The sequence below is a fragment of the Crinia signifera genome, chromosome 11, assembly GCF_055691185.1.
Source record: "Crinia signifera chromosome 11, ASM5569118v1, whole genome shotgun sequence".
NCBI lineage: Eukaryota > Metazoa > Chordata > Amphibia > Anura > Myobatrachidae > Crinia > Crinia signifera.
This window is the reverse complement of record NC_139227.1, coordinates 65,345,070-65,417,158: the sequence shown is the minus strand read 5'-3', so window position 1 is coordinate 65,417,158 and position 72,089 is coordinate 65,345,070. Positions and strand designations below refer to the sequence as shown.

Sequence of the window (72,089 nt, the reverse complement as noted above, 5' to 3'; positions counted from 1 at the left end):
ACACATTTTAAAAGATCTACAGGTGGAGCTAATTACCACTTGTGATTCCAACACTTGTGACTTCCAACACTCAGTGACCATCTTTGTCCGCATACTCATCTCCATCATTGGCATCAAGCCTCTAGTTGTATGTTGATTGAGTCCTCACTACTTATATTTAAGCTGTAATGTGTATTGAACTGTGGCGCTCTTTATTTGTACTGTATTTGTGTTATTTAGTCAATGTTATGCCAAGCTTTGTCTCCCTGTATTGTTCCTTTGTACAGCGCTGCGAAACACTTGTGGCGCCTTATAAATAAAATTATAATAATAATAATTGTGATTCTGTGAGGAAATCTGGAAAACATTAACTGGTGGTAGCTCTCGAGGACTGGAGGTGGCTACCCCAGGTCTATTCCATATACGTTAGAAAATAACATGTCACAATCATAATAAAAAAAAGTTGCATGCAAATAAAATATGAATAATTTTAAAGTGAGGTTGGTGGTTTGTAGTAGGATGAAAAAAGAACTAGTTCATTTGTAGCCATTTTGAGTAGCCGAGCAAAACTGATTATCTTAGCTATACTGTATCGACGCATCCAGGAAAAGAACTGTTGGGCCAAAAGTCTATTTTGAACTTTGATTTTTAAACAAACAATACAATGTGCAATTTCAAATTAACAATTAGTCAGAAGCGGAGAACTTAATCTTTAAAATGGGACCTTATTTATACATTTTGATTAAGTATGAAGGGAGAAAAAGGGATAGTCATTAAAAATCCCCTTCTAGAAAGAATAGAATGGATGGAATGGTCACAAAATGAACATAGACTACATCAGCCACAAAAAGATCAATACTGTACTGCGAACTACATCAACATTGGACACAAAATGGAGTTATACTCTTCAATATGCACATTTCATCTTTGTTAAAAACTTAACTGGTGTCCTTAAAAGGATCATATAATGATTTGTCATTTTCTATGTCAAAATAAGCCTTTATTTCCTTTCCCATTTATTTTCCAATGCACGATGGCAGGGTACACTATTACAATACTGCTAAGCTTGATGACTCACTCACATCAGCACGGAGCAGCCACAGGAATTAGGATGGAACGGCAGCAGGATACAGATTAAGGAGGGATAAATAACTAAAAAAAGAAAGAATTTCTAGAAAAAAAAAATACCCAGCATAAATAACGATATACATGTAGTTTTTTTTTTTTTAATAACTATTGAATCAAAAACATTAATTTACCTTAATCATGTGAAAGTGTACAGCATTATATTGAAATGAACAAAGTAATCTACCAATACAACCCACGCAAAATGTGTGATACTGTTCTTTTGCACTTTTGTTTCTTAATGACCCTTCTGGGAAAAAAGTAGTCAAAATTGTACAATGGGCCTCATTTACAGTTAGATACATTTTGTACTCTGAAAGTATACAGAGATTGTATAGGCAAAACAAGTTATTTTTTTTTGGGGGGGGGGGGGGGGGGGGGTGTTGACATAATTGACAATATAATATAGGGGACAGTTGTAGAGACAGATATGCTAAAGCAGCATGCGTTTTGTGCTAGATGCAATGCGATCTAGTCAGCGCGTAACTATAAAATGCGCGCCCCCCGCCGGAAATTATGGAAACACCCCCCTTGCGTAAAATAAATCTCCCCCCAAAATCCTGCCTTACCCCTCAAAAGTGCCGTCGCTGGGACCCGCAGATCTCCTTGTCTATGGTCTGGGTCCGAAGCAGTACAGTGTAAGGATAGCCCCTAGTTAAGAAAAGGTTTGAAAGAAGTTTGCCTCTTTTTTACAATGGAATAGGAGGTCTCTGCAGAGTTCTTGTTCAAAAGAGCAGACAAGACAGCCTTCACCAACCAAGATATTTAAATGACCAAAGTCAAGGACATGTCAACAGTCATCTTCAGGATTACAAGATGACTGCCAAGGCAGTCATTTGGTGCCCCCCCTTCCCCTGGCGGGGGGGACACGATCAAATGACCGCCTTGCCCATGGCGCCGGAGACCCCCCTCCTCGCTGACAACATACATACCTCCTGTGTGCAGCCAGCGGGGTTCCGGGGACTGGTGTAGCCGCTGTAGCGGCAGCTGGACTCCGTCCGTCTCTACTCTCTCCTACTAGGGCCGGCGGGAAGCGCTGGTGATGACTTTGAAAAGACTTGCTGGACGCTGATTGGCTGAATTCAGCCAATCAGCGTCCGGCAAGTCTTTTCAAAGTCATCACCAGCGCTTCCCGCCACCGTGCTAGTAGGAGAGAGTAGAGACGGATGGAGTCAAGCTGCCGCTACAGCGGCTACCCGGAACCCCGCTGCCTGTCACCGGACCTGACAGTGCAGCCCCCCCCCTCCTGCACCCTGTGCGCATGACCCCCCAGCCCCCCCCCCCCCTAGTTAAGGCCCTGTATATAGAGAGAACCCCTCCATTCTAAAAACATGGTCATTTTCATTAAAATTGAATGCAGTTAAGTGGACCTACTTGATTAAGAAGTGTCTGTCACGCTTGCAGTAGCACCATCTGGAGTGAAACGGAGGCTAGGTGCCTTGATGTAAGGTTTTTGCATAGACGACAGAAGGGAGGGATGCAATTGGATAAAAGAAAACCAGTTTTAATAAAGATACTGCGATACAGAAGATGAACTGTGGCACAAAGGTAATACTGAAGATATGAAATAACCAGAGTCAATGATATATAAAACTTATTGTAAAGTTCGTAGTGGATGGATAACGAGGTTGAAAACTGAAGATGACTTGAAGTGTAGATTTGAAGAATAAACGTAAACGTTGATTTGAAGGATTTACTTGAAGAGATGATTGAATTGAAGATTGAAAGGTAAATTGGATGATTGAACGATTGGATGAGATGAATCCGGGAAGTATTGCAGCAGGCCTGAGTAGCTGTGACCAGGGAGAGTTGCAGTGGAAGTAACCGTCAGGTGAGGAAAGGGTGATCCCCTTTGGGGGGCTAACCTTGTCCGGACCGTAGAGGCGGCAGCAGGGTTCTGCAGGTGGATGGTCTTCACAGCAGGCGAGCAGGAGTGGATTCAGTCTGGAGATAGCTGACAGGCAGCAGCGCTTTCAGCAGGAGTAGGAGTCAGATGCCTAGGGAAAGGACATCATTGTACTGACTGGCTGTTTGGCCCAGCTGGTCAGTATTTAAAAGGAGATCTGCACTGTAATTGGCTGAAGGTAATTGGTAGTGCAGCCTGGTTGGAGAAACCAACAAGATGGCCGCCGCCAGGGAAGGCGACAGGTTTCAGAACCAGGAAGTGTGTGCAGTACACTCCAGGCAGCGTGTCCAGCAAGGCCCAGGCAGAGTTCACAGCATCATGGCGCCTCAGTGTGGGAGGCATGGGTGGCAGACATGGTGGTCGTGACAGCGTCCAGTGATGTCTCCACTAACCAACCAGAGGAAACTAATACGTTTAACCATTGGTGCACCCTTAAGGCGGTTATCCGCAGCTCCACTATACAAGCTGCAGCTAGATTAAAGAAGGCCCACACTAGGGATTTCATATTGGCTGAAAAAGAGTTGGCTAAATTAGAGTCTGACCGTAAGGCAAATCCCCTTAACAGATCTGTATATAGACACCTTCTGTTGGCGAGAGATAAGGTAAACACATTCTCCCTCCAGGAAGTTAAGCGGAATATTAGCTAAACTTAATCAGCGCTTTTATGTATTTGGGAATAAGGCTTTTATCCCCTCTGCTTCCTTCACTCGTGGGGGCTGACCATGTGGGATTTGTTCCGGGCAGACAGGCCCCAGACAATACTCGTAGGGTGTTTAATATTCTAGAGAGCTGGAATTTGAAAAGGAACCCCTATTGCTGCGCTCTCTAGATGCCGAGAAAGCGTTTGACAGATTGCACTGGGGATACCTCAAATCTGTACTACTATGTTTTGGGTTCAAGGGCAGGTTTCTGGACTCTATTTTTGCCTTATACTCATAGCCATCTGCAAGGGTGTTTGTCAACGGTTGCCTCTCCTCTAGCTTTAATATATCTAACGGTACTAGGCAAAGTTGACCCCTGTCCCCGCTCATCTTCGCGTTGGCCATAGAACTTCTGGCTGAAAAGATTAGATCAGACAGTGGGATTAGTGGACCAGTTATCGGAGGGATATCCATAAAATAGGTCTGTTCACAGATTATATATTCTTATGCCTCCTGACCCCTGAGTACTCTCTTTCTGATCTACATACTATATTAGAGGAGTATTCTAACATCTCCTTCTATAAACTGAATACATCCAAAACAGAGGCCCTTCCCTTAAACATTCCCCCGGCAGTAGTTGCGCTACTAAAAGACAAATACCGTTATGCCTGACAAACTAGGTCTATTAAATACCTGGGGGTGCATATGACTAGGGACAGTAATATATACGAATGTAATTTTAAACCATTACTTAATTCTTTTGAAAAACTTATTTCAGAATGGTCTCTCCATGAGATCTCCTGGATGCGCCGGATTACGGCCTCTAAAATGGTCCTGCTGCCCAAGCTCATGTACATCTTCTGGGCTATCCCTAGGAACCCTCCCAGATTTATTACCTCCAAATTCAACACCATGTTCTGTAAATATATTTGGAAGGGTACTAGGTCCCCAATATCTCTAGGAAGACCATTTCACTCCCCAAGAACTCTGGCGGCACTGCCTACCCGGATATCGAGAATCATCAAATGGCATGTCTACTCAGCCAGGCCAAAGGTTCGAATCTCACTCCCCCAAACCTTGGGTCATTATAGAACGCGCTTTTTTAATCTAAATTCTATGTTACCGACCTTTTTTGATCCCCTCACATGCATCCCAGCCTTGGTCTGGCCCAGGTGCGGCTATCAGAACAACACTATCTGTCTGGCATAGGACTATTCTAGATGATAGTAAAGTATCCATACCGGGTACTGATTTACCGCTAAAAGCCATCGCTAGGCTTATCCCTAATCTACAGTTGGACTCCTGGGTTAATATGGGCCTTTTATCCCTGAAATAGCGGTATCCCGAAGGTACTTTCTTACAATTCTCCACTCTTCAGACACAATATGGTGTCCCTAGGCAAGATTTCTACAAATTCCTTCAGATACGACACTGGTTATCCAATGCTTTTAATTCACCATCCAAGGTCCCATCCTTTCCTAGAATTCTACTTTCTAGATTGTCTTTCCCATTACATAAAGGAGGGATCGCCAGATGGTTCGCGTATCAAATAACAAAAACACAAAAAAAGGGTAACCAGCTCATATTAAATTGGAATTAGACTTGTCTACCACTTTCACTGAGCAGGAATGGGATTATATTTTCTATTCTGGTTTCAAGATGTCCAAATGTCTCCAGCATTCAGAAATGTTCTACAAATTATGCCAGAGGGCATACTTCACCCCTCGGCGGCTACATGGCATTTGGCCTTCCGTCTCCAAATTTTGTTGGAGGAACTGTGGAGGTGTTGGCACCATATTTTCTGTGAGTGCCCGGTGTTACGCCTGCTTTGGTCTGAAGTATTCTCCTTCATAGGTGCCGTTTTAAGAACTCACATCCGCCAACCCTGTAGTGGCGTTGTTACATCACAATTCACAGCTCTCATAAGCATTTCTTGTTTTGAGACAGCCAACATCAAATGATTCCAACACTTGTGACTTCCAACACTCAGTGACCATCTTTGTCCGCATACTCATCTCCATCATTGGCATCAAGCCTCTAGTTGTATGTTGATTGAGTCCTCACTACTTATATTTAAGCTGTAATGTGTATTGAACTGTGGCGCTCTTTATTTGTACTGTATTTGTGTTATTTAGTCAATGTTATGCCAAGCTTTGTCTCCCTGTATTGTTCCTTTGTACAGCGCTGCGAAACACTTGTGGCGCCTTATAAATAAAATTATAATAATAATAATTGTGATTCTGTGAGGAAATCTGGAAAACATTAACTGGTGGTAGCTCTCGAGGACTGGAGGTGGCTACCCCAGGTCTATTCCATATACGTTAGAAAATAACATGTCACAATCATAATAAAAAAAAGTTGCATGCAAATAAAATATGAATAATTTTAAAGTGAGGTTGGTGGTTTGTAGTAGGATGAAAAAAGAACTAGTTCATTTGTAGCCATTTTGAGTAGCCGAGCAAAACTGATTATCTTAGCTATACTGTATCGACGCATCCAGGAAAAGAACTGTTGGGCCAAAAGTCTATTTTGAACTTTGATTTTTAAACAAACAATACAATGTGCAATTTCAAATTAACAATTAGTCAGAAGCGGAGAACTTAATCTTTAAAATGGGACCTTATTTATACATTTTGATTAAGTATGAAGGGAGAAAAAGGGATAGTCATTAAAAATCCCCTTCTAGAAAGAATAGAATGGATGGAATGGTCACAAAATGAACATAGACTACATCAGCCACAAAAAGATCAATACTGTACTGCGAACTACATCAACATTGGACACAAAATGGAGTTATACTCTTCAATATGCACATTTCATCTTTGTTGAAAACTTAACTGGTGTCCTTAAAAGGATCATATAATGATTTGTCATTTTCTATGTCAAAATAAGCCTTTATTTCCTTTCCCATTTATTTTCCAATGCACGATGGCAGGGTACACTATTACAATACTGCTAAGCTTGATGACTCACTCACATCAGCACGGAGCAGCCACAGGAATTAGGATGGAACGGCAGCAGGATACAGATTAAGGAGGGATAAATAACTAAAAAAAGAAAGAATTTCTAGAAAAAAAAATCCCCAGCATAAATAACGATATACATGTAGTTTTTTTTTTTAATAACTATTGAATCAAAAACATTAATTTACCTTAATCATGTGAAAGTGTACAGCATTATATTAAAATGAACAAAGTAATCTACCAATACAACCCACGCAAAATGTGTGATACTGTTCTTTTGCACTTTTGTTTCTTAATGACCCTTCTGGGAAAAAAGTAGTCAAAATTGTACAATGGGCCTCATTTACAGTTAGATACATTTTGTACTCTGAAAGTATACAGAGATTGTATAGGCAAAACAAGTTTTTTTTGGGGGGGGGGTGTAAATTGATCTGGATGTATCTGAAAAGTCAGCAGAATTAATGCATTAGGTGAGCAAATGTGCTTACGTACACCTCAAAATAGCACGGAACATACGTTGAAAAGGTGAAAGCCGCATCAAACAAATAATTGACAATATAATATAGGGGACAGTTGTACAGACAGATATGATAAAGCAGCATGTGTTTTGTGCTAGATGCAATGCGATCTAGTCAGCGCGTAACTATAAAATGCGCGCCCCCCGCCGGAAATTATGGAAACACCCCCCTTGCGTAAAATAAATCTCCCCCCAAAATCCTGCCTTACCCCTCAAAAGTGCAGATCTCCTTGTCTATGGTCTGGGTCCGAAGCAGTACAGTGTAATGATAGCCCCTAGTTAAGAAAAGGTTTGAAAGAAGTTTGCCTCTTTTTTACAATGGAATAGGAGGTCTCTGCAGAGTTCTTGCTCAAAAGAGCAGACAAGCCTTCACCAACCAAGATATTTAAATGACCAAAGTCAAGGACATGTCAACAGTCATCTTCAGGATTACAAGATGACTGCCAAGGCAGTCATTTGGTGCCCCCCCTTCCCCTGACAGGGGGGGGGGGACGACCAAATGACTGCCTTGCCCATGGCGCCGGAGACCCCCCTCCTCGCTGACAACATACATACCTCCTGTGTGCAGCCAGCGGGGTTCCGGGGACTGGTGTAGCCGCTGTAGCGGCAGCTTGACTCCGTCCGTCTCTACTCTCTCCTACTAGGGCCGGCGGGAAGCGCTGGTGATGACTTTGAAAAGACTTGCCGGACGCTGATTGGCTGAATTCAGCCAATCAGCGTCCGGCAAGTCTTTTCAAAGTCATCACCAGCGCTTCCCGCCGTCATGCTAGTAGAAGAGAGTAGAGACGGATGGAGTCAAGCTGCCGCTACAGCGGCTACCCGGAACCCCGCTGCCTGTCATCGGACCTGACCGTGCAGCCCCCCCCTCCTGCAACCTGTGCGCATGACCCCCTAGTTATGGCCCTGTATATAGAGAGAACCCCTCCATTCTAAATTCATGGTAATTTTCATTAAAATTGAATGCAGTTAAGTGGACCTACTTGATTAAGAAGTGTCTGTCACGCTTGCAGTAGCACCATCTGGAGTGAAACAGAGGCTAGGTGCCTTGATGTAAGGTTTTTGCATAGACGACAGAAGGGAGGGATGCAATTGGATAAAAGAAAACCAGTTTTAATAAAGATACTGCGATACAGAAGATGAACTGTGGCACAAAGGTAATACTGAAGATATGAAATAACCAGAGTCAATGATATATAAAACTTATTGTAAAGTTCGTAGTGGATGGATAACGAGGTTGAAAACTGAAAATGACTTGAAGTGTAGATTTGAAGAATAAACGTAAACGCAAACGTTGATTTGAAGGATTTACTTGAAGAGATGATTGAATTGAAGATTGAAAGATAAATTGGATGATTGAACGATTGGATGAGATGAATCCGGGAAGTAAAGTATTGCAGCAGGCCTGAGTAGCTGTGACCAGGGAGAGTTGCAGTGGAAGTAACCGTCAGGTGAGGAAAGGGTGATCCCCTTTGGGGGGCTAACCTTGTCCGGACCGTAGAGGCGGCAGCAGGGTTCTGCAGGTGGATGTTCTTCAAAGCAGGCGAGCAGGAGTGGATTTAGTCTGGAGATAGCTGACAGGCAGCAGCGCTTTCAGCAGGAGTGGGAGTCAGATGCCTAGGGAAAGGACATCATTGTACTGACTGACTGTTTGGCCCAGCTGGTCAGTATTTAAAAGGAGATCTGCACTGTAATTGGCTGAAGGTAATTGGTAGTGCAGCCTGGTTGGAGAAACCAACAAGATGGCCGCCGCCAGGGAAGGCGACAGGTTTCAGAACCAGGAAGTGTGTGCAGTACACTCCAGGCAGAGTTCACAGCATCATGGCGCCTCAGTGTGGGAGGCATGGGTAGCAGACATGGTGGTCGTGACAGCGTCCAGTGATGTCTCCACTAACCAACCAGAGGAAACTAATAAGTTTAACCATTGGTGCACCCTTAAGGCGGTTATCCGCAGCTCCACTATACAAGCTGCAGCTAGATTAAAGAAGGCCCACACTAGGGATTTCATATTGGCTGAAAAGGAGTTGGCTAAATTAGAGTCTGACCGTAAGGCAGATCCCCTTAACAGATCTGTATATAGACACCTTCTGTTGGCGAGAGATAAGGTAAACACATTCTCCCTCCAGGAAGTTCAGCGGAATATAGCTAAACTTAATCAGCGCTTTTATGTATTTGGGAATAAGGCTTTTATCCCCTCTGCTTCCTTCACTCGTGGGGGCTGACCATGTGGGATTTGTTCCGGGCAGACAGGCCCCAGACAATACTCGTAGGGTGTTTAATATTCTAGAGAGCTGGGATTTGAAAAGGAACCCCTATTGCTGCGCTCTCTAGATGCCGAGAAAGCGTTTGACAGATTGCACTGGGGATACCTCAAATCTGTACTACTATGTTTTGGGTTCAAGGGCAGGTTTCTGGACTCTATTTTTGCCTTATACTCATACCCATCTGCAAGGGTGTTTGTCAACGGTTGCCTCTCCTCTAGCTTTAATATATCTAATGGTACTAGGCAAAGTTGACCCCTGTCCCCGCTCATTTTCGCGTTGGCCATAGAACTTCTGGCTGAAAAGATTAGATCAGACAGTGGGATTAGTGGACCAGTTATCGGAGGGATATCCATAAAATAGGTCTGTTCACAGATTATATATTCTTATGCCTCCTGACCCCTGAGTACTCGCTTTCTGATCTACATACTATATTAGAGGAGTATTCTAACATCTCCTTCTATAAACTGAATACATCCAAAACAGAGGCCCTTCCCTTAAACATTCCCCCGGCAGTAGTTGCGCTACTAAAAGACAAATACCGTTATGCCTGGCAAACTAGGTCTATTAAATACCTGGGGGTGCATGTGACTAGGGACAGTAATATATACGAATGTAATTTTAAACCATTACTTAATTCTTTTGAAAAACTTATTTCAGAATGGTCTCTCCATGAGATCTCCTGGATGGGCCGGATTACGGCCTCTAAAATGGTCCTGCTGCCCAAGCTCATGTACATCTTCTGGGCTATCCCTAGGAACCCTCTCAGATTTATTACCTCCAAATTCAACACCATGTTCTGTAAATATATTTGGAAGGGTACTAGGTCCCCAATATCTCTAGGAAGACCATTTCACTCCCAAGAACTCTGGCGGCACTGCCTACCCGGATATCGAGAATCATCAAATGGCATGTCTACTCAGCCAGGCCAAAGACTGGTTCGAATCTCACTCCCCCAAACCTTGGGTCATTATAGAACGCGCTTTTTTAATCTAAATTCTATGTTCCCGAGCTTTTTTGATCCCCTCACATGCATCCCAGCCTTGGTCTGGCCCAGGTGCGGCTATCAGAACAACACTATCTGTCTGGCATAGGACTATTCTAGATGATAGTAAAGTATCCATAGCGGGTACTGATTTACCGCTAAAAGCCATCGCTAGGCTTATCCCTAATCTACAGTTGGACTCCTGGGTTAATATGGGCCTTTTATCCCTGAAATAGCTGTATCCCGAAGGTACTTTCTTACAATTCTCCACTCTTCAGACACAATATGGTGTCCCTAGGCAAGATTTCTACAAATTCCTTCAGATACGACACTGGTTATCCAATGCTTTTAATTCACCATCCAAGGTCCCATCCTTTCCTAGAATTCTACTTTCTAGATTGTCTTTCCCATTACATAAAGGTGGGATCGCCAGATGGTTTGTGTATCAAATAACAAAAAAAAAAAAAAAGGGTAACCAGCTCATATTAAATTGGAATTAGACTTGTCTACCACTTTCACTGAGGAGGAATGGGATTATATTTTCTATTCTGGTTTCAAGATGTCCAAATGTCTCCAGCATTCAGAAATGTTCTACAAATTATGCCAGAGGGCATACTTCACCCCTCGGCGGCTACATGGCATTTGGCCTTCCGTCTCCAAATTTTGTTGGAGGAACTGTGGAGGTGTTGGCACCATATACCATATTTTCTGGGAGTGCCCGGTGTTACGCCCGCTTTGGTCTGAAGTATTCTCCTTCATAGGTGCCGTTTTAAGAACTCCCATCCGCCAACCCTGTAGTGGCGTTGTTACATCACAATTCACAGCTCTCATAAGCATTCTTGTTTTGAGACAGCCAACATCAAATATTTCACCCTCTGCTTCGTCGATCCATATTAAATGCTTTAAGCGGAGCGAATAGAGAAAAACAGGGCCAATCAGTACTGCATAATGAACCCATAAATCAGGGGTGGGGAACCTTTTTTGTGCCAAGGGATATTTGTATGGGAAAAAAAAATCCTTCGGGGGCCATATGTAAAAATCTCTTACAAATTGTCCTGCTGCAGCCATCCCACACTCCGGCGGCTGCCGCTGAATAGGACAGACAGTCTCGGGCTGCTGTTGATTAAGAGGAATCTCACAAGAACTACCGACCTTTCGCGAGAATTCCCCTGTACTTGACTCCGGGGTGGGTGGGCCACTCAGACCGGCTACGGCCCCCGGGCCTGAGGTTCCCCACCCCTGCCTTAGATCTAGCCGTTCTTGCCTCCCCTCCGCATACCACCGACGAGTAATGTCTCTTTGAGATTATATTCCCTTTTGATCAGTCTTTACTGTACCGTACATGTTGAGACCCCCATAAATTGTCCCCATTCCCTTCCTTCCCCCTCATGCACCCTACTTCTTCTTCTGTCTTTTATCCCCATATTGATTATGACAAAAGTACTGTATGTCTTGCTTATTCGGTTACGATTCGGCTGATTTTGCTACAGATTATAAACGGACTTAAAATGTTTTGTCTTTTTACTGTTTCTCCTTGTTCATTGTGTTGTATTGCAATACAGTTTCTCGTCTATATTCTGTACCGTTGCTAGAGTTAATAAAAATCTATTATTTAAAAAAAAAGAAGAAAAAAGAAAGAAAGAAGAAGAAGTGTCCAGTGTAGCATGAAACATTGGAGGGAACCAGACAGGAGATCAGAGATTCCCAGTACAGAAGTGACATCACTGGGCACCTGCAGCTTGCTACTCCCTGGCTGTGAATGGTTGAGAAACACTGCAAGAAGGTCAAGGTAGGGAAAGGGTACATAACCAACTTAACACCATATCCATCATCGGCTCTGAACCAGATTTCTTTAGTCAAATATATAATCATTATATTACATAATAATTATAAAATTTTATTTCCTCCTTTTTCTTTCTCCAGTATCTGTGCCTACACATATCCTTTTATTTTATGGAATTCCTCTTATGAAAAACCCAAGCAATCAAATCTTACTGAGCATCTGAATCATGCTTTAACAAGAGAGTAATACATTATCTATTACACTTTTCTGGTAAGCAGAACTTTAGCCAGAGGGCTCTGTACCCAACAACTGCATTAATCAAAGTACTTGGCACTAGTCTAGCAGACTACAGGAGAGGTGTTCTTGGAGCAGGATGGCACATTCATTGTTGTACAAGGGATTCTCAAATCATGCTGAATAGAGGAGAGAAATGTCTTCAATCAAGAAATGTTCCACCACTAGTAAAGTTTTTAACAGCTACAAGCTACAGTGGGAAAAGGGATTTCAAAATATGCCAGAATTAGCAGTTTTTATAATACTGGTATAAAGCATGTCCTCTGAAAATCAGTGTTGTTTTGTAAGAAGGGACTAATCGCATTACAACTGGGCATCAGAATGGTCACTGACCAGATTTGACCCCATTCTTATCTAAGTAAGGGTCTATGACCGTTTCCCAAATTCCACCATTACAGTACACATTTTAAGGATATACATGATGGAGTCCAGATGCTGAAGTTAAATCTACTGAAGTACTAAAGTCATCTGTGCTCAAGCAAAGATATCCTCAACACCTATACTGTAATGCCAGTGTTTGGGAAACTCTGATCTCATCCAGGAGCCTTGCAATTTGGATCAATACCAAGACATACAGATTATAGCCACACTCATCTATTCAACCTATGGTGGTCGGCCTGCAAAGCGAGGCACATTGCAGCGTGGCGAAGCATTGTGGCTAGTGTGGCCTGTGGTGTTGCCAGTAAGTGTAATGCTTATGTTCATCCCCCAGATGTCGCTTTGAAAATCACCACTGCGTATTCATGAGTTCTTCAATGAAATACAGTACAGTAATATAGTCCAAGAACTACTTTACTGTATGTTAAATTCAATAATGTATGCTTTACAGATAAGCACTGGGATACAGATTACGCAGGCTAACTAGAAATGTAAAATACAGTACCGTCTACCTTACACATGGATGCAGGACTGCAGGACGCTTTAAATTCATGTGGATCCTATCTCTCATTTACTCATGCTTTAATTTCTGCTGTTACGATAGGATACTGTACAGTACAGAAAGTGGTAAAAAAAACTCGTGGAGAAGAAGCTTGCGAAGCCGGTCATACAGTGAGCTCACCAGCATCAGGTGTGATTGAGCTGACAGGCCAGAGGTACTGTAGCTCTAATGGCATAGTTGTTAAGGCCACAGTAGGCTTTGCTCTGTGCCTAGTGTTCATATCCCACTCAGGAGCAATTCAAGTTTTGTAATTACACTGATTTAGTATTTTTTCTAGACTACAGGATGGTTTCCCTTTAGCTTTCTCTGCCCATGAGCCATCATGTGTTAAAAGACTGGTCACGTTTCAGTGTTACTGCAATAAAGCAATTCTCATCTCAACCTGTAAAGATCCAAATGAACTGCAACAAAGTCTGGAAAAGTGTGGGGGATAGACAAAATTATGTCTTACTCCCCTCCATCCCACTTATATGGTCAGCTGGAGGTGCCAATAATGGGATGGCTAACAATTCAAAGTGGTAGAACAAGGCTCCCCCAGAAGCAGCTGGGTGGTCAAGCAGTTGAATTGCTGCCAGATACTATAAGGAGATAAAAAAAAAAGTAAAACAGAACCTATGGTGCAGAAAACACAGCTGAAGAGCAGGAGGATGATAGCGGAGACTAGTTTTCTTCCAAGATATGAAATGTCTTATTATCATACAGTAACACACTGTATGTCCTACTACAGTAGGAAGGAAGAGTAATACAATGTGAAGACGACTTTGATTAAACAGCATTATGTGGAAAACTGAGAAAGCATTATGCGCACCATTTTGTAGCAATGAATAGTTGATTTGTTTCAAACAGAATGATACAAAATAATACAACTTTTGCATACAGATTTGGTAAAATCATTTTTAATTTGACATTTGTCCAGGTTTAGTCATTATCCTGGCATCCTGGAGAGCCACATAACCATGTCCTACTGACAATCATACATAGTGACGAATCACTGGCCATCATCCTGCAAAGGATTCCTCAGAGCACTACTCTCCTTCTGGACTCTTCTGCTTTCAATCACGGTTCTCTTTCACCATTGCAAATGATTACTCTAAAGCCTATTCCCTGCCCAGCTTGCTTATTACCCCCTAATCCATGCCGACAATCTGCAAAGTATTGCTTAATGACCCCCTTTATGAACCCTGCAGTATGTTTCCCAGAAGACTTGCTGTTCATCTGCTATTCTGTGTCCCCCAGAAATGGGCATCTGCGCAGCTCATGTCCAGCATTTCCCGCTCTAGTTCCTCTTCATCGTCAGGGAATCTCTCAAGAACAGAGAGGATCAGACCTGCAGGGCTGCTGTCATAGCGCAAAACATCCACATTATCCCCTGTGAAGAAAAACAGGATTGTGGATATGGCACATAATCTGCAACTTTCTGGTCACTGTAAGTGATGCGGACATTTTACACACCAGTGACAAAGCAACTGAAATATTAAAAGCAGTCCATAAAAAATGGTGATGCACTGGGGATCTACAATGATAAATATGTTTTGCCTAGCTCTCATTTATGAGAAACGCTCAACTCTCTCAGTGCCAAGGATGAGTCAGTTTCATTCTATACATGTACCTCTAATGTGCTAATTATGAGAGCAACTTGTCTTTAGCACACAGAGTATAAAGTAATACAAACTATTCATGCCCATTTGTCACTAATACTTCCTGTTGTTGGCTCATAATGACATCACCATACCGGTGCAGAGACATTACAGAGCATACCGCTACAGAAATATATGAAGAGCAAGGGGGGGACCATAAGGGTGTGGATCAGTTCACCAGCAAGTTGTAAAATGCATGCATTTTGTTCGACATGCAGGAAGGTCAACATGAGTGTAGGTCGACAGGGTTATTAGGTCGACCTGGGTAAGGTCGACAGTGAAAAAGTCGACATGTTTTTTTTTTACCCTTATTGTCAGCACAGTCAACGCAAATACTAAAACGTACCACCGCTTCGGGGACGGTGCCTCGCTATGCATGGCACACTATTCTATTCTCCCACCACGTCCTAGTGGATGGTAGGGCATGAAATACCCCATGTTGGTTTAAAAAAACAGTAAAAATAAATAAATAGAATAAAACATGTCGGCCTAATGACCCTGTTGACCTAAACTCACGTCGACCTAAACTCACGTCGACCTACTTGGTGGTGACCGAATGACCGTATCCCCACCATAAGTAGGGGGGGCAGGAGAGGTGAAATAAATCTGTCATTATTGTGCCTATTCTGGCAACCAGAGATTGCCCTTGGAAAGGAGACTCACATTTTTATGTTATTGCCCTTTAGTAGTTGGAGGAATGGGTGGGGGGCGGGGGTTTATAAAGACCAGATTTGCCTGATCATTCGTCATATAAAAACTCAGGTATACCCTTGATTGTTGTAGTAGTTCAAAATGCTTACTTGTTGGGCTTACTAGATTTTCCTACACATTCTAAACACCATTTTCCAAAAATCGTTCCCTTTGCGTAGTAGAGAATTTATCCAGTACAGATTTTGATATATAGAGGGATATTCAATCTCCCATGCCATTCCCGACGGGGGAAATGGCTGCGGTCTTCCCCGACAGCATTGAACAGGGATCTCAGCAGAACGTGCCTGACTTCACAAGCAGTCAGGCACGTTCTGCCGGGAACGGCCTGGAATTTTCGAGCTCCCAGTCGCTGCTCGCCGATTTTCGGCTGCTTCTCGCGGCCATGCCCCCTTCTTGGCACTAGGGACATTGAATCCCGCCTGCAAAATCACAGTCGAGCCAGCTGAGAATGGGACAGGATTACGGCTGTCTGGCCAGCCCGACAGTCGTGACCCTACATTGAATACCCCCCATAGTCAAAATCGAATGTCAAATTTGACTGGGTGTACAAAGCATAAGGCAGTTAAAAGAGGGGGAGGGTAATTTAGGATTGCGGTCATTACTTACCAAAGATTGCAGTCATTCCACAGTTGGGATCATACTGTCGGCATTCTGACAGTGGTGATTCCATTCCCAACCCACCAAGGACACTCCAAACAGCTGTACAGGCTGCAGCAGATATACGGATTGCAAGGTGTCGTTCCAGTGCTCTGCTTGCACACCCTAATTACAGCCAGTAAACATGTTAATATATGCTGTCCAGTCCTACCATTGCTCACCTGTCACTCGGGTATTTATCTGAACAAAAGATTTACGTTCCTCTTTTCTCAGTATAACAATGTCTCGCAGGGTGAGAAATCTATATGGCTCAGAGTCTGTGACTTTAGAGTAGCCATCATACATCTCACGAGCCCTTTCTACATCTGCTGTAGACTTGTATACCTGTGGAAAAAGAGGAGGAAAGGTTGGAAAGGAAAATAAATATGGGAAAGACATGACGCAATGCTTCAACATAGGAGTGCTACCGAAACACAGCAAATAGTGAAGTAGACCCACTGTACTCTACTCCTGTCTACATACCTGCAACCGCTGTAAGAAACGCTGGATTGCTGGTCGGCCCACACTCAGAATCTTTTTCCTGTCTAACGTCACCTGTACATCTGGGCGTCCGTCAGCTCCGACTTTTTGTGTAATGGTGACAAAGTTCTCTTTAGCTTCTAGGAGGACTTGAAGGATGACAAAACGAGCCTGCATATGAGCCTTTATCGAAAAAATAAAGTGGTTTGACATTATGACCATGTTCCCTAGTAGTATGTATTAGCATAAACTAGGGCTCATAGTAATTGGCTTAGAAACTCACAGATATCCAGAACTATTACACCAAGAAGAGCCACTGCACCAGCCTTGCTTGTCTATGTATCTCTCTCTCATTGGACTGGATGGAGAGAAAGTACCAGCCGATCATTTACAGTGTTTGAAAAATGACAGGAGCTGGTTGATTAGAACTTTCTCTCAGTCCACTTTAATATTCTCCAAGTTTTAGTATATAGATCCCAATATTAAACAAGCACAGACTTGTCTAGCCCTGTCCATTTATTAATGGTGACTAAAATAGAAAATGATCAAAAGCAGTAACAATATAGACCAATTTTTTTTTTACAGTTGCATACATTTTCAAAAGGTTCAGTAAGCATTGTCCCATCATCATCATCATCAGTGATGGATTTTAACTATGAGCTGTAGCCCTCGTAGTACGGCAATGATATCCTATTAAATGCACAAGATTCTGATCAAAACACCAGGCAGTCCCATGGAGAGGTGTTTTCAATTAGCAGCCAGTCTGCTCCCAATGGAAAGCCAATCCTCTGCCTTTCCATCAGTCCTACCCAACTTCTGAGGGCTGCAGCTGATGCAGTACTGTGAAACTAGCCTTTGTGCTTGTATAAATTATATGAAGTGAAGTACCGCCACTGATCACTAGAGTCCACTCGATGGACCAAATTACCCCCTTGTGAGCTAAAAGAAATGTCATAACAGAAAGTGAAAGGAATTTTTCCAGGGACACTAATCTGTTTCAAACTTGCTGGATATGGGGAGAGGTAGCTGTGAAGACAGAGGGGTTGATCCTATTACTTGCGGATGATTCACGTGTGCACATCACAGCATCGGGCGCACTATACGGGGGGCTGAATTAGCTTGTTTGCATCTCCACAGGGGTGCAAACAATTTTAAACGAATTCGGCCCGGCGCAGGGTGCGAGTTAGGCTTAATTTGGGTCCCGTTTTCGGCATTTAAGCGGCACCCGAACGGCAACATCGCATCCTTCTGCCAATAGGATAAACCGCAGAGATTTCAGGTGGGACAAGATGGAAACTGGGGAGGGAGTGGAGAGTTTGAGCTGTGAATTTTTAGCCCACAAAGTGAAAGTAAAAACAGTTACAGGATGGTGTAATGGTTAGCATTACTGCCTCACAGCGCTGAGGTCATGGGTTCGATCCCCATCATGGCTCTAACTGTGCGGAGTTTGTATATTCTCCCAGTGTTTGCGTGGGTTTACTCCGGTTTCCTCCCACAGTCCAAAAATATACAGATAGGTTAATTGGCTTCCAACAAAATTAACCCTAGAATGTCTGTGCATGTGTACATGTGGTAGGAAATATAGATTGTAAGCTCCACTGGGGCAGGGACTGATGTGAATGTTCAAATATTCTCTGTAAAGCGCTGCGTAATATGTATGCGCTATATAAGAAACTGTTAATAGATAAATAAATAATAAAACTGAAATTACATTGCAAAAGCTGTATTTTTAACAGCTTTTAACTAGTATTTAATAAGGATTCAAAAAATTTGAACACAAAGTTTATTTGGTTAAGGTCTTCTGTGCCAGGTGTTTGGGTGAACTCTTTCTACAAATTAAAAATACCCTAAACTATGCAGCATAAAACGCAGATTGCTTTCAATGCTTTCTGATTGTCATTTATTTACCCCCACAAAAGCAGAAAAAAACATGACCTGTTTCAGCCCAAGCATCATCAGCTCAAAGTGATATAAACACAAACACACATAAAATATGCATTCTTGTGTTGCTTTTGCATGGAGCCAGAATTTGAATACAAACCTGCCTCCAGCGGCCAGTTTCTGGTGTATAATTCTCCAATCCCATTAAGCCAGCCCGGACCATGTTCAGCCAGTTCACATACAGAACATCCTGTGCTTCCTGAGCTTCATGGCCAAATATCCTGCATGTGGCATGAAACAGATTATACCATTAAACCCTACCGTAACATTTTCATATATGTATGAAGATAACTGCAGTTCATTAATAAACCAGACTTTCTATTGTTGCTGTCCTGTTACAAAGAGTAAAACAACATTACTTTCCATTACTTTCAGCAAAAACAGACAGTGGTTACATGAATTGTGTCACAAGGACAGTGGAAGTATACAATACTGGCACACAGACAGACACAAGTTGCCACAAAACCGTGTCAGAACTGCAAAATCCCCCAGCCAGCCAGGGTAAAAAGGTCAGGCATCACCCATTAAAAATTGATTTTATAGGTAACCATAATCCATTTTTCTCCAGTGATCCACTGGAGACATCTCAATGCTAAAGGAAAAAGAAAACCAGTTCTCCTAGGTGCACTCTATCCACAAAGCAGGTCGTTTCTTGCTATTAAAAGTAATTCTTCATTTACAAAAATGATAAAAAATACATTTAATTTTGAGTCAAGTACCGACGGTCATAGATCACTAGGTATATTCTGATACCTACATATATCACATTCAATATCTTATATATTATCTATATTATTAGAATATTAGGAACGAAGTATTAAAATTAGAATTTTGATTGACGCTTTAAAAGAAAAAAGTAATTAAATGGTGTAAGAAATAAAGATTAAAAAGTTGTCTCTATCTGACACTTTTATTGTATCTTATTATAATCAGGTTATTAATATAAATATACAGCTGGGTTAATGTAGAAGTCTGATCCCTTTTAAAAAAGTCTTTAGTGTCACTAATCAAATTCCATATGTCTTCACACATGATCTGTACTAGCAGTAATAGATATGTGATACAAATGTATCCAGTGGTCAAAAGACTCAACCACAAGAATTACTGACTGATATGGAAACAGGAAACCACTTTAGGAAGGTAGACATGACTGGTACATATAACATCATTATCTGGGTGGAAATATCAGAAAGGGGTAGCTATGAGGGATTCTAGTTAATGAATAGACAATGTCTAGTTAGCTGACCACTGACCCTGCCTGGAAAGAGTGTTGTCCAGCTCACCAACATTGTACACTTGCCTCCATGGTGAGGAGAACCCAATACAGAATCAAATACGCTCAACTTTTGTCCAGGAAAGACTGTAGCCAAGATATTAAAGCTTTTCCCAAGACAGAAATGCAAATGAGATGGAAATGAGACAGATTCCATCGACCCAGGAGTTGCAACTGCAGAGTCTGGAGTGGAACTGTTCATATTTTCTCATATCAAAAGATAGAAACCAGTTTTCCAAAATGAAACATGCACAAGTGTATTGAGACTCTGCAGTGCTGAAGAAATGACTTCATCATGGAGAAAAAACAACAACATTGAATCTTGGAATCCAGAAGGGCTCATAGATTAAGTATTTCCTGTTTGATCACCCAACTGCAACAAGGTTAGGGTGAGGTAAAGATAGTCTTAAAAAATATCTGACAACCAAAAGTAGCAGGTCCCTACATTCTTATACCCATATCTCATAATGTTCCCAGAAGACCGGGCCATTTATATTATCCCAATTTTCACCTTCAGTTGGTTAGCTGCAAATGCATTCTTACCATGATTTATTTTTTCCTTCTATTAACAGCGTACTTCCACTGTAATGTGTGCTATCCCTGTAATGCGTGCCTCCACTTATTGCACACCCTACCAATGCACCCCAGATGGTTGCCTTGGATGCTTCCTCTGCAGGCAGTATGTGCATCACGTGGATCTTTCAATGCAGGGTATATCATACTACTACAGTATCAGTTTTCCATGATGTATGGCTTACCTTCCAGTGCGCCTCATCTGGCACACTTGTAGATAGGAATAAAAAATATATGGACTCGACTGTTTTTTTTTTGTGGGGTGGGGGTGGGGTAGACTATTCCACCCAGAGTAATCCTATGCAGTGTTCCCACTACCTGTGTATGTTATTACCCATAATGCCAATATTGCATTATGCTTACTGTGCATGCAAGTGTCTGTGTGGCTTTATTTAAATCTTCCGTATTATGGGCATTGTTTTTTTAAGTCTGTAAAGCTCCTTCCTTGAGCCCTGTTGGAGAAAGAATGCTATATCAATAAAATTATTATTATTATATCAATAAAATTATTATTATTATCAGGACATCAAGATATGGCAGAATACTAACGCCCGGTCGTAAAGACTTTGAGTTCCGTTAAAAATCTTAAAAACAAACCCGAAACTGGTAGCAATTCTTCTGAACTGCAAACCAATAGAACTACTGAAGATCCTCCTGTATGGGTATATATAAGTAGTCATCGTGGATTAGGGGTGCCAATCCCAGGATTGTAAAACACTCTAGTAAAAAAAAAAGTAAAAAAAGCCCAGCCCCCCATTTATTCACATGGGAGGGCAGGTGGTGCGGCCGGAAGCGGTACAGGAGGGAGCGTCCGTGAGCGGTGTGGTCGTAAATGGCAGAGGTAAGTGCTTGCAGCAGTGCATCCGATGCGCTGCACAGAGTGAGTCACACAGGTGGAGGCGGGAGCACACAGACAGCGACTGAGTGTGTGCTAATTACGCAATCCTGGATTGGAAAGAACAGTGTGGTTTCTGAACTAGAAACATGTGCGAGAAAAAACATGTTCCTCTCTGGGGAAGGGGAACTGGATGAATAATGTTGGAGGCCAGAAGGAACCTGACTGATGCCTTCTGATTATCTTCCTTATCGCTGCTCGATACTTGTCCCTGCGGCCGACCACAGTTGTCTCCTCTGGTGTACTGCAGGAAGTGGTCAGTATCATTAGCCTGCTAGTCAGTGCCCCTACCACTGGGGTGTCATGTGAGCTGGGTGTCATGGATAACACTGAACCTGCTAATACCCTAGTGTAAAATAAATAGTTGAAAGAATTTTAGACTGCCACAAGCAGCCCAGAGACATGTGCCCCAAAATGGAATAGAGTCCACTAGGCTGTGGGCAGTGTATGGGAGCCTGTGCTGCAGAAAAGAAAGTAACCTACTTGGTGCCCAGGACTTCTGCAACTCCACAACACCCAAGGTCTCCAGTGTCCCCCATGGATTACAGGAAAATGCCTGTTTACAGAGCCAGAGTAAGATAGGTAACTTCTTGCACAGATGATGGGATAAAGATAATTGTACGTGCCAGTACTGTACACCAAGAAACCCGGTGGCCGCATTTTGTATTCATACAATTTGTTTAGTGCAGATTTGCATTATTCCATTAGTCATCCTTATTAAGTATATGAATGTTCTCACAGAAGCAATTATGCTAATAGTGCAATTTTAAAAATCTAAATCTTCTCTTATGCAATGTACATTATTCTAAAGGATCATGAATGATAGATGATTGTATGCAAACACTGCTGCTTGTACCAATAGAAAATACAGGTGGGGTTAATTACATGGCTGTGTAAAGATTAAAGAAAAAACAAAAAAAACTTAATAGTTAAAATTCTCACTTGATAGAACATAAAGACCTTAATTTTCTTACCGCAGCACCTCTTCATTGACGCACAAGTACAGTCCAACACACTCGGCTCTGCACTCTTCATAAGTGGAGGCAATGGTGGAGAATTTACTGTCCCAAGTTTCCCCTGGCTTGTACCAACTTTTCACCTGAGGGGAAGAATGCCAAAGTGGACTGAGGAACACAGAGGAACAAGTGAACTAAAAGGGAACTATAGGAGTACACAGATGAGAAGTTACCCTTCACTCTAGGTGGTATGGCACTGGAGTGCGCATCCTTGCACCCTATGGCCTTCCTATTACTCTTTAGTTTACAAGTTTGGTAAAAGCTGCAGGTTTATGTCAACCAAACGATCGATGGGCCAAGATGACAGCACTACCTTGCCGGCCATGGACCTGTTGCGGATCTTTGGTATCTAAAATAACCATCTGCACCTTATACCATGCAACGGGCAACCATTCTGCATGGACTTGTACCTGCTAAAACCTGGATTCACCAGCATGATCATGTGTTCTGCAGATCAATAGGTTGACAGTCAAAAAGATGAACACAAGCAATAGGTCGTTATGAAAAAGGTTGACATTAGGTTTTCATTAAGCCTTTTGAAAAAGTGCGCAGGATGCAAATAACGCGTTGGTCCTGACACCCCCACATGTAGAGGACACCAGCACTTCATCCCAAACAACTGCCCCGAACAGCGCCCGGCGGCTTACAGCCGGTGAAAACCTCCGAACTTCCGGCAGCACGGACGCGCAGTGTCACGGCCACAATAACCTCAAGTGGCAGCTTTGACACTGCAGCCCGAAACCAACACCGACTGCAACAGAGTGACCCCCTGCCGGAATAGGGTTAGTACAGGAAAGGTACCGGCCTCTTTCTAAACCTACTTATTCCCCATAAGGGTGTAAACATTACTAACGCTCCAATTTTTTTTACAGGTACCACTCTATACAAGTACATTCACTCCACCGCAATAACTACGTTTTATATCATTATTTATTCTTTTTTATTAAGCACTTTTTACCAAATCCCCTATGTCAGTTGTCCGCCCCCCACACGTGCCTCATGGCCACATTACCATACGTACGCCCAGCGTTTTCATGGGAATGCCCATGAAACGTGGGGAGTACGCATATGGTAATGAGCCCAAGCAGACCTTCACGCCCCTCTCCACCCCCTGATCAGATGTTTCCGTATGATCATTTACTGTACGGAACTCACGCCGTGTTCGTATGTGTGAGGCGTTCGCACATGCGCAGATACGCCTTCGCACATGCGCAAGCGCAAACACCAACCATCGGCTATCCGTCCGCATTCGGAGCCATCCGACTCAACCACAATAAGGCCCAGTATCCAGCATCTCAGAGTTCCGCTCTGCCAGCTACCGAAGCAGAGGTCTGGTCCGTGAACAGTGGGGAACCAACTGACGCCAGTTGGGGGTGTATCAGCAGCGGGTCAATGCACACACTCCAGCAGGTAGTACTCAGGTGCCAGCGTTCGGGCCTGAGGAGTTAACAGTGGTTCTGGCCACCACCTAGTAGGAGCCTGGTGGTGGCAGCGATATCCCTGCCCACTGCGTAGTGAGCGGAGTCAGTAACAGGCGGTTACTGATGGTAACAGGGAATCCCCTATTGGCCAGGTCCTGTGAGACCAGGAACCGCCAGCTGTGGACCCGAAGGGCATAGTCAGAGCGTAAGGGCAGGCGTCCGGTCACAGACACAATTAGAGGATCCACTTGTTGTCCCTGCCATTTCCTAATCCTAGTCATATGTGGAGGTCTCATATTAACACCATCATAGTGCTTTTAGTGAATGCCTCCTGTATTTTCTCAACACAAATCGCTACTAGTGATATTATATTTAGTCATCTTAAATAATTCCTTTTTCACTACAGAAAGAAAGGAAATGTATGTACCATACGGTCATGTGCTAGAGAGTAAGCATGACTGCCATTAAGACCTCCCTGAACCACCTGACTTTGTGGTGGTTTGGACAGGGGGAAAAGTGATGCTACAGGAGTATGCAACAGTGAATTGCTTCTCTTCAGTGTAGACAAGATTACACTATATATTTGGCTAAGGCTAGGGACAGATGTGGATGAAATGGATTACTAGATTTGAAGTGGGCATTTCGGATGGCTTTAAAAAAATAAATATATAAAAAAAAAAAGAGGAGTGCGCCACCTCATAAGTAAACCGCTGTAGTGCAAACCAGCAACAAGGAACACAACAAGGCAGTGTATGCAGTACACATGTATATACAACCAAAAGTAATGTGACAGACATGTCTTAAAACAGAACCGAAGAGGCAAACAGAACCGGAGAAGAAGAAAGCTATAGAACATGGGTGAACCAGGCATGCAAAAGGCAAAAGAGACAAACCCAAAAACCATTGGAAAAGAGCAACTGACCTGCTTCTGGCAAGACATGCCTGTCTAAACAGGCATGAATTCAATTCTTTGTGCTTCTCAGTCAACTAGGTGGAGGATGGCTTACTGGTAGGTAAGTGATGGGACAATTATTTAGCACCTACTGGAAAACGTGCACTGTTGGGGGTCTTTGAGGGTCGAGTTTGAGAACCACTGATCTAAACCACCAGTTAAAGAAGGAGTCCCTTTTCATGTGCCCTGCTTTCTATGGGTTAAACAAAGCTGTGCCTTCCTACTACAGATGGAGAAACTATTTGTTTAAAAACATGAGATTTACCCTAGGATTACTGAATAACATAAAATAGAATACGGCTTTCTTAAAAAGGTCTCAATATTATAGGCAAACTGCTTCTAGGTGTGTTTTGCTTATATGGTATTCATATTGTTTCCATATGAGCAAAAATAATAACATTTTAAGTAGAATCGCTTAACTATAAATGAGCTCTTAGAGAAGTTAATTATAGTGGAAAGAAGAACATGTCATGGGTGATCTATAAACATCTTAATTAGACTTACCAGCTCTCCAGTCTCCGGGTTAATAATGGTTTTATTATCAAAGTTGAAGGTTCCTTTCTTATCCTGAACAAAGAGCTTCCCACTGCCATGGCCAAGTAACTCGTGTAGGCCGACCTGAACTTCAAAAGATGGCCCTCGATACTTTATAAAAACATCCTGCATACAGAACAAGTCATCAATATACCTAAAATATAACAAGGGTAGCTATAGCATATACAATACATTTACTACCCCAGCCCAATGTATGAATACACATAGGGGGTGATTCTGGTTGGTTTGCAAAAGCAAACACCTTCTTTAATGGAAACCATGTGCACTGCGGGGAGGGGGGGGCAGATGTACCATGTGCAGAGAGAGTTAGTTTGGTGAGTTATTTTGTTTCTGTGCAGAGTAAATACTGGCTGGTCACCGACCATCAAATGATTTCGGGCATATTCGGCATCGGGGGGCATTACATGGCTTGCTAAGCAGCAAAATACTGCTGCTTAGGGAGTCAACCAGAATCAGGCCCTCAGCACCATGGAATGATACTAGAGGAATCATGCTCAGTGTGTTCTAGCTTTAACATCATGGTGCAGGGCAGAGGAAGATCAGTATCCCCTGGATATCTGCTTCAATGTATTTTTCTCATTCTAAATGCATGAGGAAAAAAAAACTGCGTAGTCTGGACTGACAACCTGGTCTTCTCATAAGGTGTGGTCAATATCGGATGTTTCCATTCAATCAAGTATGTAACACAGGAAAATGGCTAGATTTACGAACGCTTCTAAAACAGACAAGAGGTGGTGTTGCACAAAGCATCCAATCAACCTGGGGCACAGAGGTTGAGTAGGCAGCAGGCCACTATTGTTGGTGCTGTGTTTTTTTTCTTTAAAATAAATGTCCTGCCTTTGGTACAAAACAAGAATCTAAAAAGACTAATCCGTAAAAAAAAAAAAAAAAAAAAAACGTAAAAAAAAAGTCCCAGAAAAAAATTTCTATTAATTAATGAAAAGGTGCTAACTAAATATAAACAAGATCGTGGTCCTTCACAGTTTTTGCAGGCAATACTAACATACACTATAGGAAATGGGACTCTAGACTGCACACCCTAGGTACTTGAAATGAGAGGGGCCACTGAGCTGTTCTGGCCGGGCCACTTCAGGGCATCACTACTTAAATATATTGACCCCTTTTTTTTTTACTGCTTTGTCGGTTTTTTTTTTATCTATGTATTACTTCACATATGTTTTACTCTAGTAATACTATTGCACCAAGTAATTATTTTGACACACCTGACACTTTATAACACTGGATACTTTAACACCTTACTTCATTTGTTTGATGCCCTGAGCATTTTTCTTTGGCTTGGATGATTTGGGGTGCCATGCGCCCCAGAGTGTTAGGACCTACTTGACAAAAGTGACCTTGACGTGTGTGGACAGGCCCATATCTTTGGACAAACACATGCTAACCACCGCTTATTTGGTCGTTAATGTAATAATGATTGCATAGTGCACCCAATGTATACGATTACCTTGTCTTCCTCAGATAAAAATGTCAACTTCTCACGCTCAGTAGCTGATCCAACCGATAGAACATTCCCCAAGGAGACATTTTTAAATCCAACACTTTGTCTGATGTCATCATCTAGGTGTTGGAAGAGATACATGATGAGAAATAGAATAATGGGGACATATGTCTGTACAGCATGCTAACAACAAACATCCGATTGGTGACTCTCCTTACAGTACACTAGTGCTATTTATACCCAGACAAAAATGCAATTGTGGGACAAATCCAATCAGCATGGTTCATTGTAGAATCCAGTAATTAGACAGGTTTGTAAAAAATGGCATAAGAAGGTTGCCCTTACTAATCACATACGCAGTCATTTATTTTTCAAGTATTCTTCTATAAGTAATAAAAAGCAGGCTGGTCATTCATTTGGGATTGCCCCACGCATAATTGATCCATGCCAATAATATTAACCATAGAACTCTCATAATTAATATAAAGGTACAAACAATACTCCAGATTAAGGTCTTGCAGCGTCTGTCCTTCAGATCCTGCACTGCGAGTGGAGGGCGACGTCCTTTAATACATAATAAGCCCATATAAACCAATATTTGATGGTAGTACACAGATTGATTTGTAACCAAGTATTGAAAGCAGGCTCACAGTTTGGTATATTGATCCCAGCTGGGATACCACTCCCACTGAATGTTACTACGTCCAAGGAAGTGAAGTCTGGTCGGAGAAAAGTATCTTTTTCAAAGGCAGATGGCCATGGGAGCGATGCCACAAGCTTCTCTGCTGCAGAGACCAGCTGAGTAAAGCGAGCACTCACTAACTTATTCACCACTGCAACAAAGCCTGAGGAAACAGAAAAAGAGCTAGTTATAGAAGAGAATCGGGGAAGGAAGTCACATGACCCCACAGAATGTTAGCTAGCCTACATGATTGGCTCTTACTTTTTACCAAAGGTCTACAAGGTTTTACTTAAACAATCTCACTAATCCCAATCAGGCCTTTTCACAAATGTTCCTTAAATTATGTCCACACTGGTATAATTTCTCAATGACATAGAAAGTTATGGCTTTGATCAAACATGGCAAGCAGCTAACCTCAGACTGAAATATAACAGTGACAGCCTTCCAACCTCACCAAGGTGAGACTATCCATGGTGCCGCATTAAGTCTAACAAATACATTCTACCTATCTGACCTATTTAAACATCCAATACCATAAGCCATCCATTGGTCGGATCAACTATTAATACAAATAATGAAATGATGCCTGCACGCACGCTTCATTTGTCTTCAAAAGTAAAATAAGTTACAATACAGGGGGATGAGCCTAAAAACACACTAATTAAAAAAGGATACTAGGGGCCTTATTCTAGTTCACTCTTTCTGACAAAATCCTTCTTAGATGGACAAAACCATGTGCACTGCAGGTGGGGCAGATATAACATGTGCAGAGAGAGTTACATTTGGGTGGGGTTTTACTTCAAAGTGAGATCTATATTGCAGTGTAAAAATAAAGCAGCCAGTATTTTCCCTGCACAGAAACAAAATAACTCACCCAAATCTAATTCTCTCTGCACATTTTACATCTGCCCCCTGCAGTGCACATGGTTTTGTCCATCTAAGAAGGATTTTGTCAGAAAGAGTGAACTAGAATAAGGCCCTAGATGAGGAGTATACTCTTATAGTTAATAACATAACAGTGCTCCTTATCCGCGTGTTTTATCTGTCTGATCAGTACAATCATTAAGTAATGACCTTCTGTATTAAGCCTAAACCCTGATCTCTCAAAAAGACAAACTGCTTCAACACACAGAGGCGGTTTAGGAGAGTAGACCGGTATACGTGCGAGCCCGCCTCTCTTGTAGGATCAGTTGTCAAGTAGATCCTGACACTGTGCCGTCTCCACATATGGCGGCAGCACCATTTTCCTAGTCATTTCTGGGTTATCAACACTGAAGAGGAAAGTAAATCAGTGAAGGGTGTTTGTTATTGGTCCCCCTGCAACCAGGGGCAAGTGTGGGTACTTGTGTACTTTCACGGCTCCCATCGCATGCCATATGTAGTGGCATGCGATTTTCCTGTGTTTTTATGCATTTTTTTTTTATAAAATCGCATGCGATCGCATCGCATGCGATCTCATGAGATCGCATGCGATGCGATGTAATTTTTCACAGAAATTATGGACATGAGTTGACATCATGTAAAATGCACCCCAAATGTCATTTTTCACACTGTACCACCCCCACTATCAACGCCAACCCGAAGCGCGGCGAGCGCAGCGAGCCCGCGAGGGGCGGCGGTACGCGTCCTACGACCTTTTCATACCCCCACTATCCACGTCGGCATGGAGTTGAGAATAGAAAGTGCGGCGAGCGCAGCGAGCCACCGAGCCCGAAGCGTGGCGAGCCCCGCGAGGGGACGCAGATACCTTCACAGGTATCCGTGTCCCCTCGCGGGCTTCACAGGTATCCGTGTCCCCTTGCGGGGCTCGCTGCGCTTTCTATTCTCAACTCCACGCTGACGTGGATAGTGGGGGCATGAAAAGGTCGTAGGACGCGTACCGCCGCCCCTCGCGGGCTCGCTGCGCTCCCCACGCTTTGGGTTGGCGTTGATAGTGGGGGTGCTACAGTGTGAAAAATGACATTTGGGGTGCAATTTACATGATTTCAGCTCATGTCCAGAATTTCTGTGAAAAATGACATTGCATCGCATGAGATCGCATGCGATGCGATTTTTCCCTGTACGATGCACATCGTGGGAGCCGTGAAAGTACACAAGTACCCAAGTGTGCACTGAGCGCCGATTATAGATTTGCACATGAACACAATGTTTCCATGTAATCCCCCTTAAAGCAAACGCTTTTACAATATATGACTCTTACCTTCAAATTCTCCACGGGAACCAAATGGGTCTCTATAGCTCTCAATGAATCCAATGTAACTGCAAGGAAAGGTGTACAGTCAAACCTGGTGGGAAATTCTGTATGCTTTCCAAACTAAGAAAACATGTCAATTCTGCCTTTAAATCAGATGAAATATACTTGCAATACAATATTCTTTACTTTGCTTAAAATAAAAAACTGTTATTCATTTCATTTCAAGGTACTTATGTAATATCTGGGCTCCCGTTTTTCTTATGAGACCGCGTCCGCTCACCACGCTTCGGGCACGGTGGCTCGCTGCGCTCGCCACACTATATAAAATCAACTCCATGCGTAGTTGGATAGTAGGGGTATGAAAAAATGGGGTGCATTTAACATGGGAGCCCAGATAATACATAAGTACCGATTTCAATTTCTATTTTTTTCCCCACATTAACCTCTTCCCCAATTCCTACCTCTCAACTATTGGTCCTTTATCTTGTACCCAATGTTTGGACCCCTCTTTATGAGCTTGGATGGATCCTTCCTGAAAACTCCGCCCATACTCCTCCAGCATCATCCGCTGGTTATCATTGGCAGCATAAAGCTAGAAATGTTAAAAAAAGCAAGAGATGGCTAAAACACACAAAAAAGTGTACATCAAAGAGTCAGAGCCTAATCGTCTGGTGAACTTTTGGTTATTTTCTTGTGGAACGTCCTTTTTATTTTATACTACAGAATGTTTCCTTAATCTGTAGTCAAAACATAGAAACCATAGTTAGCCAGTCAGAACTGACATAGCATGAGAACAAATCTTTGCACTTAACTATATAAAAAGTCATACAATGTCAAACGATTGAATTCCCTTACTACATGGAATTCTTGAATTAAAGGAATATAAATAAAATCCCAAAACAGTGTTGTGTCTTATCCCATCCTAGGTGTAATGTTAGTCACCTTTGCCTTCTCCAGGTTTTCCCTCACTCTAAGTAGTAAGGGAGAGTAATCTCCCCTTGTAACACTGATCTCATGGCCTTCAAACTCAAATGGTCCCAAGGATTGTGAAAGATCAGATGAATCAGTAGCAGTTCCTGGTTAGAAAGACAGGAGTAAGATCTTACGTGAAGAAGTACAACTAAAAACAGATATATTGCTAACATGACATTATTATAGCATACAGTTTCTTCACCTTCTTTGCTGACTGAAGCAAGTCGAACCTCATACTTTGCCCTGCCACCTTCATCCTGAGTTTTAAATAGGCGAGTGTTGTAGGCGCTTAGATTCTGTGGGGAAAGAGAATAGAACAATGCAGAGATGGTAGAAGTGCAGTATTGTTAGTAGGGAACAGTGTGATATTTATATACCTTTGAGTCCAGGAACCTCTGAATCAATTCTGCATCTTCCAAAGTGCAGTTTGCAGAGAAATAAGTGCTAATTCCCTAAAAAAAAAAAAAAAAAAAAAACCATTATGAATGATTTTCTGGTAAAAAAAAAAAATATATAAAAATATTATTTCATATTAACTATTCATATAAGTTCCATTATCTTTTGTTTTTACTTTTGAGAAATTTTAAAATTTAGAGTGATAAAAAGCCAGCCAATCAGCTCCTACCTGTCAGGTAGGAGCTGATTGGCTGGCTGTTTATCACTCTCGAAGCTTGATACGTCTGGCCCTTAGGCTTTACCTCTGATAAAGTCTCGGTGAGATGACAAACATTCAGTGTTTTCGGTTATAACCAAATGCAACATTTGTTGCGATCCAGAAATGATTACTCAAGAGATAAGAAATGTCTTCACCATTGCTTTTACAAATTTACTTTTTATTTGAATACATTCTCTTGATGAAAGAAAAGTATTGGTTTTAATCACAGTCCTATATGCTTACAGATGTGTGTTGTATAAGGTTTTATACGGTTTTTATAAGGTTTTATACCTATCTTATAGGGATGCTATTGCTACACTATTCCATTTTCTTTGGCTCCTACTAGCAGGGAGCTTAGCGAATACAGTAGCCCATTATAATCAGTAGAATTCTAGCACATCAAGATGTGATGCTATCTATCAACATACATACATACATACATACATACTACATACTGCATAGTGCATCTAGGTGGTAACTGATACCAATCCACCACCTGTAGGATTTGTCCCTGTACACCTGAAGCGTCTAGTGAGAGCATCATTACTGTAAGTGTTACAGTGACACAGAAGTAATAATCTAATGGGTAATGTTCCTGACATTGACTTTTTTACATTTTTATTTATATAGCAAATGTGAACGACGCTAGCATTTTTTAGCAGACCTTTTGCACATCTCTCACATAGATGATGGCACTCAAAGGGTTTAAATGAATGGAATAAGACATAAAAACTGTATACCAGCACCAATTCTAATACTTACTTGATCCCCTAGTCCTAGCTGCCTTTCTCGTGGTTCCAGCGAATACATGGGAGCCTCAACCAATTTCCATAGCACCTCCATTCCCTCTGGGTCCTTTGCAAAAGCCTCACTTGCACGTACTAATTTCTCCAATTTCTCCTGCACAGAAAAGTGACGATTACAAGCAATACTCAAAGGAAACAAATAAAAATCTCTCATCAAAGGTAAATAATTTACCTTGGGAATATTAGGGACAAACTTCGTATCCCCAAAAGATTTGTAGTTCCCCATATTGGCAAAGAATCCAGCAGTGTAAACCAAGAGAGCCTGTGACATTAATGGAAAGAACGGAAATATTAGAAGTATAACAGGTTTACACATCACATACATAGGACATTCTAGCCTGCTACAATCACACTGAATAGAATATGATTAGGGTTCGCCACATCCTGCCCAAATTTTAAAGGGAAAAATGCATCCTACCATATTACCGGCGCCCCTGAAAATCAGCCTGAACTCTCCCTTGCCAAAGCCATGTGAACAGATATAGGTGCACACCATTAAACCAGGGCTCGACAAAACCACGGTGACCAGATTTGCCAGGAAGCAGATCTCGGTGGTAAAAATGGTAGCTTGCGTTAATAGCAGCAGCTGGGCATAGCGGTGGACAAGTCACCCGACTGCCGCTGTATCAGATCAGGTTCATGGCAATTTCAAAACTCAAGGCGGCTTGGGAGCCATTCAAACCTCGCGGTCCGACAGCCAATCAGGAGATAGCCGCTCTAGTTATAGTTTAATAAATAAATGACATGTTTCATGTATTAAGGGGGTTATTCTGATTCACTCTGAAAGGCACAATCACTCTCTAATGGACAAAACCATATGCACTGCAGGTGCGGCTGATGCAACATGTGCAGAGAGCATTAGAGTTGGGTGGGGGGTGGGGGTGTACTTCAAACTGATATCTATATTTCAGTGTAAAAATAAAGCAGCCAGTATTTACTCCAGAACTGAACACAGTTATGATGTCGTACCAATAACCTATACAGTGGCATTATTACTTTTTTCTTTCTACTGCTGTAACCTCTCCCTATGCAACCAAGCATCTGACTTGCCTTCTTCATTGCTTTGTTACATTGCCTACCTGCCTTTAAGTCCCCTGAAATAGTGACACCTAGATCCCTCCCATTATAGTGCCATTTATACTATATACTCACTTTGGATTTTTGAGACCCATCTGCATGATTTTGCATTTTTTGGCATTAAACTGTAGTTGACATGCTCTTGACCATTCCTCTAATCTACATAGATCATCAATCATTTGTTTTACCCCTCCTGGTGTATCTACCCTGTTGCATACCTTTGTGTCATCTGCAAAAAGGCACATTTTACCCTCAATTCCATTTGCAATATCACCAATAAAGATATTAAAAAGAACTGGTCCAAGTACAGATCCCTGGAGTACCCCACTTGTAACCTTTCCCTCCTTTGACTGTACTCCGTTTACTACAACTCTCTGTTTTCTGTCCTACTACCAAGATCTTATCCATTCAACCATCTTGGAATCCAATCCCAAGCTTTCAAGTTTATTTAACAGTCTGCGATGTGGGACAGTGTCAAAAGCCTTACTAAGGTCTAGTAAGCTACAAGCTACTATACCTTACTAGAAGCTACATCTACAGCCCCACCATGAGATATTCTACAATTCTTTGTTTTAAGAGTGTTTCCATCAATTTCCCTACTACCGATGTAAGGCTCACTGGTCGATAGTTGCTTACCTCTTCCTTGCTTCCACTTTTGTGCAGTAGTTACAACTTTATATTTGACTTATTAGCATGAGATAAAGAACATGTAACCATTTCAGTAGTTTATCACTAGTGATAATGAATGTGTTTTCATGTTTCATGTACTCACTGCCTACTGTAGCATCATGCTATGCGATTGTCCTTCTTGCACCCAAATGAGCTCTGCTCTGTTCAAATCACTACTAGTACTTAGCTATCTGTCACAAGCACCAGCCTTAAAGTTTAGCATCGTTGCTCGGGGTTCCAGCAATTCATGGGCATCCCCATGCAAATGCTGGGCGCTCCCAAGTAAATGTGTCTGTTACGCATGGTGCTGGGGCGGTCATGATGTTAGCCGCCCGCCCTGTCTTCGTCCCGGATCCTCAAATATAAATCAGGCTCCACTGACTTAGCTTTGCGAGCCCAGGAGAAATCAATCGATGGTCGCCAACCATCAAATGAATTCTCCTGCTGTGGGCATAACACATACATCCCTTCGCATGGTTGCGAGGGGATACGGCGGTGTGCATTCTTTGCAGCTTACCGAGTCGCAGCTTGCGATCTTCGCAGCTTATAGTCAACCAGAGTCAGGCCCTATATTCTTCTGGCTATTTACAAAGTGCCAGTTTCACCTCAAATTTTAAAGGCAGCATTGTAATTAGGTGCAATGCCTGGCTATACGTTTTGAGGAGAATGCTGCAGCAAAGTTGCCTCATAAATATACTCCTATGTGATAGATAGCAGCCAGACTGTGTCCATCACTTTCTGCAATGCAACAGAGAAAAGACAGCTAGAATCTGATTGGCTGCTAAAGGTCAATATCACCATCTATTTTAAGAAGTTTAAGGTAAGTCTAACCAAAATTATTTTTGGAAAATCCAAAAAAAAACAAAAAAAAAAACCACCTCTGAAATGTCACTACAAGGGGCATAGAGGATTATACGCACTCATTATTTCAGGGAAATCTCCCAGTCCCTATTATAGTTGATGCAATTTGTGAAATCTTTGTCTAATCTCTTCTAGGTACATTTGCAATTGTCACATATATAGTGTTCATTCTAGCACCCATCATCTTTGAAAACCCATGCAGTTCCTGTTCCCTGCCTGGGGTGTCGCTGTCTGCTGTGGTGTTTCTAGCACAGGTCTGGTTTGCATATCAGTGCTGATATACAGACCACACTATGCTAGAAGCACTACAGCAGACAGCGACACCACAGGCAGGGAAGAGGAACTGCATGGGTTTTCAAAGATGGCGGGTGCTAGAATAAACACTTTACTATATGTGACAATTGCAAATGTACCTGAACACTACAGTATGTGTGAAAAACCATAAACATAATTTTTTTTCTCTTTATTCAGAATACCTGGTACTCATTCTCTGTTATTTCCTGCTTCACAGCTACATCATGCAGGGCTGAAGGCTCTTGAGCCCGGAAAAGCCTGTTCAGCAGAACGTATATGGTTGGGGATTCAGGTGATGTCTGGAACAGTACGATCAAACCACCGTAAAATGATGCCCGAGACAGGAAATGGGTGTAAAGCTTCTCTTCTGCAGATAGAAGTGAAAAAGCCTCCTCGCAATCAAGCATGGCGACGGGAAGGTCATTGGGGAGGATATACTGAGACGGGGCCGCCATTCTGCTGGATGATGCTATTCCTGAAAAAGGGAGGAGATCTCAATTATTTCCTAAAATATTACACAAGAAAGCCTTCAAGTCCGGGATACACAGCCGTGTTTATATCTATTAAATAAAAACCTGACTAATATACTTACCAAAATAATAGAACAGCATTTTCATTATGACACTTTTCCTTCCAGTAAAACAATTAAAGGCGTTGCTGTCATAAAGAAGTACAGTAACTTCTGCTGACCTAGATAATATATGTTAAATCCTTATGAGAACATGGAGCGTGGTTAAATGACAAGCCTCCAGGATTCTAGCACTGGCATTAATGCTCAAAGTTTTAGCTCCTAACCTCCAGTATAACTCATCCTGCGGTGACCAACTTATTTTTCTAATGCAGCGGTGTCAAAATCATGGACCTCCAGCTGTACATTGTGCAAATACACGTCCCAGCATGCCCTGCCACAGACTTTATATAATGGATTGCTAAAACTATGGCAGGGGATACTGGGATGTGTAGTTCCACAACAACTGGTGGGCCATGAGTTTGACACCACTGTTCTAATGCATACCATCTGAGCTATAGCTAGCTAGATGGTCCATCACTTTCTCAAACCAAACCTCTCAAAAACAGAAGTGATTGCCTCTCTCCCCCCAATCCCACTTTTGGCATCTTATTTCCAGGATCAAGCCTTTTGTGATCAAGTTAGCCACTAAAATCTATATTCATACTCTGCTTTTATCACACCAACTAGCATAATCTACTCCTCCCTGTCCTACCAATCTCCTTCTACCCATTTTTAGTCATATGTAACTCTGCTGGCTGCTTTATGTTCCTCTGTTACCACGGGGTAGGGATCATTTGGTCTACAGCATGATGATCAACAGTCATTGGGTCGACATGGGAAAAGGTCGACATGGAGTTTTTCACTGTTTTTTTTACCTGAATGTCAACACAGTCGACATGGACACAGTTTGAAGTGCACAGCATCCCCTCGGCACACTATTTTATTCTCCCACCACACCCTAGTGGATGGTAGGGCATGAAATACCGCCTGTCTGCACATGTCGGCTCAAAAAACAGTGAAAACCCCCATGTCGACCTTCTGACTGTCGACCTAGACATTGTCAAACTAATGGCCTGTCGAACTAATGACCTTTCGACCAAGAACCATGTCGACCTTTTCATGTCGACCTAATGGTGTCGACTTAATGACAGTCGACCATCATGCTGTAGACCAAATGACCGCATCCCGTTACCACGCCACCTCTGCTGTCCCTCTGCCTGGTGCTAGCACCCTATACCACTTAAAAAATAAGGCCTGAACGATCATTCATTTACAATGAATGAACACTGCTTAACGAACAGTGTTGAATCACCCCCTACAACTGTAGTTCTCACAATGGTCCTCAAGGAATCCCAACAGTCCAGCTTGTGAGGTTATCCATGCTTGTGCACAGACGGCATAATAAGACTAAGTTACTAATTAAGTCACCTGTGCATGACTTAAAACCTGGACTTTTGGGGTGTCTTAAAGATTGCATTAGGGAACCACTGCTTTAGAACAACCAAAAGCAGTCTATGAAATATGACAGCGGAGGAGAGAAGGGGGACAGAGTAGAAGGGAAAAAAGAACACACTCACATATGTAGAACTCTCCCAGAACATAGAATAGGGCAAGCGCCCGGCAAGGGGGTCGCCATAAAAAAACCCTCGCTGGCCACATTAAATACATGCCAAAGAGGAGATGTTGGAGAGAATAACCGACTGTATCAATACTGTGCAATTGGTAGATGACTTTTCCTGTAAAGAATTACCTTACTGTGTTCACAGATCTACAGTGTCTAGATCATGGGTCTTAAAACTGTGTCCCTCCAGATGTTGTGAAACTACAAATCCCAGCATGCCTTGCCACAGTTTTGCTATAAGGGAGTGTTAAAACTGTGGCAAGGCATGCTGGGATTTGTAGTTTCACAACATCTGGAGGGCCGCAGTTTGAAGACCCATGGTCTAGATCTGAGGTAGCCAACCCTCAGATCTACTCAGAATACATGGAAAAGCTACAGCTCTAGAAAAGGCAATGTCAGAAACAGACAGTCCTCCATCGTTCTTACTTAAAACACAGAGCTTTTTATTAATACAAAGTAATTTTGTAAATATCTTCCTGCAATCTGTCACACCAGCCATTATCACTAGAAGTAGGGAAGTCCCAGGTGAGAGCAATTGGGTGATTTTAAATATTACCCGTGTATTATTAAAAGTATATAAATTGGTAAGTTGTACAGGTACGTACAGTAGATGCTGGGATATTTCAATTTTGACATGAAATTGGGATAGTGTAGAAGAAAGCAGAGAAGCAACGATTGGCACCACTGGAAGGAGTGGCAGCGTTAACTCAATAACCCACAAAAGAAGCAAAAACAATTGAATAGTTTGTAAGGCTGCAAGAATAACCTGGGAATCACAGACAGAGCAGCATGTCATCTCCAAATAAAGCCATGGTCACCCACCCAAATCCCTCTAAGCTGTGGCTTCTCACTAGGTCTATTGTGAAGTGTTCAACTTAGAAAACAAGAAAAAGTAAGTACAATGGGTGACGATGGACAGATAGATAACCATAGTAAAAATCTAAAGTTAAAATAAAGGATCCTTTTAAATCAGTGGTTCCCAACCCTGGTCCTCAAGTACCCCCAACAGTGCACGTTTTCCAGGTCACCCGGCAGGTGCACTCATTATTCAGGCACAAAAAAGATCCACAGGTGGAGCTAATTATAGCACTTGTGATTCTGTGTGGAAACCTGCAAAACATGCACTGTTGGGTGTACTTGAGGACCAGGGTTGGGAACCACTGATTTAAATAAAGAGATGGGCTCTCACCATAGTTGGTGCCTGGGAGGTAAATTACCTACCATGCAGCTGCTTATGCGTAACATTGGTTACCAGTCAGTAACCTTCTTGAGGAGCAGAAAATTAGCTGCTTGCTACCAAAGACACCTCCCTGGTAACTTGCTGGGAAATTGTGCATGACATTTCAGGCAAAGGAAATTTTTGCCTAAAGTGCCTGGAGTGATTTACTGCCTCTTTATCACATGACATCTGGGCAAACAGTAAGTGGCCACTATTACCGTCCACAGGTGTCTTTTTTTACCTTTTGGATTTTATTTTTTGTACATGCTTGTCTGCATGTGATTCGTCCTCTTACATTAAACCATTGTTCAGTAAGACTGTGGACTCTCCTGTTCCTTTTTATGCTCCATACTGAGGGGATTATGGTGAAAATCCATTGAAAAACACCCTCACCAAAGATACCTTTATAGGAGTATCACAGTTTTGAGTTGTGTATGGTACGCATTATTGCTACCCTAGGATGATGATGATGAATTGGAACCTATGTGAGATAAAGAAACCTTTATAGACATAGCACTGCTTTTAAACTTGTAAGTGGGGTACGCACCTCCATCATTGTTCACCCACTCTCCATTTAGATAAAGGTGGAGAATCTGATAATTTGGTAAATACAATCTGATCCCTCACTGTGGTGACCCCTAAAGGAACCTTGATACACTTGTATCCTCTCCTTTCTGAGTGAGTATGGTAGGCATCCCCTTTATTGGAGGAACGCTATTTTTTTAAATAGATGGTTCATTTACACATTTGGTATTTCTCTTTATTTTCATAACCATATCCAATATACGCCCCTTCATGAGAATTGGAGGTTTAAAGTCAGAAAACGGAATCTAGCTCAATCCGCCACTGTTTGTCATTTCGTGTCTAAAAGAAAATGTATTATTTGTTCTATTTAAGGGAGGGACTAGTTAAAGATTCCCTCGCCTTACCAAATTCAATTTATCTCTAATTAGCTGATGTGCCCAGTTTCCACTGGGCAAAGGTTTTGGCTATGGGTCATTAGGTCGACCAAATGAAGGTCAACATACATTAGGTCAACCACTGAAGGTCAACAGGTCTTAGGTTGACACAGACAAAAGGTTGACATACCTAAGGTCGACAGGGTCAAAAGGTCAACACATGAATTTAGTCAACAATAAAATAAATAAAAAAACATTCAAAAGAATCAGTGGTTTCCCATTCTTTTATATGTATTTTTTTATTTTCATCTCCTCCGAGGATACAGGGTGGGGAGAGCGCCTCTCCTACCCGCTGCTTCCCCGCTCTGCAGATAGGGGTGTCCCAGTAGTGCAGCACCGCTGGCACACACCTAGTATCGAATGCCGCTGACAGCTGCACATACGATTATCTTACATGAAGCCCATTCAACCTCCACTCCAACGTGCACTGGATTGCACATCGATTATCATACACATGCAATTTGGGACAATTTCATGGCCCATTCCGATGGAATCGGGCCCAAATCGCATAGCGTATGGGGGCCTTAAGGGGCCAACACCTTGTACACCCCACATATTTGTCCTATATTGTACTGCGAGTCACTTTTTCTTGAAATGCTCATTTGGAGCTCATTGCACGTTATCTGGTGCTGCAGAACCCTTGTGGAGCCATCTAAATAAAGGATAAGAAATAAATATATAATAAACAAGTATGATGCCCTGAGCCTGTGACCATCAGTAGTTAATACTGTCCGACTTATGCCTAAGTTTTGTTTGGTGCGTATAATCTTTTAGGAAATGTGTGCATTGCCGCTGAATGCTACTTACCACTGCGCTACCTTCTGCTATACAAGGATGTCAGTCACGCCTTCCTAGAAGTTCCGGCTCTATCCCATATGACAGTGACCGGCTCCAGTACAATGGACGGCTTTGACTGGCAGAAGGAGACAGATAGGTGGGGAACCGCAGGCCAGTGTAACCCACACGCTATATATCTCCGGCTATATGCTCTGTGCTGTTGCCGGGCACGCTGTAAAGACGAGTCGAAGACGCGCAGCACTGACGCTTCCTGTAGGGACGTCGAGATAGTCGCGCAGGGTGACAGGGGGGAGTACTCAGCCTGACGCTTCCCGGCTTGTGACGCGCCAGTAAGACGTCACCGCAGCGCGACCTTCCGCCGGGTCACACTCTCACACAGTGCCGGCCGGGCGTGCGCCCGACTGCAGCGTGGGGAGATCACTGCCCCAAGGTCGCTATGTCGAAGGCCTCCCGTGCTGCAAAAGCCGTGAAGAGAGTCGATGTTGCCGGTGTGATTCGTGCGGTGCTGGGAGCTGGGCAAGCCGCACCCGGACCTCCTCTGGGTCCCACCTTGGGACAGGTTTGTCTCCTTGTCCGGCTGCGCTACTGTAGATCGGGTCACATTCTGCAAGTCATCTGCCGCAAAGCGTCTCTAGGCAATAAACGATTTAAGCACTGTATGCAGGCGTATACACCTGCAGAACTGGCCATCCTGGCCAGGGAACCGTCTCTTGTGCCACCCACATGCATCATTATCAGGCATGGTGTTTTTCCTTAATTACTAGACTTGCACATCTAGGTTGTTGGAAGATGTGCAAGTGATGGGGTTGGGATCGCTTGGTCTACAGCATGATGGTCGACATGGGAAAAGGTTGTTAGTTCGATAGGTCATTAGTTCGACAATGTCTAGGTCGACAGTGAAAAGGTGGACGGGCTTTTTCACAGGTTTTTTTTTACCTGAATGTCAACACAGTCGACATGGACACAGTTTAAAGTGCACTCGTTGCGCTCACCATGTGTCGGGCACACTTTTATTTTCCCACCACGTCCTAGTGGTTGGTAGGGCATGAAAGGCTAAAAAAAACAATGAAAAACCCCATGTCGACCTTTTGACAGTGCAGTAGACCAAATGACCGCATCCCCAAGTAATGCAGGTAGGAAATACTGTGCCACTTTCACATGCGCTGGGCAGCTGCTTAGGAGTACCAGTAGTTTCCTATGCCCATATACTATTAATATCACCATTCCATTTTGTAGTGCGTTAGGAAGGGTTCATATATATTGCGGGTACACACCAGGATGACCCGCTCACGATGCACATCGTGAGCGGGTCATCCGTGTTTCTTCTGACCCGCTCACAATGTGCACCGTGAGCGGGTCCCATCCGATGGCGACCCGCACCCGGGAGTATGGTCGTTTCCAGATCCTACCTGCTGCAGGTAGGATCTGAATAACGACCGACCCGCATCGGATCGGTATCGGTCCACACCAGGACAGAAAAGGGCCCAATCACCACACAATCTACATCCAATGGGTCAGAATTGGGTTAAGATTGATGGGATCGGACCCTTGTCGTCCTGGTGTGTACCCAGTATATGGTATTTGGTTTTTCAAAAGCTTTAAAAACAAAAACAGAAATCCTATATGCCGTACACTGACATGAGCAATTCATCCTGCAGTCTGTATGGGTCATTAGGTCGACCAATCTTCTAACGCTTTCAGACCACAAATGCATGGCTGCACCAGGACTTTGAAACTGTTCAGTCCCGGTGTGACCCTGCATTTGCGGTCTGTTCGGATGACGTCCTGTTGGTGTGCGGCGGAGCGTCATCGGGGCGGAGGCAGCACTTAGAGCTGTTGCTGCCTACTCCATAGTGTCAATTGGAAACGGATCACTTGACCCGATCACACTGTGACTGCACAGCAATGAACCAAGTTCGTATTGCTGTGTTGCTATCTCTAATACCCCTTTCACACCAGAACTGCAGAGACCAACCCGGAAATTTAATTCCAGGGGCAAGCAGGGACATTCCGGGGTCGGCACCTTTCACACTGAACCTGGGATGACCCTGCATTTCTATGAGAAAATCATTGAAAATGGTGGTTTTTTGGCCCACATAGATGAGGTAATTAGGGAGAGGGGTAAAGGGAGAGAGGGAGGGCCGGTCTTTGCAGACATTGCAGGCTTTCAGGGGTGAAATAGCACTGCTGGGGTCTGTTGTGCCACAGAGCTTGCGCAGTGTCTTCCTGTATGCTGTGTGATTGCCAAGTCAGACATTCTTGGCTTTTAGGCTGTCAGGGGTTAAAACGCACTTCTGGGGTCTGTGGTGCCACAGAACATGCACAGTGTCTCCCTGCACGTTGTATGCTGCCTCTGGGTGTGTCTGTGAGCGTCCACCACAACAGGAAGTTGCCCTGCTAGCAAATCAGCATTAGCAGAGGCAACACGGGAAGGAGGGACATGTCCCTGCACCTTTCACACCAGCCAGTAGACCGGGAAGGACCCGGGAGCAACCCTGCTACCTAGCAGGGTTGATTTGCCGGCAAATTAACCCGCAAATTTGTCCCTGGAACCTTTCACGCCAGCGCTAGTCCCGGGTTGTTCCCTGACCCAACCTGGGAATTTAGGCTGGTGTGAAAGGGGTATAACCTGGAACCCCTTTCACATTACACCAATTACTGTGTTGAACCATAATGAAACCTGCATGAACCTGGTAATTAGGTGCAATGTGAAATGGGTATTATTAGGTTGACATGCATTGGGTCGACCACTAAAAATTAGGGATGGCCATCATTGCCTTTGCCATCGATGGCAAAAGTGCAACTGGCCATCGATGGTGTATAAGTATGCAATGGAAGACCATCAATGTTTTTGCATATCGATGGTCATCCGTTTGCTTTGAAAGATTGGCCTGTGGGGCTTCACGGGTGTTGGGGGCGGAGCTATGCTCCATGTCCCGGCCCTTTGATGAAAAAAGAAAAACAAAACTATTCAGTTAAGCCTGACATCGATGGTGGGAAACCATCTGGTTCTCCCCCATCGATGTCTAAAACTATTCAACATCGGCCATAAACCATTGATGTTTTCTAATCATTGATGGTCATCCCTACTAAAGATCAACATGGCTTAGGTCAACACCTGAAATAGGTCAACATGAGTTTTTCCCTTTGTTTTGTTCCAAATGTTGACATGGACACTGTCAAAGTGTACTGCATGGCTCGCTGCGTACGCCATGCTTCGGGCTACCACCCACTAGGGCGTGGCTATTCTATTCTCCCTCCACACCCTAGTGGGTGGGAGGGAATGATATACCACGTCGGCTAAAAAAAATAAGTGAAAACCTCATGTTGACCTTTTGACTGCACGGACGGTGTAATGGTTAGCATTACTGCCTCACAGCACTGAGGTTATGGGTTTGATTCCCACCATGGCCCTAACTGTGCAGAGTTTGTATATTCTCCCTGTGCTTGCGTGGGTTTACTCCAGGTACTCCGTTTTCCTCCCAGAATCAAAAAATATTCTGGTGGGTTATTTGGTTCCTAACAAAAATGAACCCTAGAATGTCTGTGTGCGCGTGTACATGTGGTAGGGAATATATATTGTAAGCTCCACTGGGGCAGGGACTGATGTGAGTGTTCAAATATTCATTGTAAAGTTCTGCGGAATATGTGTGCGCTATATAAGAAACTGTTAATAAATAATAAAATTGATTACTGACCCTGCCATTGTCAACCTTGGCAATGTCGACCTATTTCATGTGTTAACATAAGCTATGTTGACTTTTAGTGGTCAACACACTGCATGTCGACCAAATGACCGTAGACCGTCTGTAATAATCCCCCTAAACAATCTGGTGAACATTTAAATTCTGGAATCATTTTTTTTATTTAAAATGTTATTAGGACATTAATCCCAAGTACAGTTCTTAAATGCCGTCTTCTCTTTCTTGTCAACAGAGGGGTGTCCCAATTGGACAGTTTTGTAAGGAGTTCAATGAAAAAACCAAAGACATTATTGAAGGCGTCCCATTGCGAGTGAAGATTCTTGTTAATGTGAGTTTCTGAAGTACTGCACATTGAGACGTCTTAGCTTGATGTTCTTTGTCTACCGAGTTGATTCCACAACTTCTCATTTTACATTCTCTTTATTATATGACTGACCCTTGATATTGTATGATTTAAGGAAAATAAATAAATGAATTGGAATGTAGAATTTCAAATATTAAATAAATACATTTCCATTTCCTCTCAATGGGCCTTCTTTTGGTTCATTCTTTCTGACAAAATCCTTCTTAGATGGACAAAACCATGTGCACTGCAGGGGGGGGGGGCAGATTTAACATGTGCAGAGAGAATTAGATTTGGGTGAGTAATTTTGTTTCTGTGCAGGGAAAATACTGACTGCTTTATTTTTACACTGCAATATAGATCTCACTTTGAAGTAAAACCCCACCCAAATCTAATTCTCTCTGCACAAGTAACACCTGCCCCACCTGCAGTGCACATGGTTTTGCCCATCTAAGAAGGATTTTGTCAGAAAGAATGAACCAAAATAAGGCCCAATGTGCACTAACAATCTTGGAAATCTCTGTTTATGTTGCATAATGGCCTGGGACTGATGCTTTCTCTAAGGTTAGGTTGTAAGCATGTGGGCAGGGCCTTACTACTGTTTCTCCCACTTCCAGCAGGGGACACTGCCTTTTAACCATGGGGATTGGGATGTGATCTGTAGGAGCCGGCACTTTGAACTGCTGGCTACTTCCCCTCCCATTCCCCTCCAGACTGCAGTCTTTGGAAAACAGTGCCCGGAGGAGTCTCCCGGGTGCAGGTATCTCTGAGACCAAGGACATTTTTTTTTTTTTTCGTATTTTTATTTCTAATTCGTGTTTTATTACTGTACATGTCCTTGGAGGGAGCCAGGTTGACACTGCACGTAGTGTACCTCCTGGGCTCAGCCACCGGGGTGTACTCCCAGGGGCCCGCCGCAGCTGCATGACGGGACTCTGGCGCCGAACGCCGTGTGGTCCTGGTCAGCCTAGCCTGCGGACAAGGTAATGAAGCAGGGAGTGGCGCGAGCGTTCTCCCTGCAGTACTATAGCGGGGGGTGTGACTTACCCGCTCACCGGATCGCATGCTGCTTCCTGTCAGATCCGTGCTCAGGCTGGCGGGGCGTGCTGTCACTCTGCGTGCGCCGGATGGGGCGGACCGGAAGGACGGAGGCGTAAGTCAGTTCCCTGAAGGGGAACTGTGCCCGGTGTTAAGCGTCCTGTATTAACAGGATGCAGAGGATCCCACAGCGCCTGTTCTCTGTGGCAGCGGCAGCCCCTATTAAGGAGACCTGCACAGCCTAAAAGCAAGCTTCCCCTAATAACCTCAGGTACTGTGGTCTGGGGACGCTGGTAGTGGGAGGAATTCGGGTTAAGGCTGCTTTCCCACTTCAGACCCAGGTCAGTGTATTCACTTGTGGGGGTCTGTGTACACGGTTGTCTGCAGGTATGGCTGAGAGAAGTACCTCTAAAGCGGCCCTTACACTTTATACCTGCAAAAAATGCAAGGTGCAGTATACTCAGCATGTTAAGGGAGTAACTGTATGTGAGGCTTGTTATGGGGCACGTCAGTCCTCAAGGGCAGCCCCGCAGCAGCAACCATCTGATTCCCTTACATCTGTGCTGTCTAATTTAGCTGCAGAGCTGGCAGCTTCTCGTAAGGAAAGAGAAGCGCTGCATGCACAGATTGAGAATTGAACCTCCATGGGCCAGATCTTTGTTAAGGTCAGTGGACTCTTTAACCAGGAATTTTCCTTCCTCATCTCAGGTGAATCCTTTTTCTCAGGAAACCAAGAGAAGGGGTCCGGCTGCATTAGTACAGTCAGATGACGCAGAAGAATTTTCTTCGGCAGAGGAGGGAGAATATTTGGTGGAAGAGTTAGCAGAACCCCCCAGTGGAGGAGTATGCAGAAGAGGAATCTCAGGGTATTGACGCCCTTATTAGAACCGTCAAGCAGACTTTGGATTTATCGGATCCAGAGGTTCCGGTTCCAAAATCCATTTTCAGCAGGTATGTTTTCCGGAGTCTCCGGAATTAGGTTATTATCGGATAAAAAATTCCAGGTGTCCAGAAGATTTTGGATTTTATATCCCTTTTCTCAGGAATCTAGGAATAAGTGGGAGTCTTCTCCTCCGGCGTATACTTCTGTTTCTAGGTTGTCTAAGCGTACCACTCTCCCTATTCTGGGGGCGGTGGCGCTGAAAGAAGGTCCATACCGCAGGTTGGAAGCCACCCTGAAATCCCTTTATTCCACTTCTGGGGTTTTACTACGGCCTGCTGTTGCAGGAAACTGGGTAAGCAAGGCCGTTGAGAAATGGGCAGCTCAGCTTGTGGCGGGCCTTAACAGTAATAGGCCCAGGGCATAGTTGTTGCCTTTGCAGAATATATTCATGATGCGGCTGGATATTTGGCAGGTGCAGCCACAGATACAGCTGCTTTAGGAGCCAGGATTTCAGCTTCCGCTGTTTTGGCCAGGCGTTCGTTATGGCTTCGGTCCTGGCAGGCAGAGGCAGAGATTTAAAAAGCAGTAGAAGCTCTGCCATTCAATGGTGAAATGTTGTTTGGACCAGAGCTGGACAAATTGTTTTTGCAGGCTACCGGCGGTAAATCTACTTTCCTGCCTTCCCTGGCGCCGGTTTCCAGGAGGCCTTATGGAGGGCCATCCTTTTGGGCCTTTCGAGGAGCGTCAGGAGGCAGAGGTAGAGAGGGGCTTTTTCAGCCTTCAGAGGAAAGTGTGGCAGAGGGGCAGCCACATCAGTACCTGCTGCTGCTACCTCGCGCCACCAGGAGCAAAAGGCCCGTGGCATGACGGGCTCCCTGACCACTTGGGAAGTGCCCAGGTGGGGGCAAGGTTGTTGATTTTTGCGGAAGCATGGCGACAGACTTGCACAGATTCGTGGGCCCAGCAGGTGGTATCAAGAGGATACCAGCTGGAGTTCACAGCTTTTCCTCCAAAAAGTTTATTTTTTAACAGGACTTCTGTTATTGGAGTTAAAACGAGAAGCACTCCAGTCCTCAATCCAGAAACTGTTGCAATCAGGAGTAATTGTAACAGTACCAGTGGATCAAAGAGGACAGGGCTTTTATTCCAACCTTTTTTGGTGCCCAAGCCGAATGGCACGTTTCGTCCAAACCTACATTTAAAGGGATTGAACCACTTAATTATTTACCACAGATTCAAAATGGAGTCAGTATGGTCAGTGGTGGCAGGCCTCGAGCCAGGGGAGTTTCTCATGTCACTGGACATAAGAGATGCATATCTTCACGTTCCCATTTGGGAGCCGCATCATCAGTTTCTTCGTTTCGCGGTGCAGGAAGCACATTTCTAGTTTCGAGCTCTGCCCTTCGGTCTGTCATCAGCTCCTCGGATTTTTACAAAATTGATGGCATGCATGGTTGCGGCATTACGGCAACAGAGAATCACAATCATTCCATACCTGGACGATCTTCTGCTCAAGGCTCCGTCCAGGGAGAGATTGATTTCGGATGCCTTCTACACACATCAATTTTTGATTCAACATGGGTGGATAATCAATTTTCCCAAACCCCAGTTACGGCCAACCCAGAGACTGTTTTTTCTGGGACATCTCTTCGACACAGTACAACAACGTGTATATCTTCCTGGAGACAAGATTGCGTCCCTCCAAGCCTTGGTGAGGCTGGTTCAGGAAACAAGAGATCTTACAGCTCACCTATGCATAAGATTGTTGGGGAAGAAGGTGGCATCTTTCGAAGCCCTTCAGTATGGGAGGTTCCGGTCCAGGACCTTTCAATTGGACATTCTTTCCCAATGGTCGGGGTGTCACCTTCAGATGCACAGGCGCATAAAACTAAAACCACACACAAGACTGTCCTTGATGTGGTGGTTTTGTACGGATCATCTCTTGGAGGGACGTCGATTTGGTCTCACGGACTGGACAATAGTGACAACCGATGCCAGTCCTCAAGGTTGGGGAGCAGTGACTCTGGATTAATCTTTTCAGGGTCACAACAGGTGGCCTGTCTTCACATCAATTTGCTCGAACTAAGAGCCATTCAATTGGCACTGATCCAAGCATCAGATCTACTTCAGGGAAAAGCAATCCAGATCCAGTCAGACAATGCCACAGCTGTGGCATATCTCAACAGACAAGGAGGCACCAAGAGTCGGGCAGCAATGAGAGAGGTTCGCCCAATTTTTCTTTGGGCAGAGCACAATGCCTTGAGCCTGTCAGCAGTATACCTGCCTGGAGTAGATAATTGGGAGGCAGATTACTTGAGTCTTCAGGATCTCCATCCAGGAGAATGGGCTCTGAATCTAGAGGTGTTTCATCAGTTGACACTCAGGTGGGGCATCCCTCAGGTGGACCTGATGGCGTCCAGGAGAAACAACAAGCTCCCTCTATATTTTGCTCGATTAAGAGACCTGGCGGCAGTGGCGACGGATGTGTTTTCTGTTCAGTGGCAGTTCAGGCTGGTATATGCTTTCCCACCTTTTCCACTTCTACCTCAGCTTCTTAAATGGATCAAGAACGAGTCCGCCATGGTCATTCTAATCGCTTATCTAATCACAATCTTAAAACTACATTGAAAATGTTTTCATTTTTAAATGCTTACTTTGTAGCTTACTATGTCCAATGTCATGCTAAAATCTAAATGAACTAATAATGCACCATGATCACTTTGTTCATCCATTTTGATAAATTAGTCGAGGTAACCGCCAGCAGCAAGTACTATGGATGGCCATCGTGCAACTGGCCCTTGATAGCGGCATACTATGCAATGGATGACCATCAATGATTTTACCTATCGATGGTCATCCATTTTCTTTGACTGATTGGCCTGTGGGCCAATCAAAACATGGGGGTGGGGCTCTGCTCTGTGCACCAGCCCTTTGGGGGCAGGGGAAAAAAAATATTTGTTTACGCTTGACATCGATAGAGAACCAGAGTCGTCCCCCCCCCCCCCCCCCCATATTGATGGCAAAACTATTCTACATCAACCATAAACCATCAATGATTTAGAATCATCGATGGCCATCCCTAGTGAGTACAGGCACAGTTTAGTTTTCTTGGATGAATAATCTGTGTTTGTTTTTAGTATTTTGTTTGATGGGGTTTCATTCATTTATACCCCTTTCACATCGCACTTTTAAAACGGTATATTGCCGTTTTTTTTCCATTTTAAAACGTTTAAGGCTGCAATGTGAAAGTGCCAGAGTTGATTTACCGGTTAAAGTTAACCGGTATTTCAACACGGTTAAAAAACAGAGTCCTACACGTTTTAAAGCCGTTTTTTTGGCAGTTTGAACAGCTCTATTTCAATGGCTTGAAACGTGTCCCTTGGGGGTTAAATGGGTTGAATGTTTGAATGGTATTAAATGATTTTTAAAACGGTTTTCACCTGCAATGTGAAAGGTCTCAAGGCTCAGACCCGTTTTAAAGTCCCATTTAAGAATACCGTGTCATTACCCATTTCTGCAATGTGAAAGCAGTATCAGTATGGCTCAGAGGTACATATCTTTCCCCTAGCAAATTTGTTTTGGGTCTACTTCCGTATTTTCACTCCTTTACTGTTCCATTCTTTTTTTCCTTCTCATTCTAAGGAATGTTTTGTCACTCGCTTCTTAGGATTCTAGGTATTTTGTTAACCGTTCTTATGCAGACACCTTAATGTTGACCTATTTAAAATGTTTATAGCCGCTATGTTAAAAAGGACATAATGTCACTACCCAATTTGAACCCTACCCCTAAAATTTGATTTGTCAATATTTCATACTTTGACATTTTAACTGTTACATCATGCATGTGTCAACATTTTAATTAATCTTTTATAGTGGCCATTGTGATTTCTGATATGACTATATACCTTCTTATTAACCCCTGCAGTTTTGATCTTTTGTTTTTACATATACTAGCGACCCACCCCTGGCTCGCATGAGCGCAATTTAAAATTTACTTTGATATGCTTTTTTTATTTGTGGTCTTATAAGATTACTTTGTGGAAAAATAATTGTTTTCTACATACTATGCATCTGGAAAGTATTCACAGCGCTTCATTTTTTTTCATTTAATTAAATTAAAGCCTTATTCCAAAATTAAATAAATTAATTTTTGCACTTAAAAATTCTACTCCCAATACCCCATAATGACAATGTGAAAAAAGTTTTTTGGAGATTTCTGCTAATTTATAAAAAAAAAAAAAAAATGTAGTATTCACAGCCTTTGCTCAATACTTTGATGCACCTTTGGCAGCAATTACAGCCTCAAGTCTTTGCTTTTCTAATATGATGCCACAAGCTTGGCACACCTATCTTTTGGTAGTTTTGCCCATTCCTCTCAAGTTCCATCAGGTTGGATGGAAAGCGTTTGTGCACAGCCGTTTTCGGATCTCTGCAGAGATGATAGTACACGTATTTATCCCTTCACAGTATAGAAGGAATGAAATGGGGAGTAGTCCTTTTCCAAGAAATACTCACAAATGTATAGTGTAAAACCGCATGTCACAACCTTTGGTGTGTGTATAATATAAATTGAAGTACAATATGTTGGGGACATTCCCCCTTCTCCAACTATTGTCATAAACAGCATATCAATGGGCATATAAGGTGGGCCTCTCCCGTCGCATTCAACCTTTTAAAGGTAAGCCGCTGCAGTTAATAGGATATATCCAGAAATAAAGGAAAGTGGGTATACTTCATAATAAAGTGACTCTTTTATTCAGAACAGAAATAAATTGACAGTAGGGGTACTTAACTGTGGAAATGGGAAGGTGTCAAACCGAATGTCCTCCAAGTCCAGAGAAGAGATAGTCCTAGACCGGGGATATTGTAGTTCTACTTCCGGTCACGTGTTCCTTCACTGGACGGCACTTCGTTTATTTTGTTTAAGTTCAGCGGGTCCGACCTCCCCACAGATCATGACACTGAGTCCCTTTTTCCCAGTGCGAGTGATAAGTGGCCTAGAATATAAATAATCTATTTAGCTGCATCAGTTGGATTTGAGAATCAATAGTTAAAATAGATTAAAAAAATGAGGTTTAAGAGAACTTTTCAAACATCAATAAAAATTCTAAAAATTATTTTTTTAAAAATTCATGAAATTTTTTTCATTTATAAATGAATAAAACTAATGAAGAAGTGTATATTGGAGATTACCTTGGTGAGAAATTGTCAAAAATGGGTGAAAATTTGACTTAATATTTTATAATAAAATGAAAAGTGGATTTAACTGAATGAAATTAAATACAATATGAGCTGTTGTGTTTCATAAAAACCACTTCATTTCACTTAATAAACCAAGCTGCTGACGGGGGGAGGGCTTGGTTTAACCGTTCACACTGCCCAGCAGCCCGTGTCCTACCCGGGTAAAACCTTTTATTTAACCCTGTCCGATTTGCTGGGTTGCTGAACTGGGATTTTTCACACCACACAGTGACCCGTGTTGACCCGGTAACAACCTGGGTAGACTGTACAGAGAAGGGCAACTAAAATGGTGCATGGCCTACATCACAAAACTTACCAGGAAAGACTAAAAGATCTTAATACGTATAGTTTAGAGCAGAGAAGGGAAAGGGGGACATGATAGAAACTTTCAAATATATCAAGGGTTTTAACAAGGTACAGGTGGCAGACATTCTTCACAGGAAGAGGAGCAGCAGAACACGAGGACATGAGGGAGGAAGATTCAGGGGAAATTGGATATTGGTATTTGATAAGTGGAATAGCCTCCCACCAGAGGTGGTAGAGGCAAATACAGTAGAGCAATTTAAACATGCTTGGGATAGGCATATTGATATCCTTACAAAGACCTAAGGATCAAATATGGTTTGAGGTAAAAAAAAAAAGGGGCAGACTAGATGGGCCAAGTGGTTCTTTTCTGCCGTCAAATTCTGTTTCTATATTTGTGTGGTGTGAAAGTTGTTTTTTATGTATTTGGATGCTCTGGCCACTTGGTTTCGTTAATAAGAGTAGGACATAGTCCTGTGAAACTAAAGGTGTCCATACACTGGGCCGATTAAATCGGCTCAGTTTGATGTCCCCTCAGGTCCGATAGGCGGTCCCTTGCGCATCGGGCCTGATCGTGTGGTTGGACCTGCTGGCCGTCTGACCACCCGAACTCCCTCCTAGTGGAGGGGGGCAGTGCGGTCTGGCCAGCTGGTGATGGTGGCAAGGGGCGAGCAGCTCCTGGTGGCGGGCTAGTGGGGTCCATTGAAGCAGCTGCGGCGGCTGGGATCTTGTAGCTGCATTTTGCCGGGCGGCGGGATACGGCTGCTAAATATTTTGGAATGACTGGCTGGACATTGATTGGCTGAGAGACTTCTCTCTGCCAATCAACGTCTGGCCAGTCATTTCAAAATAATCAACAGCTGTATCCCACCGCCTGGCAAAATGCGGCTACAAGATCACTGCCACTGCTTTAACGGACCCCGCTGCCCACCCCCCGCCACGCATGCGATTTATTGCATGTAAAAATGGCACATAAAGTGCTAAATCACATGCAAGCCTCTAAGAGATCTGCCGGGGTGCTCTCAAGGGCAAACTGGTCCAACTTGTCCTTAGGACAAATCGGACCAGTGTATGGTGGCCTTAACACTGGTGTGCATTAATTGGAAGCAGTCTGCATAATCCATTACAATGTTTTATGGGAAGCTCATTGAAATTATCAAGATTTTATCGTCTGAACTTTTGTCTCCCCATTTTTATTTTGCCATATTGAATCCATTACTTTAATCTCAAAATATATAGGGCCCCATTTATGAATTTTAAAAGATGCAATTTAGCATCCATTATTGCTGATGCTCCCGGTGCTATTTAAGGTTATGCTGCTTGAATGTAACACTGCAATGCTCCCCGGCGTGCAGTACTGAAGCAGACAGTAGTGGTCTTCTGTGCCTGAGAGCTGGAGGGAAGTTTCATTAAAGCAATAAGGTTGCCCATAGACTGAGGCGATTTGGTCCGATTTCGGCTGTTTGCGACCAATCGGCCCGTTAAATCGGACCAAATCGCTTCTCCCTGACATGCAGTTGGGTCACATGCACGGTCCCGTGCGCATCGAACCCGACCAGGTGGTCGGACCGGCTGGCCGTCCGACCACCCGCTCTGGTACCTCCCTCCAGGCGGTGAGGCGGGCGGGAAGCAGGGATACATGCGATCCATCACAACGGATTGCATGCGTCCCTGCTGCCAGGAACGTCCCGGCGGCTTGCAGGGGTATCGGGTATCCGAACACTGCTGCGAGATGTCGCAGCAGTGTATGGGCACCGTAAGACCTGGAGAAATTCAACAATTTAAATTTAACAAGCCTTTTTTTTTTGAATACCAAAGACATGGATTTTGTGTGGGCAAATAAATATGACTAGCATTGCTGCCTCTCATTAGTAAAACAGCGCTGTCTGTGTTAACAGATGGTAGCAGCACCTTTTACCATACCTAACTAATGATAGAACCGTGATAAGCTGTTAGTCTTTAAAATAACGTCTCCCCAACTGTGTTCTCCACCCTGTTACTTGCGTCATGCACATATGCATTACACTTGTACCCAGCAGTGCCTGGAAGGCTTTGGTGAAGCTGGAGTGGGTGTTGCTAGGTCTCCATTAAAGACCATGGGAAACTTATTGCACTTGCTATCCATAGATGGTGTAAGTGGTAGATGGTCAAACAGCTGTAAGCTAATCTTAATGCTGTTTGTTAAATACTGAAAGAGGACATAACCCCTTTAGAGAGTTCTAAAGAATTTCTGTGCTTTTTAAATGGGGCCCTTAATTCTGTGTTTAGAACATTTTTTATTCATTATTATTTAGGAATTCTGTTATTTATTACAGCCTGACAGAACGTTTGAATTGAAGATTGGGCTGCCGCCTGTGTCCTACTTCCTGAAATCTGCTGCTGGAATAGAAAAAGGAGCTTCCCAGACAGGTCTGTAGTTTTGTATCTGTGCCATAAGAGGGCAATGTGTAATGTTTTGCTGCAATTCAGGGATATTAGATGTAGGCTAACCATGAGGTCCAATACGGTTTTGAGGAGCAGGCCTAGCAAGGGAAATTATCTATGGAAATCTGCTTTCTCTGTCTGAATTATTTAATCATGCGATCTTTTATATATCACAAAGAGTTTACTCTCCTATTGCTCAATATAAATTGTAAGCCAGCTGTTATTGTATCCTACAGATGGAGCGCCTCTCATTTTTGCTGGCGATGCGCCAGAATCTGGCGGAGAGGCGCCCTATCTGACTGAGACGCGCGTGCGTCTCACACGCACGCGCGCCTCAGTTTCCCTGTCCGTCTCCGCTTCAGGGAGACGGACAGGGTTGGGGGGGGGCGCGGCGAGGCGGCGGGGACCCGGGGCGACCTTCGGCGAGGCGGCGGGGAGCCCCGTTGGAAGGCGACGTGCGCACGCGTCCCCTTATGGCGGCTAGCGGAGGATGGCAGATGGCGAATCTTCCGCCATCCCCTGCAAGAACGAGACCCGCTCTATCTGTATTTCCCTTGTACTGTTATTGTGGGCTGGCAGTAGAGACCTGATAGTAATCACTGTGTAACTGCACAACTATTTCCCAGCTGCTTCTCTTTAGATTCTATATTGGTTCTGATTGTAGATTAGTTTCTGCTGACTATTGCTAGAAGGCTGTAAAAAATAAAGACTCCCCCCAATACCCATCTGTCAGTGATCCTGTTGATTGGGCCCCTGAGAGGGTTTGAGTGGAGATTCACTGAAGGGATATTCTTGTTATGAGCCAAATATCACATGGAAACTAACAGGAAAACATGAGTTCAACCGATTTTAACTTTTCTCCCCTTTGTCAAAAGGTCATGAGGTGGCAGGAATGGTGACACTAAAGCAATTGTATGAAATTGCTGCAGTGAAGTCTCAGGATGAAGCATTTGTTCTCCGGGACATGCCACTGATAGAAGTGGTCAAATCTCTTGTCGGAAGTTGTCGCTCACTGGGAATCAAGGTGGTGCGAGAGTAAGTATGTGATGTAATACACCACAATGTAAAGCTGTCCTTTTCATTTATTACTCTCTATATCAGGGCTGAGCAATTGCGGCCCTCCAGATGTTGATGAACTACACATCCCAGGATGCTTTGCATTAGTTTTGCTATGTGGCCATGCTGAAACTGATGCAAGGCATTCTGGGATGTGTAGTTCATCAACATCTGGAGGGCCGCAATTGCCCAGCGCTGCTCTATATTAATGTACAGTAACAGCATATTTATTAGGTTGAGAAATGCCCTAATGCAGTGTTTCCGTCCTTCAGTACTTAGGGAATACCTGCACGGTTACGTATCCCTATCTCCTCGGTATTACAACTAAAATAATAAGCACCCCATGTGTCTCAAAATGTCTCTGAGAGTAATGAATACACCTATCAATGTATCAATTAGCCGATCTGCAAAACATGGACTGAGGTCCCCAAGTACTGGATGGGAAACACTGTCCTTGTAAGTAACTTCCAGATAGCCTTATAGTTATTCCAAACTGATTGGTCAGGTTGTCATGGGTAGGTTATCTCAACAGTCAGTAACTAATGTGGCCTACACACATGGCAATTTTAGCCCATTTTCTAAGCAATCTGACTAGATCGCTTAAAAAATGCCCCTCCATAGCTCCGTGAAGAGGCGTAGATTTTGTGATTTGTATGGTGGGTGCTCAGGCCTGTGGGGTGGCTCCGCCCACTCCTGGGGCCTCGCCCCAGCCCTCCCGCAGGTACGCTGCCATCCAGTGTCTCGGCGCGTCTGGGGGCTTGCGTTGCATGTCTCCCAGGCCACAGTCCATGTACTGGACTTCCTGCCGCTGGATGGAGGTCTTGGGACCGGGCGTTGGGTGCTCATCGTTCTTCGTGGGCGCTAAGGCCCGGGAGCACCCACAGAATCGGCATCTATGTGTAGGGGCGATAGTGATGCGCAGCCCTGTGCGTCACTATCGCTGTTATTCAGATCTAGTCTAGTCATGGGGAGACAATCTAGTCAGATCGCCAGTCAGGGCCAGTGCTCTCACAAGAACACTGACCCTGACAGATTGCTTAGTGCACAGCGCTGTGTGCTGAGCAATCTTGCTGAGCGATCTAGCATCACTTGGATCCCTCAGCACCTTTGCCCCATAACACCTATAGGGGTAGATGTATGAAGCAGTAATAAGGGAGGAGAAGTGATAAAGTACCAGACACTTTATCATTTCTCCTCCCTTATCAATGCTTCATACATCTACCCCAGAGTTTTTAATTGGTTCTAAATAACTGCATTGATAACACTTATTTATATGGTACTGTAATACTTTGCAGCGTTTTACCTATCCCAAAGTATTTACCTTTTAAAGAATTCTAATGTAAATGTAATATACCCAATGTCTCTGCCAGAACAGATCACTTAAGTGTTATGTTGTTGTATTAGGGATTATTGGAGAGTAGAAATGAATTTAAATATTGCATTCAATATTAGAGATATGATAATAGGCATTAATATGGACAGAACCTTTGGCTTATGAGTTCACTAGGTTAAGCATTAAGAATTATGACCATTTTCTGAGTGGAAATAGTGATCTTTACATCAGTCTTCTGCATTGTGTTTTGTCTCTTCAGTCTGTCATCAGAGGAATACAGCAAGTTCCTAGAGGAACGACGTGTTGTCCTTCAAGCTGCTGCTGAAGCTCGATTAGCAGAAGCCGCGGCAACTAAAAAGAAATGATGTGTCAGCATGAGACGTTTTGAACTGTGGCATAACATGGAGACTGCCTGGGCTACATTTTCTATGAAAATAGGATCCTGTGACATGTGACTTGATGTACGTAACCGATTGATGCCTATATATGTGGCATTTCCTTTCCACTATAATAAATCAAGAGGCCTCAACTGGATGAAGCCTCTTTTTCATACTTCCTAGCTGCTACGGCTTTATTTGTTCACTAGATAAAAGCCTTTTAAAATGATGGCTTCTGCAATGTACTCTCACTCTGAGCTGTGAGCGCTTTAGCCCACCCTAGTCCCTGCCTGCTCCTACCTCCAATCTGTCTTTGCAGTTCCCTCTTTCCATATCCAGCAAGTTTGGAACAGATCAATGTCCCTGCAAAAATAGCTTTCACTTTCTGTTATGACATCTTTTAGCACATGAAGGAGTCATTTGGTTCGTCAAGTGGCCTCTAGTAGTCACTGGCAGTACTTCCTCATGAATGTGAGTAGTTAGCCTTTTTTATATATAGAAGTTTCACAAGTGAGAGGAGACGTGTAAAGTATATGACAGCCATCCCTAAAGAAGTGTAACACTATATACTAGTGTGATCTAAAGCGTATGTAACTACATGTATAAAGGGGGATGTTTGTCTGAAACCTAAAAATATACGGTAAAGAGAATGAGTTCATTGAAAAGGGGCAGTAGATTGTGATGCATGTCCGGTAATAGTGTAGGGCAGTGGTAGCCAACTCCGGTCCTCGAGAGCTACCAACAGTTCATGTTTTCCAGACAACCTAGCTGCTGCACAGGTGCACTCATTACTCACTAACACATTTTATAATATCCACAGGTGGAGCTAATGACTTCACTTGTGATTCTGTGAGGAGATCTGGAAAACATTAACTGTTGGTTGCTCTCGAGGACTGGAGTTGGCTACCCCAGGTGTAGGGCATACACATTATACTGTCGAAGACAGCCAAACTGTGGCCCTCCAGCTGTTGTAAAACTACACATCCCAGCATGCCTTGCCATAGTTTTAACCTTCCCTAATAGCAAAACTGTGGCAAGGCATGATGGGACTTGTAGTTTTCCAACAGCTGGAAGGCCATAGTTTGCACATGCATGGTCGAAGAGGTATATAATAAAGTCAGTAGTTGGCAGGGAGTGTTGGTCCCCAAAATAAGGACCCCTCTGAGTAACTTGTGTGTTTCTTAATGTGTATAATAAAGGTGCTGGCATTAATCTTTACTAATCAATTGCTAGGTTTTCTTACTGGTTAGGGTGGTGCCTTTTATTTCAATACCATCTACATACAAGATCTACATAATGGTCATAAAATGGGTTTGAAAGATAATGTATCTGGCACAGGTGTTAGTTGGAACCCAGCCAGCAGCCGGACACAGAGGGACCCAATTCCTGAATGCACACTCCTCCTCCGCCACACATACCACTCCACTCATACGTACTGTGGATATTTCAAATTGAGAGAAGGGGTACTCACAAATGAAAAGCCTAATCAATGGGTATGTGAGAGAAAAAAGTTTGGGAACCACTACCTTACAAGTCATGTTTGTGCTTTGTAAGGGATTGCCCCTTACAAACCATGCATTTGGCTGGAATCCCGAAAGGCCGCCGAACTAGCTCATTACATTCTGCCCATCCCCGGAGCAACACAGCATTTGCGTTCTGAAAGCGCAGGGTCGGTGATGTCACACGGGGCAGAGTTGAGTGGTGGTGCGTCACCGGGGGCTTGGGAGGAGACAGCACTTGGAGCTGACAGCGCTGCTTTCTCCATACTGTGAACGGGACCTGGGTCGCACACACTGCACTTGACACTGGTCAGAGCCGTGTTCAACCCTGGTCATTACCAGGGTTGACCTCCTGTTTTGCTCGACCCGAGGTGGCCCTTTTAAGACCGCACCTCGACACATGTTGGACAAGGACAATGGCAATAACATGGGTCTAGAGTGCGGTATTAAAGCGGTATAAGTTTACCTCTAAGAATCAACCCTGATTGAAAACGTTTGCGATAGTGTCTGTGTTTACAATAACCATTAGACCTTTCAGTGAGAAGAATATATAACGTTTCATAAATCAAAAATATGAAATAAAATAAATATAAATAATACAAGTGTTGTACAAGAATTAAGATTGTCATACTTAAATGCTCTATGTATAAGTAGTGCAGTGATAAATCAATGGTCAGGAATAATAGCATCACTGAAATAAAGTTCATATTTAGACACGATCACAAGCTTCCTCTACACAGCCCCATTGATATGTGTGATTATTGTTGATTATTATTGTGCCAGTTACAGTACCTTCTGAATTTCCAAATTAATGATCTCAATAATTTGTCTGTTTCCATGCCGCATCATAGATGATTTCTCCACCCCCACGCCCCCCCAGTATGTTTAATTCCCTTTTCACTAACGTCCTATGGGATACTGGGAATTGTCTTAAGACATTGGGTATTAGCGGGTATCTGCAGGAGACAGGCACATTTATAACTTTGAACTGGGTGTACTGTCTCCTCCCCTCTGATTCCCCGCCCACGAACCAGTTTAGAAAAATGTCCCCTCAGGAGAGGATGCACACTGCTGGAGCTCAAGAGAGTTTGTCTTTAGTTTTATTTCTTTTTATTATTTTGGGTTTGCTGTGTTGGATTTCACAGCATTCCTGCTTCGTGGGAAGTCAGGAGAAGGGTTAAGTTGCAGGCCTCTTAAGGTACCGAGCTGTCCCTGCTGCAGGACTACTGTCCTGAGAGGGTGCTTGTCATCGCGGGCATTGCGCTGCATCGTTACACACCCCCAGCATGCCACACACTCCTGACTCAGTCTGAAGACGTCAGTGGTGATTACATACCAGGTTACCCTGGTTTCATTGTGTGGCAAGATGGCGGCGGCGGCAGTCGCAGCATCCCTGTACAGGGGCTGTGCAGACCTCCTGTCACAGACTGGGTGCTGGGGACAGCCACTGAACCACCAGGACAGCTCCCACAAAAAAGCGCTGTTCAGAAGAGCGATACTGACAGCCAGCGCCAGTATAAATATTAGCAGAAGCACAGCGCCATTACAGCGGGCGCGGCTTGCTCAGAGTGGGACCAGAAAGCTCTGTGGGCGCCAACCCTGCTTCATGCTTCTCCCTGCTGCGCCATTACTGTCTGACAAACACTCCTCAGCGGTGAGGTAGTGAAGGGGATATCTGCAGCAGAACAGTAAAGTGTTTCACTGCTTCCTGCTTCTCCCGTATGCGCCATTACTGTTCTAACAGACACTCCTCAGCGGTGAGGTAGTGAAGGGGGACATCTGTAGCAGAACAGCAAAAGTGTTTTCAGCGCTTAATAAACGTTCATTGTGTGTTACTTTTGTGCACTCAATAGTGTATGCATATTACTTGAATGTATATGTGCTTGTAAACCATGTATATGTGCTGGTCCCCTCAGTGTCTCTGAGTACTTCCCCACAGGCTTGTTAAAGCGACACACACACAGTGTTAGAAGCTCACACATAGTTTCTATAAACTTCACACTGATTTATATCTGTATTTCACTGTGTATTCTGTGTGTTTGTGGGAAGGTTAGTCTCCAGCATGGTGAGAAAGTTAACCTGTGATCTGCAACACAATGTTTGTGTCTGGGTCCACTTCACAGATTACTTGTGAACAATGCATGTCTGCACAACTCAGTGGGGTCTTAGTGGGACACTGCAGTTCCCAGGCCTCTGGTATTAAAACTATGTTGCAAACTGTGTCCTCACAGCAGGCTGCAAATATTGAGCAGACCAAGCAGCTGCTGCAGGATTTATCAGTCCTGTCAGCAAGGGTGGCTAACATTACCTCCACCCCAGGCAAATCACGCAATCGTGCCTCGGCCGCCATGTTGCCTGAGTCTGATACAGATTCACAGGACAACGGTGAGGATGAGGAGCCATTACAGGACTCTCAGTCTTCCCTGCGTGGCCCAGAATCTCTCATTATGACAAATAAGAGAGGTGTTGGACATCTCCCCCCCCCCCTTTCCTGAGCAGGCTGACTTAGAGGACACATTTATGGAAACAGTCGGAAAAGCGTTTTCGGTTGTCCAAAGGTTCAAATCCGCCTTACCCTTTGACCCAGTCAGTAGGAATGTGTTGGAGGAGCCACGAGTAGTGGATGCTTTGATATCCAGGTTGTCCATAAAGATGTTACTCCCTGTCCCAGGGTTGTCTCCGCTAAAGTATAGCTCTGATAGAAAGCTGGATAACACCCTGAACGCCATATACACGGCAAGTGGTGTGTCTCAGAGGCCAGTCCTCGCCAGCTGCTGGATGGCAAAGTCTGTCCATACCTGGGCTTCAAAAATCCAGGAGGTTTTGTTGGCAGATGTGTCAGTGGCGCAAGTTGTTGAGAGATTGTGCCATATCCAATACACTGCTGAAGTGCTGTGTGATGCTCAAAAAGAGCTGGGAGCCATTAGCGCTCACACCTCTGCCATGGCGGGGTCGGGACGCAGGGCCCTGTGGCTACACCAGTGGGTAGCAGGTGCTGACTCCAAGCGTAGTGTAGAAAACCTTCCCTTTAAAGGGGAGAAGCTGTTTGGCAGGGAGTTAAATGACCTCATTTCCAGGGCAATAGCAGGAAAATCAACATTCTACCAACAACATCCACGCAGATCAGACTCCTTTTCTCTGGTCAGGCATATCAGCCCTTTAGGCCTTCCAGGCCTAAGCAGCGGGCAAGAGGTGCTTCCTCTGCTGCCGGAGGCGGCCAAGGTAAGTTCAGAAAGGCTGCAACCCCAGTGTCACAGGACTGTGCTCCTGGTACATCCACCTCTAAGCCCTCCGCATGGTCCCTTCACGAGTCTTGTGCGAAGGGGTGGGCGCATTTCGGCCACGTGTGGGATGCCTCTCATCTAGATTCTTGGGTGAGGGATCTTCTTTCCAACGGCTACAGACAGGAGTTCGCAGGACCTCCCCCTCACAGGTGCTTCCAATAAGCAGCTGTGGAAGATCAGGTAATTTTGCGCCAAGCAATACACTGACTGGAGAAATCACTGGTCATTGTACCGGTCCCAGTGGAGGAACAGGGCAGGGGTTATTGCTCCAACCTGTTTGTTGTATGAAAACCGGACGGTTCCGTACGGCCCATACTGAATCTTACGACTCTGAACCCCTTCCTAAAAGTGTGCAAGTTCAGAATGGAGTCTGTCGGCTGTCATAGCAAGCCTGGAGGAGGGAGAGTTCCTAGCGTCATTAGACGTGAAGGACGCTTATCTCCACATCTTTATTTGGGGCCCTCATCAGGCATTTCTGAGGTTTACTCTAAAAGACGAGCACTTCCAGTTCAGAACGCTGCCATTCTTTCTTTCGACTGCACCATGCATATTTACGAAGGTGATGGCAGAAATTATGATTCTGCTAAGGAGGAGGGGGATCATCCCTTACCTAGACGATTGCTAATCAAAGCAAGATCGGAACAGATCCTAGTACAGGATATCGTCATGGCCAGACAGGTTCTGTCGGACCATGGGTGGATTCTCAATATTCCCAAGTCCTCCCTGACGCCTACGCGTTGCCTTCTCTTTCTGGGACACCGAGGAGAAAAGGGTCTTTCTTTCTCAGGAGAATATTATGGCCATTCGGACTTTCGTCTTAGAGATTCCGGCCAAGCCTCAGGTATCAATACACGGTACTTGTTTCCTAGCACGGCACCCAGATTTCCTTCGTACATCACCGTAGGGAAATCGCATCGCATGGGTCATTATAACGGCATGCGATGTGATGCCATTTTTTAATGTCATTTTTTTCTATGCTCATTGTACCCACATTAGGTATACAATAATATGATTGCATGTCCCCAAAATAGGTTTAACGCACCCCCCCTACTATCCACGCCACCCTGAAGCGTGGCGAGCGGCGGTGGAACGCGTCCTCCAACCTTTTTCCTCAGATTTCTGCAGGCTGGCTTAGATTTGGGCCTACGTTAGGATCTTTTAAAGGTCCAGATTTTGGCCCTGTCAATCTTCTTTCAGAAGAAATTGACTGGTTTACCAGAGATACAGACTTTTCTCCAAGGAGTAGATCATATTCAGTCTCGTTTTGTTTCACATCGCCGTGGAGACTGGACCTGGTTCTGACTTTCCTAGAATCGTCCTGGTTTGAACCTTTTGACGTTGGTGGAATTAAAGTACCTCACCTGGAAGACGGTGGTAATTTTGGCGTTGGCCTCGGTCTCTGAGTTAGGGGGTCTGTCTTGTAATCCGATCCAGGTTTTCAGTCATGAAACTGATCCAGGGACCGACCTACGGGCTCAAGGTAGGTAAGTATCAGTATGTGTGGGCTGTGGATGTATTAAACTTTTATTTTTCTGGGTGTCAGTGTGTGTTTTATTTAACTATTTTTTGTACTGTGGAACTACAAGTGCCAGCGGGCCCTTTAATGCCCCGCTTGCTGGGACTTGTGGTTCTCCAAGTCTCAGCATGCGGTATAGGCTTGCTGGGACTCATAGTTCTACAGTATAAGACAATAGTTTTTTTTCTTTTTTTTTTTTACACTTTTCATCAGCCTGATGCCCACCGCACAGGGGCATCGGGGACAGCCCCGGACTTTCAGCATGGGCTGGTAAGTCCTGGAGGGGGGGGACCACTTCATTGGGGGGGTCCCCACTTCCCCAGGACCCCTGCCCATGCTGACCAGCCACGGGGATAATGCTTTGGCCGCGGGACCTTATATAATAAGTGTCCCCCGGCTGTGGCATTACCCTGCTGGCTGGTTGGGTCTGGTGCTGGTTCTTAAAATATGGGGGACCCCTAGTCATTTTGTGCCCCGTATTTTGGGAACCAGCGCCGGACCTTGAGCCTGGTGCTGGTTTCATTAAATCAAAGGAACCCCTTTTTGTTTGTCCCTCTGATTTTATGATACCAGCACCGGCTTTTTGAGCCCAGGGCTGGTTATGCTCTGGAGAGGGGACCGCACGCGTTTTTTTTTTTTTTTTTTTTAACTATTTTTTTTACAACAGAACCATGCACAGATCTCAATGATCTGTGCATGTTTCTGACAAAATCGCCAGTCAGAACCTGGTCTATTTTTTTGCGATTTTTAGTAACCTTTACTAAAAATCGCAACCCATTAAATATGCGAGTTCTATACTTTTTAATGGGAAAACATTTGGATGCGATTTTTAGTCTAACTAAAAAACGCACCTTTAAAAAATGCAAATTTTTCCGAAAATCGCAAAAATAAGAAAAAGGCACCCTATTAAATTTGCCCATAATGTCCCCAGTAGTAGCTCCACTTAGTAGCAGTGTTGCTTACAAGCATAATACCCACAGTAGCAGCGCTGCTTACATGCATAATTCCCCCAGTAGCAGCACTGGACAGCACACATAATCCCACCAGTAGCAGCGTCACTTACATGCATAATTCCTCAAGTAGCAGGACCACTCACATGAATAATGGCCCCAGTGTCAGCGCCGCTCACATGCTTAATTGCCCCAGTAGCAGTGCTGCTTACATGCATGATGCCCACTGTGGCAGCACAGCTTACATCCATAATGCCCCTAGTAGTGGCACTCCTTAGTAAGAGTGCTGCCTACACACGTCTCCTGTAGCAGCGCCACTTACACGCATAATGTTCTCAGTTGCATAATGTTCCCATTAGCAGCTTTAGCAGTGCAATTTACATGCTTGTTCCCAGTAGCAGGGCCGCTTACAAGCATCATGCACCCCAGTAGCAGCACCACTTCTATGAATAATGCCCCCCCACCCCACAACACACACACTCACTGCTTGTCCCTCCACTTACTTAATAGTGCTTGTGTGACATACATCAACATTTCTCTTGTGTAGCTCCACCACTTTGGGCCGTTTAGCCATAGCGTAGCTCGTTGCCTGTTTTATGAGACTACGGTGGGAGGCAGTGGCAGCCAGCAGGAACAACTGAGCACACATCAGAGGGGATGCAGAGTGGGGAGAGTAGCCTGCCGCCTCCCTGCTTTGCATCCTTTGGTGAGCGAGTAGCGCATGCCCTGCATATATGCCTCTCCGAATACTGATACACGGAATGGAAGTTACTCAATAACTTTATTGGTCCAGCAGAGGTGCATGTAAGGGAGTTCATCTATACATTGCAAGTAAGCATTCTTACTAGTTCAGCAGCAAGAACAATGTTGCCTATCATATTTAAAGATCGATTTCAGCTAACAGCAAACAACATCCGTGGAACCAATGTGTTACATTACTGCATAGTTTGTGGAATGTATTCATAAAGAGCACCCCAAATTGTGCAATTCAATTTTTAAAGCCTTTTGTGGCATCAGTGACAATAAAGCATAGTAATTCTATAGTGCACAATCTGAGGATAAGTACATGAAAAAGTGAGGCAATCCCCTTGAACCCCCAATACGTGGTATATTGAGTGTACAAAAGTAAATAAGGCTGTTAGTGGCCATAAGCCACTTATTTATGGTGTTCAAATGGCTGAGGTTTTAAAAATTATAGTAAGCAAGTGGTATTCACCAAATGAAAGCTTCTTAATTATTTTGGGGGTACAGAACAGTGTTTGGAATGTGAGTTTGACTTGTTTTTAAGCACATTTAAAAAATATTGGGGGGAAAAGTACTTTCGGCGTTAATTTGCCAGTTCAAGAATGAATTTCCCATCTATACAGAACTCCCAAAATACACGTCCCACATCATTTCTTGACGTTTTTACAGAAAATAAACTGAAAAATAACATTGCATGGGTATTGAATGCGAAGGGTCTACCAGAGGTTCTGCAATGACCAAACTTCTTTGTCTTTTGTCTGATTTTTCACCATTTTTCACCACTTTTTGTCTACGCTTGGGCTGAGAACGAGTGAGAGTAACGTTAACGTAATTATTATTAATAATTATATAGGAAAAAGTTACCGCCATTGGTATTTCATTTGAGTTAATGGATTAAATGCAAATTGAATTCAAGCCTCAATGTACGTGGTTTCTTTATGTTTGGCTCTTTTTTGCTATATAAACTTTGGGGCCAGTTCGGCCCCATTTCCATGGTGGGGGATCTGTGTATGCGCGTATTTGTGTATGTGCAGACCCCTTTGTGTAAACACCTTCGGCAAGTATCACAGTTGCTGAGGCATTCGCACAGTTAAGTGAGGGAGGGGGAGGAGGTAATTGCCAGCATTTCATGGGTATCCCCATAAAAACATTTAGCGTTCCCCTGGGAACGCAGGCTGGCCGATTCCTGCTTGGGGCGGGCGACTGATGTCACAAGACGTCAGCGCTGCCCCATTCTCAGTGATCTCCGACGTAAAAAAATCAGTTCTGACTGACATTACCGAAGAGGAGAGAAATCATTTGATGGTCAGTGACCATCGAATTAATTTGTTCCCTTTCCGCCGCAAACGAGGGGATGTGTTCTCGGACAATGCTGCTGGGAGGGGCGCAGCGAATATACGCTGGATAGCGAGCGGGTCTGAATCAGGCCCTTAGTGAGTAACTGGGAGTTTTTGCATAAATTTACATAGGACCAAGTGTCCAGTAGGAAACCTGTGAACCACAAACTTGTAATCTGAACCTTTTGTTTGCTTATGATTTTGAGCTGAACTGTAAATTAGACTGGACTACGGCCGCAAACTAAAAATCCTGGGTGATGTTTGAGCACATTGTAGAAGATGGAATATTGGCCTATCTGTACGTACTCTAGACTGCACTAATGTTTATCTTAATAGACAATGTTTCATAATTCAATGAAGAAGCTCGTTCACGCTTAGAATGAAGCACACAGCACACCATTTTTCATTCAGTTGTCTCTTTATAATATCAATAAAAAAACACACACACTTTGTAAAAGACCAGGACTTTACATCACCAGCCCAACACAAATCTGTTTGCCATACACATTAGAAAAATTATACTTATAAATATGTATATTTATAACATGTACATTTTTTCCCTTTTTTTTTTTTACTATTTTCACCATTTCTCTCAAACATTTTGAAAAACAGCAGTTCAGGAAAAAATATCCTTATACTTAAATCGTAGCAAAATCCTACGTCATCTTTTATGGCACTCCACAGCACCATAATTTTGATATATATGTATATTTTATTCTATGCTTCTTATAAGCATATACCACTTTTTTATGTAGAGGTTTACTTCAGTTTTACTTTAAACACTACACCATTTTTAAAGGTGCAATTTATATATATATATATATATATATATATATATATATATATATATATATATATATATATATATATATATATATATATATATTGAATCAAAGAGGCACAGTTTAGCTGTGTACCAGTAGAATAAACTTATCCAGTGAGTCATGTTTCCATGGCAATATCATTAATTCTGATTGCTATGTGGCATATTTTTTCAGCAAATGTGTCTGAGAACCTTTTATAATTAATATTTAAAAACTGGAAAGCCGCATTGCTATGCACAATGCATATACATTTAAGGGACATACTGCTATTATTTGTGGATTTTTTTTCACTTCAACAAAACAGAATGAGATTAGCAATATTGCCCGATACTTGTAGCCTTCGTTAGTCTCATTAAATATCTGTCTGGGATTAATGTAACCCCAGTCTTTACTGCACTCCAGGAAGTAGATATTTGATATTTTGTAGAAATAACATTTTATATTTAACATGTAAATATTTTGAAATAAACATTAGATAAAGGATGACTTTTCCTTGATTAGAAAAAGGGATGAATTTAAAAAATATGCTGGGAAGTTATTAGTCCAAAATCACTATTAGCAACTATTGGACTGGTCAAAAATAACGACACATATAATTTATGAATGTGATCCTGCTAATCTATATAAACAGAATTGTGTTTTTGATTTTTTTTTTAAATGGCTATTTTACATTTCAACGGTCAATTTGACACCATGACCTTCTATCGCATGTATTATCTCACGACCCCACACAGTGCATGTTTTGCAGGTCTCTTCACAGAATCACAAGTGAAATAATTAGCTCCACCTGTGGATCTTTTAAAATGTGTCAATAAGTAATTAATGCACCTGTGCACCTGCCGGATGACCTGGAAAACATGAACCGTGAGGGGTCTTGAGGACCGAGTTTGAGAACCCCTGTATTATTCAATATTAAAATACTAATACAAAGTGATTGATCCATGTACATTTTTCTACGTAGCCATTGTCAAGTTATCTGTGATTTTAAAATTGTATATTCATTTTTTTTAGTTTTGGGAATATTTAAAACAGCCTCTAAATATTTCTCAAATAATATGAAATACCTGGCTGTTTATAAGAAGGTGTGCTGTAACTCATTGCAACCAGATATGTTTTGTTGTTTGCCATGTGTTACAGCATACAATTCTTGCATTGTTTATTCAAATTATTATAACCATTGCTAAATACTGCTTTTACTGGCAATATGGTATAGGTCATGATACTAGGGGAAGTAATGGTCTGCAAGAAATTAGGAGCAATTATTTTTTTGCTGCACATTTCAATTTAACCTTTAAATTGTTTTCAATTCAGTCCACATATAAATACCATATATCAAGTTTTAGTTTCACTACGAGTGAATACATTTTTTTGTTATGTAAGACTACTTACAACTTCCTTACACAATAGACACCTTTTTTCTCTTTCTGTTCAATTCTGCAAACCCTTTTTTTGTATAAATAGACATGTTGTACAAAACTTTCAAAACAATGGCCCATCACATTTTTGCATTTAAACAAATGTTTTCTGTTTGGATTATTGATTTAAAAAATATATATATTTTTTTTTACAGTTGTATGAAGAACAGTGTTAAACTGTTTTTAATTTATTTCCTACATCCTGGTAACAGGATGTCTGTTGTTAAGATGGGCCATTGCTTTTCACTATTATTTTCAAATGAAAACAAAAGAGAACTCTTGTATCATGTAAACGTGCACAAAATCCAGAAAAAAGAGAGTAGAGGAATGAAAGAGAAAAAGGGAACGAAACAGTTTTGCGATGAATGGGAGAGTTGAACGACGCAAAAAGTCGCTCTTTCTGCCCATTTTGTGCGTCTTGTTTTGTTCTTAATAAGGCAGGAAAATCTGCTCAGAATATGACAATATGCCATACATATCGAAGTAAGTCACAGACTTATTTCAAAACGAAGGTTTTCCACTTCCATCTGCAGAAAGAGAATAGAAGACAGAATTAGTACAATTTTGCTACATTAACACTTTGGAATTAAGCAGCAATAATTTCTACATTTCCTGGTATCTATACTATATTATATAATATTCAATAGTATATACATATACTTTGCCTATAAAATAAATTTGTAGCAATGTTTTACGATCAACATTAAAACAAAAAAATACTTGATCTAGCATTAACTCTAACACTTGTACGTTATTGTACATCTGATTGTCTAATTTTAGACAGTTTTTCATAATGATGTAACATGGTAACTTATTAATAGCTCACCTTGATGGAAGCCGTCTTGCAGCTGAAACTGGAGTTGATACAACTCATCATTAAACAGGTCACATTGAATCTCTGAGGCACCTGCCTCAAGGTCTGTTTTGTAGGACATCAGTTCCTCTAAAAAGTTACATTCTTCTGGCGACAGATCAGTCGTCACATTCGAAGTTATAGATGGAGATACGGAGAGGTCCCCTCCTACCTCATCTTCTTCCATGGGGCTGCAGGGAGACCCCGTGGCTGCAAATGGTGGAGAATCCGGAAAGTCTTTGAAAAGGCTGCAAACTGGATGGCTGCCAGCGGGGATAGATTGCTCTTGACATGCCAAGAACAGAGAAAGGTCAATGCTCTTCCAGGATCTTGGAAAATTAAGACTAATATCTGTATCTTGAAGATTGGTAGGGAGGGAAACACTTCGGTATGCCAGTCCATGACCACTCAATGCCATGCTCTCAGAGCATGGGATATCTTTAGTAGCCACATTACTGAAGATGTTGGCCAAAGAGCCAATCTGTTTGACCAAGAGATCTATTTCATTCTTCTCTTGTTCTGAATACCTGAAGATTGCTTGGTTGATGGGTGATGTTTCTGGGGTCACTAACCCATCGGGAAGCATTGGCAGATCCACAAAGAGAGGGCCAGGGATTTCTGGTACTGTCATCACTGTGCAGTCTCCTCCATCCCCAGGACTATCTGGAGTTGGGGGCAGCTTCTCATAGAGGGAGCTGCAATAGGAGTAATACAGTTCTGGAGTTAGGGTAGTGGAGTCCTTTTCAGAAGATGTCTGAGGAGCAGGAGCATTTTCTGGAGCCCCAAAAAGGAATGTACAGTTTTGGTGTGGAGTGTATGGAGGAGTGCAGGTGAAATCTTTGGGTGGCACTGTCACGACTTGTTCTCTGCTCAAGGTCTGATCATATGGTGCTGATTGATAAAGTGAAAAGAGAGATTGGTTTTCTAATTGTCCCTCGACAGCAACAGCATCTTCCATAAGGGGTGTAGTATTCTGGCACAAGATTGGGTCCTCTGGGCTGACAGACACTGGCTCTGAGAACTCAAAGGACTGGCTGATGCTTGTAGGTGTATTTGTGAGGGGAGTGAAGACTTGGTCTGGGCTGGAAAGGTCTGCTGGTGAGAGTAGGGTCTCTTGATATAAAGGAGGACCACCAACGGAGAATGTAAGTGGAGACTCCTCTGATGTCAGCTGCTGTCTCAAACACCAGGCCTCAGCTTCACTGTGGATGTAAAAGAAGCTATGTTTTAGTTATCATGAATTTGTATTATTTTCATATGTTTATAGTAATTAGTAGACTAATCCAGTTTACTTGCTATCAATCTGCATACGTGTTTTAGGTGTGTGTATATATATATATTAGTGCCTTACCTTATTATGTAGTTATATGAAGTAATTGGGGCTTCATTGTTTTCCAGTAACATGAGAGAATACACCCATATCCATTGTTGATCTTTTCTCTGCAGACGTAAAACCACTTCTGCTCTGCATTCGGTAGACTCGCTTACTGCAGGATAAGATTAGGAAGATTAGGCATGGCAGGGTGGAAGGTTACCTAGGCTACTGTATTCTTCATTGTTTCTTTCACTTCAACTAGATCTCATTTATTTTACCTTTTACCCTTTTTTTATCCCTTATATAGTTCTATCCATATGATTATCTTAATTCAGATAATTTAAATATACTTCTGCTTCTCAATTCAATCTTTATGTCAATTTATCGTGTTCAATAACTTGAATTCTTTCATTTCATCTCCCTCTAAATATGCTTGGCACACTAAATATTTTCTGAATATTTTTACTTGTATTTGTTTTTGTTTTTTTATAATGGAAAATAACTTACGTAGTCTGTAATGCTGGGTGGAGAGATGAGTGAGATCTTCAGGATGAATCAGACTGTACCATGACTTGCCAACCAACTCATTCTTCTCATAGTCCAAGTGCAAAACAATGCTACGAAGAAAATGTAAAAACGTTATTACTATCATCACCCTTGCAGAGAGTTTATACACTTTACATGTAGATGATAAAAAAGAAATATAATTGAGGTGTATATATTGAATATTTACCTCTCTGGTACATCAAGCACGGATAGGTTTTTGGCATGATGACTCTCAAAAATGTCTGCTAGGAAATGGTTGTGGGTTATTCTTGGCTTTGGGTCAAGAGGAGTGCAGAAGGCTGTAAAAACTGGATTTGATGACCAGTATGTGCCAGATGGGGACTGCTGAAACATTCCTCTTATGAGGACGAGCTTGTTACCGGCACTCTGTCTTCTGGCTGTCTTTGAAGTATTGAATCTGCACCTGAACATTCTCTCTAAAAAAAGAAAAGAAAAAGAAAGATAGAGTATTATAGAATGCAATTGGAAATTAAGACCAGCAATATAATCTCAACCAATATAAAGCTGTCTTAGAAATGTTTATTATTAATTAAAAATTCAAACTCTAAACACAAAAACTAAGAAATATTTCTTAAGGGTTTATATTAATTAACACTTCTTTGAACAGCTTTCACATTGAATTCTCCTATATAGGCAGCAATAAAACCCTCAGCTGTTTCTTAGAATTGTGGAGACTTTATTGATCTTACAGGTTGCCTACCCCAATTTTAGCAAATGGTATAAAGAAATAAAGAGAACCCTGAAATCAGACTTACCATTTTCAAGAGAGGATGGGAGAGCCATCTGATTTCTCATGACAAAATGATCAGAAGGGTCAATGATATC

General features: G+C 43.1%; 3 protein-coding genes across 3 annotated transcripts in view; 1 reads left to right on the top strand and 2 right to left on the bottom strand.

Annotated features, from left to right (window-relative positions):
- Positions 1-14,271: 14,271 nt before the first annotated feature.
- DPP3 (dipeptidyl peptidase 3) lies at positions 14,272-40,578 on the bottom strand. Its single transcript, XM_083165129.1, has 17 exons — positions 40,268-40,578; positions 35,333-35,625; positions 32,422-32,511; positions 32,206-32,343; positions 31,166-31,240; positions 30,991-31,084; positions 30,759-30,892; positions 30,278-30,408; positions 29,823-29,881; positions 27,591-27,785; positions 26,947-27,059; positions 25,431-25,586; positions 22,512-22,636; positions 18,897-19,017; positions 16,859-17,038; positions 16,558-16,720; positions 14,272-14,760 (listed from the first exon to the last, which is right to left on the bottom strand). Exons 2-17 carry the CDS (start codon positions 35,603-35,605, stop codon positions 14,603-14,605), a joined length of 2,205 nt encoding a protein of 734 aa, XP_083021255.1. The 5' UTR covers positions 35,606-35,625; positions 40,268-40,578; the 3' UTR covers positions 14,272-14,602.
- MRPL11 (mitochondrial ribosomal protein L11) lies at positions 40,550-58,178 on the top strand. The gene is made up of 5 exons (XM_083165130.1): positions 40,550-40,817; positions 44,195-44,290; positions 54,086-54,179; positions 55,070-55,229; positions 56,843-58,178. Exons 1-5 carry the CDS (start codon positions 40,695-40,697, stop codon positions 56,946-56,948), a joined length of 579 nt encoding a protein of 192 aa, XP_083021256.1. The 5' UTR covers positions 40,550-40,694; the 3' UTR covers positions 56,949-58,178.
- An 8,941-nt stretch (positions 58,179-67,119) lies between these two features.
- NPAS4 (neuronal PAS domain protein 4) overlaps positions 67,120-72,089 on the bottom strand; it is a 6,432-nt gene continuing 1,462 nt past the window's right edge. The window contains exons 3-8 of the mRNA XM_083165578.1: positions 72,020-72,089; positions 71,431-71,680; positions 71,205-71,314; positions 70,734-70,869; positions 69,356-70,584; positions 67,120-69,056 (exon numbers count right to left, since the gene is read on the bottom strand). The exon at positions 72,020-72,089 is cut by the window's right edge and continues 33 nt beyond it. Coding sequence (XP_083021704.1) covers positions 69,031-69,056; positions 69,356-70,584; positions 70,734-70,869; positions 71,205-71,314; positions 71,431-71,680; positions 72,020-72,089 — 1,821 coding nt within the window. The 3' untranslated portion in view covers positions 67,120-69,030. The remainder of the gene's footprint in view (positions 69,057-69,355; positions 70,585-70,733; positions 70,870-71,204; positions 71,315-71,430; positions 71,681-72,019) is intronic.

Bases quoted from the DNA above. Each gene is read 5' to 3' on its own strand.
- DPP3 (XM_083165129.1), bottom strand. From the start codon at position 35,605: ATGGCGGCCCCGTCTCAGTATATCCTCCCCAATGACCTTCCCGTCGCC. The intron at 31,241-32,205 runs GTAAGTATTAGA...TTTTTTTTTTAG, and splicing joins AGCTAGGACTAGGGGATCAA to GGAATTAGCACTTATTTCTC. The intron at 30,409-30,758 runs GTGACTAACATT...TAACATTTCTAG, and splicing joins AAAACCTGGAGAAGGCAAAG to CTTTATGCTGCCAATGATAA.
- MRPL11 (XM_083165130.1), top strand. From the start codon at position 40,695: ATGTCGAAGGCCTCCCGTGCTGCAAAAGCCGTGAAGAGAGTCGATGTT. The intron at 40,818-44,194 runs GTTTGTCTCCTT...TCTTGTCAACAG, and splicing joins TGGGTCCCACCTTGGGACAG to AGGGGTGTCCCAATTGGACA. The intron at 55,230-56,842 runs GTAAGTATGTGA...TTGTCTCTTCAG, and splicing joins GGAATCAAGGTGGTGCGAGA to TCTGTCATCAGAGGAATACA.